At 45.8% G+C, this 72,089-nt stretch overlaps 1 protein-coding gene and 1 pseudogene across 1 annotated transcript; one reads left to right on the top strand and one right to left on the bottom strand.

The window, feature by feature from the left end:
- Nucleotides 1-12,204: 12,204 nt before the first annotated feature.
- On the bottom strand, nt 12,205-58,369 carry LOC134958858 (extracellular calcium-sensing receptor-like). The gene is made up of 5 exons (XM_063941564.1): nt 58,081-58,369; nt 41,680-42,513; nt 36,317-36,544; nt 15,013-15,136; nt 12,205-13,130 (listed from the first exon to the last, which is right to left on the bottom strand). The coding sequence occupies exons 1-5, from the start codon at nt 58,339-58,341 to the stop codon at nt 12,205-12,207; spliced, it is 2,373 nt and encodes a 790-aa protein (XP_063797634.1). The 5' UTR covers nt 58,342-58,369.
- On the top strand, nt 51,257-51,376 carry LOC134963396 (5S ribosomal RNA; annotated as a pseudogene).
- Nucleotides 58,370-72,089: the final 13,720 nt, after the last annotated feature.

The following is a 72,089-nucleotide window of genomic DNA, read 5'->3' as shown; positions in this document are numbered from 1 at the left end:
TAGTTGGGGGAAATTGGATTAATTGTACTGGAATGGCTTGCAGCGACCAATTTCTCTCCTCGCAGGCTGCCTGGAATCCTAAAGGGAAGTGATTTAATTAGGAACATCATTTGCTGCCAATCTTAGCTAATTTGAGAATTATCTTGGACCTCTGTGATATAATTTTGATTTCACCTGATGATTTATGGAATAATGCCCAATAGACATAATTACGTCAGGATACTGGTTACTGGAAATGCTGTTACCTACTTTGGGAAAACGGTAAAATGAAATATACTTTGGTTGCAAGTTTAAAGCTGAGGTGTAGCAAGAATTGGTGTGACTGTGTATCGTGAATCAGGCTGGTCTAACAAGACTACAGACCAGTCACTGTCAGCTCTTTGATAAATTAATAAAGTAGATATGTTACATAATAATAATAATAATAATAATAATAATAATAATAATATTAATTACACTTGATAATGGTAAGAAGGAACACAATGGAAATAGTTTGCATGACTGCATACACATCATAAAATATAGAAAGCATAAGACAGCTGTGGTTAGTGTGTGATAAAGATACGTAACAATAGATAATGGAGGTATTGCAAGCAAGAGGTCTCCATAAAATATATATTTATACAGTATATAGTATAATTTACGAAAAGCTTGGTCTCCATTTCTCCATTTCTAGAGGCCCTGTCTCCCCACGTTTTTCTTTTATTCTTGCAGTGTCAAAATGTGATCAAATCTGCAATAGCTAAAGAGAGTAAAACACGTGCGAAAAAATTGTTTCTCAGCAAATTATGTCAAATGTTGAATAAAACAAGTGGAAAATTGAGTATAATCGCCAGAACTGTTAACTTTTTAGAACTGGTTAAATTTAAGGAGAGAAGCCAAAAATTCTCCTTTATATGTGAGGCAAGATCACCGGATATCATAGGCAAACGCGGGGAAGGAGGGGGGGGGGGGGGGGGCTGGAAACCCCACCTCCTCTTGGTAAGTGGCTCAAATTATGAAACCAATTGCAATGGTATATAAAACAATTACTAGAGCTGCCGTCACATCATGATGTGTAAGCTGCTGCACATGCCCAGGGGTAGAAGTTCTTCTGTTTCTGAGTCCTCAATCAGTGCACTGGACCAGAGAGCAGCTACCAGGAAGAAGAGACAGGAGCCTTACCATGAGGTGGGGGAATGTGTGCCTAGAAAGTGCAGTACTGGTTCTATTATGTTTGTGCATTTATTATGGTATGTTTGTTAATATTGTATTCCATGTTCTGCAGAGTGGGAGACTGTGGATTGCATTTGGAAACCCCCCTCTAGAAATCCTGTGTTTGCCAATGGATATGTGTCATCATTTTTCACGCATCCCTCGGTCATCTGCTCAAAGGCACAAACTGGAGGGACCAGAGTTTAATGAGCAATAATGTATTTATTATAGGAATGTTAGAATTTTTTTTATGGCAAACATGTTATTCTGGGCTCCCAGTCCATGGCCTGGTGTACTGGCGGTAGAATCAATACATTTGGAAAGGAGGATTAGCCAGGTAATTGCAGATTGGAGTGGAGAGAGGAGGGAGACAGGGAGGCCAGATAAAAGGAGATTACAGTAGTCCAGTCTAGAGTTGACCAGTGAGTGGATGAGGGTTTTGTTGCCCCCGGGGTGAGAAGAGATCTGTTCCTGGAGATGTTTCTAAGGTGGAAGCGACAAGACTGTGAGGATAACTCAAGACAACAAACTTGTGGGATTAAGGAGATGAGATTGTAGATGGATAGTGAAAATGTAGGAGGCGAGGGGCCTCAGAAGGGTGGGAAGATGTAATATAAATGGTGGTTGCTCAAATCAATTTAATGGCCCTTCACAAGTGCATGAAAGGAAGGCGTTAATCTAGACAAATATTACCCCAGCACACTGCAAAGGACCAGCAATGAGATTTGAATACTAAATGATAATAGAAATACAGAGATGGGGGAATATTTTTCTTTCTTGTTCCAGGGTAGGAAGATGATCGGCTCAGTCATAGTGGGGAGACATTCCAAGTCTCGGGGGGAGATTTATCAAATCTTGAGAGAGATAAAGTGAATTTTTGGGGGTTGAAGACCCTTTTGAATATGAGCATGGTGTGACACTGGAGAGTCCAGCCTAGAACACCTTTAGGACAACACCTTCATTCACTTCAACTGTTTCAACAAAAGCTTTGGTGCATGTAAGTGAAATGTGGAGAAAGCTAACTTATACTACTCTTATGTTTTAAACTGTCCCTCCCATTTATTGCAATATGATGAGTGGTACATTTGGCATCAGAGACAGGATGTTCTGAGGTGGCATTGTGCACAGACATATGATGGTCGTCAGTATAAAAATATTTTATTACACCTTCGCGGTTTACCCTATATATAGTTGTATGTAACTGGCAAATTGCTAGCAGTGAATGGGTCCAAGTGAAGTTTGCTTTCCAGGTCTGTCGGATAGCTCTTGGCTCTTCCAATGGATGATGATGATTAACCAAATGTCTCAGGCAGATGTGGATAAGTCCAAGATGGCTGATCCTGCCCTTGCATTGGGGTCTGGCAGAGACAGCTCAGGCAGCAGTGAACTGAATGGGGGAAAGAATCATTGCTGAGCCTTCTGCTAATTTCTCTATGTATAGAATCGCAAGAAGCTACTTGTGGCAATCAGGTACAAAAAGTTCCCATCTGCATCATTCACTGTACACCCTATGTCTTCTTCCCAGGGTACTGTAGGTACTTATCAGTGGCGGAACTAGCGAGCGGTGGGCCCAGGTGCGACAAAATGCTTTGCGCCCCCCCCTCATCCCATCCAAGTCCACCCCCTCACCCCTGGAGAGGATCTGGTGTGGGGGACCTGCTCAGGGCCAGAGAAATGGATACCTAGCAACAGTGCCGTAACTAGACATTTTAGCACTGTGTGCAAGAAACGGCATCGGAGCCCCACCCCTGCATGCAAAACAGGGGCAGTGCGCGCCGTAGGCGCATGCAAAAATACATAGGGGTGTGGCTTTGTGGGAAAGGGGTGTGGCCACAAAATAATACCAATTCATAAAACGGTGCACAGTAGTCTCCATTATTCAAATTCCGCCGCACAGTAGCACCACTACACCAGGTAGAGACCCCTTTACACCTTACGGCGGACAAATTTCCCTTTTTACACATTACGGCAGACAGTGTCCCCTTTTTACACATTACGGCAGACAGCGTCCCCTTTTTACACGTAACGGCAGACAGCATCCCCTTTTTTACACATAACGGCAGACAGCGTCTCCCTTTTTACACATAATGGCAGACAGCGTCCCCCTTTTTACACATAATGGCAGACCGCGTCCCCTTTTTACACATTACGGCAGACAGCGTGCTCTTGTTACACATTACGCAGACAGCGTGCCCTTTTTACACATAACGGCAGATAGCGTTCCCTTTTTGCACATAGCGGCAGACAGCGTGCACTTTTTACACATAACGGCAGACAGCGTGCCCTTGTTACACATAGCGGCAGACAGCGTGCACTTTTTACACATAACGGCAGACAGCGTCCTTTTTTTACACATAACGGCAGACAGCGTTCCTTTTTACACATAACGGCAGACAGCGTGCCCTTGTTACACATAGCGGCAGACAGCGTGCACTTTTTACACATAACGGCAGACAGCGTCCTTTTTTTACACATAACGGCAGACAGCGTCCCCTTTTTACACATTACGGCAGACAGCGTCCCCCTTTTTACACATAACGGCAGACAGCATCCCCTTTTTACACATTAAGGCAGACAGCGTCCCCCTTTTTACACATAATGGCAGACAGTGTCCCCCTTTTTACACATAACGGCAGACAGCATGCCCTTTTTACACATAACGGCAGACAGCGTCCCCTTGTTACACATTACGGCAGACAGCGTGCCCTTGTTACACATTACGACAGACAGCGTCCCCTTTTTACACATTACGGCAGACAGCGTGCTCTTGTTACACATTACGGCAGACAGCGTGCCCTTTTTACACATTACAGCAGACAGCGTGCCCTTGTTACACATTTCGGTAGACAGCGTGCCCTTGTTACACATTACGGCAGGCAGATTCCCCCATTTTACACATAGACAGTCCCCCTTCTTGCACATAAAGAAAGAAAGAAAGAAAGAAAGAAAGAAAGAAAGAAAGAAAGAAAGAAAGAAAGAAAGAAAGAAAGAAAGAAAGAAAGAAAGAAAGAATTATACTTACTGTCTCCGCTGGCAGTCAGGCTCCTCGATGCAGCTTCTGGCAGAGATCACGATTCCCAGGCAGGAGAGAAGGAGGAGGAGGGAGGTGGAGGAGGGAGCCGCAGCAGCGCTGTGTTATTGGTGGAGGCGCTGCTGCTGCTGACCCTGTCCTTCACCATAGGCTGTTCTCCGCCGCTGTGAATGCTGGGATGCGCTTCACAGCGGCGAAAGACAGCCTATAGTAAAGCAGAGGGACAGCAGCAGCAGCGCCTCAACCAATAAAACAGCGCTGCTGCGGCTCCTTCCTCCCCCTCCCTCCTCCTCCTTCCCCCCGTGTCCGCTGCGCTCCTCTCCACTCCGGGCGGCTGTGTGCTGTGGGCGGCGGGAGTCTGCTAGGGCCCAATACAGGTGCATCTAGCCTGCTGGGAGTATATTTGCCAACACCTAGGTTGTAGGGTAACAGGATGTAGTAGCAGTGTATAGTATATAAGCAGCTACAGCAGATCCCTATCCTTTTCTGGTATGATAGGAGGACGTCTCATATCACTGTCTGTTCCTGAATCATTGCTGTGTCTGTAAAGAATGTGTATTTTGGGGGAGCAGGATCAAAATGAGGTGCTGTACACTCAGGCAACACATATGTATCACTCACACTGAACATCTCCATGCATTGTATAACATGAGGCTTCATCATGATGTGTTCAGTCATGTGTGACTTAAGGTTCCTATGCTGATGATCCACCACCTTCAACGCCACAAGGTACACATTAGACAAGGGATCTTCTGTATTTTCATGGGGTTCTTTGGCCAATTTTCCTTCCCTGATTGTCTGGGTTGAACTTTTAAATGAATTTCAGCACCAACAGACAATACTGGAAATTGACCCTATGTCACAAAACAAATTAGTTGTTCCCTTTCTAGAAAGTTGTCTGTAAATAGACGCAGACCTGGCACTACCATTAGGTAGCTTTAGGTAGAAAACTTGAGGGCATTGCTGAGGGCATCTCTCCCACACCTACCCCGAGTGGGAAGATTGCACACACCAGTATTGTTAAGACAGTAAAAATTCGATCAAACAGAAACAGCGCTAAGTATAGAAAAATATCTACTCCCCTGTTCACATGAGCGTCTTGTGATCTTCCCAGGTGAGGATTCAATTAAAATAAAAGGAAAAAGACAAAATGCAGAAGATAGTGTAGTACTGTTAACAATATTGCACAATATTTCAACACTGATTGGTGAATCCCTGGAATTTTTTCACCATCCCTCTTCATACACATATATTATCGGGGTTACCCCCTAGGTGAAGCATTCACCGCTTTTCCAGACAGGTACACCATAGAAAGGAGAAGTCCCACCGACGCATTTCGATCCTATGGAGGATCTTTTTCTATGGAGGATACCTTGAAAAAGATCCTCCATAGGATCGAAACACGTCGGTGGGACTTCTCCTTTCTATGGTGTACCTGTCTGGAAAAGCGGTGAGACTTTTTTCCCCACTTTTTGGGATCCATATAACATCTAGGGAATTAAGTCTCCCCTAAACTGGACAAAATAGGTCACCTTTTTATGTTAATTTTTAAGTGTTTTTATTGAATATTTTGTGTACTTTGGAGAATATTTCCAAATCTTGTGGAATAAAACTCGTTGTTTTTATACTACCGGGTGGTGACTGCTCTCCATAAATGACGAGGTGGATGTGAAATTTATGAGGAAGACGCTTGAAACACACTATATGCAAACAAACCAAGAGAACCACAGTGAGTTGGATGTAGAGGGGGGAACCCCGACACACTTGTCCTGTATGGTGGATTCGTTTAAAGAGAGAAATACTATGAAAGGCTTGTAATATAACCCCTTCTTGTGAGTGTTCTGCAATAGGGGGTAACCCCAAGAACAGTTCTACACAGGTGGTGGGATAACTTCAGAAAGGTGTTAAAGAAACTCCAGAATATTGTGGAATATCAGCATAGGACTTTAACATCTGCAGTTCATACCATCAACACTTTAGTGTGAATGCTTCACCTAGGGGGTAACCCCGATAATATATGTGTATGAAGAGTGGTGGTGAAAAAATTCCAGGGATTCACCAATCAGTGTTGAAATATTGTGCAATATTGTTAACAGTACTACACTATCTTCTGCATTTTGTCTTTTTCCTTTTATGTTAATTGAATCCTCACCTGGGAAGATCACAAGACGCTCATGTGAACAGGGGAGTAGATATTTTTCTATACTTAGCGCTGTTTCTGTTTGATCGAATTTTTACTGTCTGCATTGTGTGAAGTGAGTGGTGTATCACTTAGATCTACGGATTGGCTGCTTTGTATTGTGCCCAGTAAGAATCTCCAAATCTTTGTTTAAGTCAGTATTGTTAAGAGAATGTCTTCATTGATAATTGATCAGGCTGTTGACTACAGAGTTATTTGACTTGACAAATGGAGAACTAATTGAGGCTGAGGCTGACAGTGACATAAGGATAATCATTGACCATCAATGATCAGCAATCATTAATGGTTTCCTCTAGATGGTTGATGATTTTACCATCAATGTTGAAAGAACGTTGAATGTTAACAGAACATCCTTTTCTGTATTGCACATACTGTACACGGCCACTGTCTTCTTTTGATGGCACATGTGCAGACCTGAACCAGAGGGCTTTAACCATCAACGACCCCTTCCTCCATGGTTGAAACACCCCGACCATTGATGTTTAACCCGTCAAGCTGTATTTCCTGTTCCTTTCTGCTGCTCTGTCATGTCTTGGTTGCAAAGTCATGTCACTGCTTTAGTCACATGGCAGGGGTTCCCGTGAAGCCATGGTGACATAGACTCAGGTAGGTAGAATAGCCAATGTGTGGCACACTGGTGGTCAGAAGGACATGTCAGGGAAAAGCTGGTAAGCAGGGGGCATATAAGGGAAACTCTGGCATACAGACGGGCATGTGAGGAAAAGCCTGGCGGGCAGAATGGCATCTGAGGGAAAAGCAGGAGGAAGAAGGGTACTGTATGTGTAATAAATTAGGTCCATACAAATCATTGTAAAAATGTCTGTTGCTGGATTGTTGTGACAAGGTCTTTTTAGTGTTTTGTTCTGCAATCTAATGCGTTTTGCCCTGGGCAGCAGTGGAGACTGGACAATGTTCTGCATAAAACATCACCTGCGTCTGAAACTGTTGCCTGGTCAATCAGCCAGGAGGAGATTAGGGGAGATGTATCACAGCTTGAAGAGAGAAAAAGTGGAGAGAGATAAAATATTACCCAGTCAGCTTATAGCTGCCATTTTACAGGCTGTGTTTGAAATATGACAGGAGCTGACTGGTTGGTAATTGTATTTATCTCTCTCTGCTTTATCTCTCTCCATGCTTTGATAAATCTCCCCCAAAGGTATTATTTTTATGTTACAAAAGTTAAGTGGTCGAGGGGCTTGGAAGGGTGTATTGGGGCGATGAGGGCTGGTAGACTGAAGTTCAAGAGGGCTTTCAAAAACCTCGTACTGACCTTAAAGGCCATTAACCATTTAACTGATGATTTCCCCCCCCAAAAAACGCTCAGAAATTGTCGGGTTTTTTTTAATGAGTGAATTAGGTGAAGAACATGAATTTAACCCTATCCAAAATTATTTTAGTAAAAAACAGCAACATTTTTTTGTCAAACATCGATCGGGAACACTGCGACCATTGGAACATCGGTAACATCGTGACCATCGCAACTTTAGGTTTTAGAGCCCAGACAGCTGCCAGGTACACGGGGGTCTGGGGTGTGGCTTGGGGGCGATGATTTACACTTACCAACGGTTGCCATTGTCTGCAGCCGCTGGAGGGGGAGGTCCTGCCGTGCTGACCGATCAGCAATGATTGGCAGCAGGGCAACACTGGGGGCTGGGTGCTGGAAGGCAGAGGGACCTTCCGGTCCCTCTGACAGGTGGCAGCGGAGGGAAGTTTCCCTTCCCCGCCGCTGCTAACACTCTCTATCTGACTGGTCACATCCTGTGCCACCAGGTCAGATAAAGCATTGGCAGGCATGGTCACATCTGATGCCACCATGCCAGGCAAGTGGCTAAAGATCAAGCTGTACTGTAGTAATAATACCTGCCAATAAAGTACTAATACTTCTAATAGAATATCCCCCTGCTGGCATATTTATAATGGGTGCATTATCCTTTCTTAAGATGCCCCTGCTTCCATAGTGTTCATAGGAAACCCCCTTTCTTTTTTGTAACTGTGTGTGTTTTATTTTATTCTTATCATATGCTGCGTGCTTTACTTTTGGTTTGACCAGGGCCAGTGCTAGGGTGTTCATCGCCCCCCTGCAAACTATACATTTGCGCCCTCCCATACAGTACTTTACAAAAGGACAGCGCACATAGGGGGTCATTCCGAGTTGATAGCTAGCTAAAAATGTTTGCAGCGCAGCGAATAGGTTAAAAAATGGCACTTCTGCGCATGCGTATGCGGCGCAATGCGCACGCGCGAAGTACTTTCACAACGGCCGATGTAGTTTCACACAAGGTCTAGCGAAGCTTTTCAGTCACAATGGCTGCAGCAGAGTGATTGACAGGAAAGGGGCGTTTCTGGGTGTCAACTCACCATTTTCAGGGAGTGATCGAGAAAACGCAGGCGTACCAGGAAAAACGCAGGCATGCCAGGAAAAACGCAGGCGTGGCTGGGCAAACGCAGGGCGTGTTTGTGACGTCAAATCCGGAACTGAATGGTCTGAAGTGATCGCAAGCGCTGAGTAGGTTTGCAGCTACTCAGAAACTGCACAATCTTTGTATGCAGCCGCTCTGCGATCCTTTCGTTCGTACTTCTGCTAAGCTAAGATACAGTACACTCCCAGAGGGCGGCGGCATAGCGTTTGCACAGCTGCTAAAAACTGCTAGCGAGCGACCAATTCGGAATGACCCCCATAATGCTTGTACACATAATGCTGCCTGAAGTAGTGGGACTTACACACGTAACGCCCCCTGCAGTAGTGATGCTTATACAAGACGCAGTGACGCTTACACACGTAACGTCCACTGCAGCAGTGACGCTTACACAGGCAACGCCCCCTGTACCAGTGACGCTTACACACATAAAGCCCCCTGTACCAGTGACGCTTACACACGTAATGCCCCCTGTACCAGTGACGCTTACACACATAACGCCCCCTGTACCAGTGACGCTTACACACGTAATGCCCCCTGTACCAGTGACGCTTACACACATAAAGCCCCCTGTACCAGTGACGCTTACACACGTAATGCCCCCTGTACCAGTGACGCTTACACACATAAAGCCCCCTGTATCACAGACGCTTACACACGTAACGCCCCCTGTACCAGTGACGCTTACACACGTAACACCCCCTGTATCACAGACGCTTACACACGTAACGCCCCCTGTACCAGTGACGCTTACACACGTAATGCCCCCTGTACCAGTGACGCTTACACACGTAACACCCCCTGTATCACAGACGCTTACACACGTAACGCCCCCTGTACCAGTGACGCTTACACACGTAACGCCCCCTGTACCAGTGACGCTTACACACGTAACGCCCCCTGTACCAGTGACGCTTACACACGTAACACCCCCTGTATCACAGACGCTTACACACGTAACGCCCCCTGTACCAGTGACGCTTACACACGTAATGCCCCCTGTACCAGTGACGCTTACACACGTAACACCCCCTGTATCACAGACGCTTACACACGTAACGCCCCCTGTACCAGTGACGCTTACACACGTAACGCCCCCTGTAGCAGTGATGCTTACACACGTAACGCCCCCTGTAGCAGTGACGCTTACACACGTAACACCCCCTGTACCAGTGACGCTTACACACGTAACGCCCCCTGTACCAGTGACGATTGCACAAGTAACGCCCCCTGTACCAGTGACACTTATACAAGACGCAACGCTCCCTGAAGTGGTGATGCTTACACAAATTATGCTGCACTGTCACACATACACCACATACACATATACATATACATACAACACGTACATACTGTACATACATTACACACATACAGTCACACATACACACACATACATATACACACACACACACACACACACACACACACACACACACACACATACTGTATACATATACACTCACACACACTTTCACTCACTCTTTCCAGCCACTTACTGTACATAAAGAAGCCTGGCAACTCGTCCTCCTGTGTTGCAACTGCAGCCTGGTCCTGTGTAGCTCCGCCCCCTTATCCCCATGTAGCTCCACCCCCTTATCACTGTGTAGCTCCACCCTCTTTTCGATCCGGCCAGCACACTGCGTGACTGCGGTGAGTGTGTGACAGCGGAGGGGGATAGGCGCCGCTGCCTGTCATAGGGCTGTAACACACTAGCCGGTTTTCCCCGTATGGCAAAAAGCCGGACAAACTTTGTCCGGCTTTTTGCCATCTGGGAGAAACCGGCAGAGTCTTTCACACAGGACGGCTTTGAGCCGTGTGTGATGCTGTGCGCATGCGCAGCATTAGACACGGCTTGAGAAAAAACCGTTGTGTGTGAAAGCTCCCCTTCACACACACGGTTTACTGGCTGCAAAGACGGCCCGGCGCCGGCCCGGCAGCTGGACCTTCCAGTGGATAGTTCCGGCTGCAACTCGGCAGCCGGGCCGGGGCCGTGCAGTGTGAAAGGACCTGTAGCCTCACACTGTTCATTACAATGACGGCACGGGAAAAAGCCATCCAGGTTTTTCCTGGCCGGCAAATGCCGGCTCGTGTGTTTTAGCCCATAGAGTGTGACAGGCGCAGCTGCCGGCATCAGCAGGGGAACTCAGCACAGGGATGCAGAGCGGGTGGAGCGCCTCTCCCCCGTGGCGCCTACCTGCACTGCATCCCTTTGCTGAGCGGTAAGGGCCGGGCCTGGGTATGACAACAAATGGTAAGCGCAGTAAGATTATATCCACCAAAAGACATTATACATTAATGTTTTTGTTTAACATCAACTCAGTTGTCAGTTGTCACATGTTGTATACTTGATAACCTAGTGCAGTGGTTCCCAAATTTTCTTGAATCACAGCGCCCAAGCGTATCAGTATTTTTCCATGGCAACCATCTAGGCCACAAGTTTCTTATTGAGAAACCCAACAAAAATGAATAAATTAAGTCAATTTGTCTTCTTGTCATCCCTATGGTCATTTATGATATAGGGGGCAGGTTGTGCTTCTGTGATTGGCAGCCTCCAGCATGAATTTTGCCTAATTCATTGACCAAAAATAAATTATTTTAAAAAGGACCACCAACCTGCTGTACCCCTGCAAGTGCCCTGTGGCACCCCAGTTTGGAAACTACTGACCTATTGAATAAAAGTGGCTTATACACTATGTTGGAATCTACTGTATCTCTATCTATCTATCTATCTATCTATCTATCTATCTATCTATCTATCTATCTATCTATCTATCTCATATCTATCATCTCATATCTATCTATCTATCTATCTATCTATCTATCTATCTATCTATCTATCTATCTATCTATCTATCTATCTATCTATCATCTCACATCTATCATCTCATATCTATCTATCTATCTATCTATCTATCTATCTATCTATCTATCTATCTATCTATCTATCTATCTATCTAATCTAATCTATCCTTCCACAACATACTAAAAGGAATGTTACTCCAGGACTTATAGAATATAAGTGACGTTTTTCATGCTATAAACGGCTGAAAGCACACATATTTATTATTTATCCAACGTTTCATTGTGGTGAACATACTTTTTCAGGGATATATAGAAAAACAGAACTATATTGAAAAAGAAAATATTTTGGACAATACTTCTTTGCAGGCAGTAAATTTATGTTTTGGGTTTTTAATAGATTATAACTAAGGTAAGAATTCTGCAAACAAATAAACCAGTGAATGAATACATAAGTGCGTTGCCACCAAAAATCCAACAATAACCGTTAACATAACAAAGGAAAATTGCTGTGACTTTATTTATTAAATTAATTTAGTAATTATTTTTTCCAAAGTAGTTTAATGAATTTCATTTCTTTTTAAAGATTGGTTCTTTGAAATTAAATAGTCCCTCGTGTTCATGTGCGGCCTGAGAATGATGATATGACATTTCGGGGCGAAGATGCAGCAAATCAGGCCGAGGCTTGATGAGAGAATGGCAAAGATTTCCACGGCTACCATATACTTTCCCTTGGTGCTGACATAGGCTGGGATAAAAGAAATCCAGACACTGGTGAAGACCAACATGCTGAACGTGATGAACTTGGTCTCGTTGAAGCCGTCGGGAAGGTTTCTGGCCAGAAATGCTATTATAAGTGTCAAAATGGCTAAAGACCCCAAGAACCCCAACATAATGTAGAAGAATATGATCGATCCTTCCTTGCATTCAACTGTGATTACTCCTTTGGAGTCCTTCATGTTGACTTCCGGAAATGATGGGTACATTATCACCCATGAGATGCAGATTACACTTTGTATGCCTGAGCCAGTGAGTATCATGGAATTTGGAATGGAGGAACCCACCCATTTCCTGAGGGAGCTATTGGGCTTCGTGGCATTAAACGCGATGACGACTGTAATAGTTTTGGCAAAGATACATGACACACAGAGTGAAAATATGGTCCCAAATATCGCTTGCCGGACAAGGCAGGTTATGGTGGAAGGCCGGCCAATGAATAGGAATGAGCAGAGGAAGCAGAAGAGGAGAGCCACCAGCAGCAGATAGCTCAGGTGTCGGTTGTTGGCTTTGACCAGCGGCGTGTCCCTGAACCTTATGAAGATGCAGAGAACTGAGAGAGTCACTAGAGAGCAAACCCCACTGATGCTGGACAGAGCAATGCCCAGCGGCTCCTCGTACGAGAGGAACTCAATCACTTTTGGGATGCATCTGACACGGTTCTCATTGGACCATTGTTCCTCGGGGCACCTCATGCAGTCGGTGGTATCTGAGAAAGCAAAGGAATATTAAAGTACACAGATTCCACTTAGTGTTTTCCTACAATGTTGGTGTATTATCATTTATATGGACTTCATGAAATTTTTGTGACTTTTTCATGCAGTGGTGTACAATTACCTTCCAGCGTGGCCCCTTCCATCCATTCCCAATTATCTTTCCTTTGCAGTGAACAGCGGTGAATTAGTTGGTGTTCCAAACAAAAAAAACCCCACCCTTCTCAATTAATGAATTTACCAGTCTACTGACGTAGGTGCAGACATCGGAATCAGATCGATGTTACAGGTGATATTGGTCATCTTGGAGGGTCAGTAATTAATGAAAGAGGCACAGACATTACATAAAAGTATTAACTATGAGGATCTTGCAAACCATGAGTGGCTCATAGAGGCAATAAATGACATCACCGAGTGGGATATGACATCACTGAGCGGGATATCATGACTGAGGGTATAAGTGTGCAGCACATTGAATGGCTGAGCCTAACCTGCTCTGCACACCTGGTAAATTGTTACCACATTTGGTATATTGTGTTATCTTTTGCTGCCTTCTATCTCTTTACAGACCATGTTATTTTATTATTATTTTTGAAATCAAATCTGTATTATTGCATTGTTTAATCTTCAATAATCATGTAATGCACATTATAGAACACTCCTTTATAATAAACAATACAACTGTCACCATGGGATACGTTCAGGATGCCGGCAGTTGAAAACTCGGTCCTGGAATCCCGAGACGTGGCCAGAAGACCAGCATCAGATGTAATACCCATGCTGAAATCCCGACAGTTGGCCGGGTCTCTTAGGGTTAGGCCACGGGGGTTTTAGCCACCACCGGGGAGGGTAAGTGTTTGGCTGTGGGGAAGGGAGAGTTAGAGTTAGGCTGTGAGAATTGAGGGTTAGGGTAAGGAGGTTAGGGTAACTATACTTACCCAACCCCTGGCGGGACTCTCTCCATCGGGATGCCGCTATTGGTCTTCTGACCTCTGACACCCCGAACGCCAGGCCCACGTATCACACCGGTCATCATTGTCACAATACAGATGCGCAAAACCCATTCCGCATTTGACCACAAAACGTTACCAGTGCAATTTGGCTTTGAGTGTCTACAGTTACAACCCAGACAACCCAGACACAATGAAGAGTGAATTGCCAGTTGTCATTCCGTAACATACTGATTCACAAATACAGAGGAGAACAGAATTTCTGCAGAATGCTGAATAAAAGCAGAGGTTGTCCAGTGTTGGACTGGGGCTTGAAGAGCCCACCGGGGACTACAGTGGTAGGAGTCCAAGCTTAAGAGGTGTGGCCAGCCACCAAAGGGGGACTTAGCCAATCATTGGAGAGGCCCCTTTATAAAGGAGGGGACAGGGTTGTGTCAGGACCACCCACTTTGCTTGACAGGAGAGGTCGTCTTACTGTATTTTCCATAGAAACAGACCAAGCACCCAAAGTCATCCATGATCCTGCTCCACAAAATTATTAACCCTTAGAAAGAGGGAGTGGGGCCCACATCCCGTGGGGCTCACTGGGGATTTCCCTTGTGCCAATGTGGATCACTCCAATGAGTATGAGTCGCATGTAGCACCCATTGCAGACCCATTCGGAATGATGTGTACGCATCACACTGCGACACCATTTCACTTTTGCAATTGCTGATGTGTCAGACTCAGAATTACCCATAGATAAACAAATATGTCTCTAAGCGGCCACATAGGGAGCTGTGGGTCCTACATCGCTGGGGCTTTGCACCTTTGCAGAATGACCTGTTTCGGAGCAGAGCTCTGTTTGGATGATTGCTAGTAATTGTTACCAGACAGGCACAGCGATATTCTGCATATGACTCTATGGAAGGAGATGTGAAGCACATACCAGTCTGGTTGGAGATCTCTCCGTCCGAGCATGGGATACAATCGTAGCAGCAGAAGGGCTCACCTTCTCGGGGGGCTTTCCTGAATCCAGGGGGGCAACTCTCGCAGCACACAGAAGTGGGGACCTGGAAAAGAAATCAGTTGCTTCAATGACATCTTTGTTTCAGTTACAAATTGTAAGCCCCTGACACAAACGTCAATGCCAACTGTATCACTGAGAACAATGGGGGTCATTCCGAGTTGATCGCTCGCTGCCCTTTTCTCTAACGTCCTAGTGGATGCTGGGAACTCCGTAAGGACCATGGGGAATAGCGGGCTCCGAAGGAGGCTGGGCACTCTAGAAAGATCTTAGACTACCTGGTGTGCACTGGCTCCTCCCACTATGACCCTCCTCCAAGCCTCAGTTAGATTTCGTGCCCGGCCGAGGTTGGATGCACACTAGGGGCTCTCCTGAGCTCTTAGAAAGTTATAGTCTTAGAATTTGTTATTTTCAGTGAGACCTGCTGGCAACAGGCTCACTGCAGCGAGGGACTAAGGGGAGAAGAAGCGAACTCGCCTGCTTGCAGCCGGATTGGGCTTCTTAGGCTACTGGACACCATTAGCTCCAGAGGGATCGACCGCAGGCCCAGCCTTGATGTTCGGTCCCGGAGCCGCGCCGCCGTCCCCCTTACAGAGCCAGAAGCAAGAAGATGGTCCGGAAAATCGGCGGCATGAAGACTCTGTCTTCACCAAGGTAGCGCACAGCACTGCAGCTGTGCGCCATTGCTCCTCTCACACACTTCACACTCCGGTCACTGAGGGTGCAGGGCGCTGGGGGGGGCGCCCTGAGGCAGCAATAAAAACACCTTGGCTGGCAAAAATACCTCAATATATGGCCCCAGGGGCTATATATGAGGTAAATACCCCTGCCAGAATTCCATAAAAAACGGGAGAATAGGCCGCGAAAAAGGGGCGGAGCCTATCTCCTCAGCACACTGGCGCCATTTTTTCCCTCACAGCTCGGCTGGAGGGAAGCTCCCTGGCTCTTCCCTGCAATTCTACAGTACAGTAAGAGGGAAAAGAGAGGGGGGGCATTAAAATTGGCACTGTATACAGTATATTATATAAAAGCTATTAGGGACATAACTCAGTTAGTCCCTGTATATATATAGCGCTCTGGTGTGTGCTGGCATACTCTTACTCTGTCCCCCCAAAGGGCTTTTGTGGGTCCTGTCCTCGTTTAGAGCATTCCCTGTGTGTCTGCGGTGTGTCGGTACGGCTGTGTCGACATGTTAAATGAGGAGGCTTATATGGTGACAGAACAGAGGCCGATATATGTGATGTCGCCCCCTCTGGGGCCGACACCAGAGTGGATGGATAGGTGAAAGGTATTAACCGACAGTGTCAACTCCTTACATAAAAGGGTGGATGACGTAACAGCTGTGGGACAGCCGGCTTCGCAGCCCGCGCCTGCCCAGGCGTCTCAAAGGCCATCAGGGGCTCAAAAACGCCCGCTCTCTCAGATGGCAGACACAGATGTCGACACGGAGTCTGACTCCAGTGTCGACAAGGTGGAGACATATACACAATCCACTAGGAACATCCGTGACGTGATCCCGGCAATAAAAAATGTGTTATACATTTCTGACTTTAACCCAAGCACCTCTAAAAATGGGTTTTAGGTTTGGGGAGAAAAAACAGGCAGTGTTTTGTTCCCCCATCAGATGAATAAATGAAGTGTGTGAAAGCGTGGGTTCCCCCGTTAAGAAACTGGTAATTTATAAAAAGTTACTGATGGCGTACCCTTTCCCGCCAGGTGGATAAGTTACGCTGGGAGATATCCCCTAGGGTGGATAAGGCGCTCACACGTTTGTCAAAAAAGGTGGCACTGCCGTCTTAGGATACGGCCACTTTAATAGGTACCTGTTGATAAAAAACAGGAGGCTATCCTGAAGTCTGTATTTACACACTCAGGTACTAGACTGAGACCTGCAGATAGTGCTGCTGCAGCGTGGTCGGTGACCCTGTCAAACAGGGATACTAGTTGGCAAACATAAAAACATATTAAAGACGTCGTCTTATATATGGGGGATGCACAGAGGGATATTTTGCCGACTGGCATCCAAAATAAATGTAATGTCCATTCTATCAGGAGGGTATTAGAGACCTGTCACTGGACAGGTGATGCTGACTTAAAAAGCGCATAGAGAGCCTTATAAGGGTGAGGAATTATTTGGGGATGGTCTCTGGGACCTCGTATCCACAGCAACTGCTGGGAAGAAATAATTTTACCTCAGGTTTCCTCACAGACAAAGGTACAGTCCTTTCGGCTTCAGAAAAGCAAGCGGGTCAAATGGCGCTTCCTTTCTGTACAGAGACAAGGGTAGAGGGAAAAAAGCTGCACCAGTCAGCCTGTTCCCAGAATCAAGATTCTTCCCCCGCCTCCTGTGAGGCCACACCATGACGCGGGTGCTCCACAGGTGTAGCCAGGTACGGTGGGGGGCCGTCTCAAAAATTTCAGCAATTAGTGGGCTCGCTCACAGGTGGATCCCTGTTTCTTTCAAGTAGCATTTCAGGGGTACAAGCTGGAATTCGAGATGTCTCCCCCCAGCCGTTTCCTAAAATATGCCTTGCTGACAACTCCCTCAGGCAGGGAGGCTGTGCTAGAGGCAATTAATAAGCGGTATTCCCAGCAGGTAATACTCAAGGTGCCCCTACTTCAACAAGGACGGGGTTACTATTCCACACGGGTTGGGGTACCGAAACCGCATGGTTCGGTGTGACCCATTTTATATTTAAAATCCTTGAACACAAAAATTCAAGTTCAAGATGGAATCGCTCAGGGCGGTTATTCCAAGCCTGGACGAGGGGGATTACATGGTATCCTGGGACATCAAGGATGCTTACCTGCATGTCCCCATTTACCATCCTCGCCAGGAGTACCTCAGATTTGTGGTACAGGATTACCATTACCAAGTCCAGACACTGCCGTTTGGACTGTACATGGCACCGAGGGTGTTTTATCAAGGTAATGGCCGAAATGTTGATACTCCTTCAAAAAAAGGGAGTTGTAATTATCCCGTACTTGGACAATCTCGTTATAAGGGCGAGGTCCAAGGAGCAGTTGGTAGTCGGGGTAGCACTATTTTGGAAAGTGCTACAACAGCATGGTTGGATTCTAAACAGTCCAAAGTCACAGCTGGTTCCTATGACACGTCTAGTGTTCCAGGGGATGGTTCTGGACATAAACCAGAAATAGTGTTTCTCCCGGAGGAGAAAGCCAAGGAGTTGTCATCTCTAGTCAGAGACCTCCTGAAGCCAAAATAGGTAGCGGTGCATAATTGCACGCGAGTCCTGGGAAAAATGGTAGCTTCCTACGAAGCAATCCCATTAGGCAGGTTCCATACAAGAACTTTTCAGAGGGACCTGTTGGACAAGTGGTCCGGATCGCATCTTCCGATGCATAGGCTGATAACCCTGTCTCCAAGGACCAGGGTATCTCTACTGTGGTGGCTGCAGAGTGCCCATCTTCAAGAGGGCCGCAGGTTCGGCATACAGGACTAGGTCCTAGTGACCATGGATTCCAGCCTTTGAGGCTGGGAGGCAGTCACACAGGGAAGAAATTTCCAGGGACTTTGGTCAAGTCAGGTTATTTCCCTACACATAAATATTCTGGACCTGAGGGCCATTTACAATGCCCTGAGGCCGGCAAGGCCTCTGCTTCAAAACCAGCCGGTACTGATCCAATCAGACAACATCACGGCAGTCGCCCATGTAAACCAACAGGGCGGCACAAGAAGCAGGATGGCGATGGCAGAAGCCACAAGGATTCTCCGATAGGCGGAAAATCATGTGTTAGCACTGTCAGCAGTGTTCATTCCCGGAGTGGACAACTGGGAAGCAGATCTTCTCAACAGACACGACCTCCACCCGGGAGAATGGGGACTTCCTCCAGAAGTCTTCCAATAGGATTGTACACCATTGGGAAAGGCCACAGGTGGACATGATGGCGTCCCGCCTCAACAAAAAGCTATAAAAGATATTGCACCGGGTCAAGGGACCCTCAGGCGATAGCTATGGATGCTCTGGTAACACCGTGGGTGTACCAGTCGGTTTATGTGTTCTCCCCTCTGCCTCTCATACCAAAGGTACTGAGAATAATAAGAAGGCGAGGAGTAAGAACGATACTCGTGGATGGCCAAGAAGAGCTTGGTACCCAGAACTTCAAGAATTTATATCAGAGGACCCATGGCCTCTGCCACTCAGACAGGACCTGCGGCAGCAGGGGCCCTGTCTGTTCCAAGACTTACCGCGGCTGCGTTTGTCGGCATGGCGGTTGAACGCCGGATCCTGAAGGAAAAGGGCATTCCGGAGGAAGTCATTCCTACGCTTACTAAAGCCAGGAAAGAGGTTACAGCAACTCATTATCACCGCATATGGCGAAAATATGTTGCATGGTGTGAGGCCGAAAGGGCCCCAACAGAGGAATTTCAACTAGGTCGATTTCTGCATTTCCTGCAAGCAGGAGTGACTATGGGCCTTAAATTGGGTTCCATTAAGGTACAGATCTCGTCTCTGTCGATTTTCTTTCAAAAAGAACTAGCTTCAGTACCTGAAGTTCAGACATTTATAAAAGGAGTGCTGCAGAGTCAGCCCCCGTTTGTGCCTCCTGTGGCACCTTGGGATCTCAACGTGGTGTTGAGTTTCTTAAAATCACATTGGTTTGAACCACTAAAAACCGTGGATCTGAAATATCTCACGTGGAAGGTGGTTATGTTATTGGCCTTGGCTTCTGCCAGGCGAGTATCAAAGTTGGCGGCTTTGTCTTGTAAAAGCCCTTATTTGATTTTCCATATGGATAGGGCAGAATTGAGGACTCGTCCCCAGTTTCTCCCAAAGGTGGTGTCAGCGTTTCACCTGAACCAGCCTATTGTGGTGCCTAGGCTACTAGGGACTTGGAGGACTCCAAGTTGCTAGACGTTGTCAGGGCACTGAAAATATATGTTTCCAGAACGGCTAGAGTCAGAAAATCTGACTCGCTGTTTATCCTATATGCACCTAACAAGCTGGGTGCTCCTGCTTCTAAGCAGACTATTGCTCGTTGGATTTGTAGTACAATTCAGCTTGCACATACTGTGGCAGGCCTGCCACAGCCAAAATCTGTCAATGCCCATTCCACAAGGAAGGTGGGCTCATCTTGGGCGGCTGCCCGAGAGGTCTCGGCTTTACAACTTTGCCGAGCAGCTACTTGGTCAGGGGCAAACACGTTTGCAAAATTCTACAAATTTGATACCCTGGCTGAGGAGGACCTGGAGTTCTCTCATTCAGTGCTGCAGAGTCATCCGCACTCTCCCGCCCGTTTGGGAGCTTTGGTATAATCCCCATGGTCCTTACGGAGTTCTTAGCATCCACTAGGACGTTAGAGAAAATAAGAATTTACTCACCGGTAATTCTATTTCTCGTAGTCCGTAGTGGATGCTGGGCGCCCATCCCAAGTGCGGTTTATCTGCAATACTTGTACATAGTTATTGTTAACTAAATCGGGTTATTGTTGAGCCATCTGTTGAGAGGCTCTATTGTTTCATACTGTTAACTGTGTTTCATATCACGAGTTGTACGGTGTGATTGGTGTGGCTGGTATGAGTCTTACCCGGGATTCAAAATCCTTCCTTATTGTGTACGCTCGTCCGGGCACAGTACCTAACTGAGGCTTGGAGGAGGGTCATAGTGGGAGGAGCCAGTGCACACCAGGTAGTCTAAGATCTTTCTAGAGTGCCCAGCCTCCTTCGGAGCCCGCTATTCCCCATGGTCCTTACGGAGTTCCCAGCATCCACTACGGACTACGAGAAATAGAATTACCGGTGAGTAAATTCTTATTTTTCGCAGCGCAGTGATCAGGTAACTACTGCGCATGCGTATGCACCGCAATGCGCAGGCGCGTCGTATGGGTACAAAGCGGATCGTAGCTGAGCGATGGATTTAACGAAGAATCCATTCGCACAGCCGATCGCAAGGAGAGTGACAGGAAGAGAGCGTTTGTGGGTGGCAACTGACCGTTTTCTGGGAGTGGTAGGGAAAACGCAGGCGTGTCCAAGTGTTTGCAGGGCGGGTGTCTGACGTCAATTCCGGGACCAAAAAGACTGAAGTGATCGCAGCGGCTGAGTAAGTCCAGAGCTACTCAGAAACTGCACAAACTGTTTTTGCAGAGCTCGGCTGCACATCCGTTCGCACACTTGCAAAGCGAAAATACACTCCCCCGTGGGCGGCGCCGGTGACTATGCATTTGCACGGCTGCTAAAAGTAGCTAACGAGCGATCAACTCGGAATGAGGGCCCATATGTTATGACAGCGTCCCTTCTGAGACACCCAGATTATGGAAGCAAATCCTACAGGAAATAGCGACATTGGGGGTAATTCTGAGTTGATCGCAGCAGGATTTTTTTTAGCAGTTGGGCAAAACCATGTGCACTGCAGGGGAGGCAGATGTAACATGTGCAGAAAGAGTTAGATTTGGGTGGGTTATTTTGTTTCTGTGCAGGGTAAATACTGGCTGATTTATTTTTACACTGCAAATTAGATTGCAGATTGAACTCACCACACCCAAATCTAACTCTCTCTGCACATGTTATATCTGCCTCCCCTGCAGTGCACATGGTTTTGCCCAACTGCTAAAAAAATTCCTGCTGCGATCAACTTGAAATTACCCCCATTGTGGCTAACACAAGGGGATGTGTAGTAGGCTAAACCCGTTTCTGTGTTAGCCTCTGAACTGGACGTGACCAAGCAAAGGGGCCGTGTCTGTCACTTCTTTCCCCACGCTGTTATATTCTCTGTCCTTGCTGTGTGTGGCCACGACATCAATGATGTCAAACTACTACCCAACCCTTGTTACTGGGGTAACAAGCGTTTATTGTATTGTAAAATGATTTTCACTCCTCAGACTGATTAAATGAAGTTATGTTGGGAAAGAGAAATCAAACAATGGACTGCACTAATGATGAGTGGTGCAAGCAGCCTCTATTATTTACATTGTATGAATAGTACAAAAATAATATAACAGTAATAGTGTCAGCGTCCCTTTAAACCTATTATTATTATTATTTATTTTTATTTATTTTCAGTCACTGATAAATGCCTTAATGTTGACGGCATTTATCCGACCCTGCCCTGGCTCATCTCCCTGTCTGTCAGTCAAGGGCAGGATGCCTAAGCTGGCAGACAGGGGGCGCAGCTAGTCAGGCAAGGTCCATAGCTATGTCGTGATTGTCTTGTTCTTACACTCATACCCCTCAGCTCCTCCACTTATATCTCAACTGTTCTCTCTTCTAGTTCTCCCTGTGTTCCTCACCTCCATAACATCCATATTGGCCAGCTCCTCATCCATTCCCCAACATACTGGGAAGTCTGGCAGACAGGGGGCGCAGCTAGTCAGGCAAGGTCCACAGCTATGTCGTGATTGTCTTGTACCTACACTCATACCCCTCTGCTCCTCCTCTTATTTCTCACCTGTTCTCTCCTCTAGTTCTCACTGTGTTCCTCACCTCCATAACATCCATATGGGCCAGCTCCTCGTTCATGCCCCAACACCCCAGGAAGTCTGACAGACAGGGGGCCAGCTAGTCAGGCAAGGGGTACAGCTTCACCCTGATTGTTTGGCTTCCATCCTGTTCCTACAGTCATTCCCCCTCTGCTCTTCCTCTTATTTCTTGCGTCTTCTCTCTTCTAGTTCTACCTCTGTTCCCTCACCTCCCTAACCACCATATGGGCCAGCTCCTCCTCCATGCTCCAACACACCAGGAATTCTATCCCCCCCACAAAAATTGTCTACAGACCAGCCTAGCTGGTGAAAGCGATGGTTTTGTATTAATGCAATACGAGAGATGTAGGGATTATTAATTTAATATTGGGGCTTTTAATGCACATTTTAATGTGAGGGCTGGTTGTGCTATTATTGTAATGTGGAAGTTAGACATGAAATATAGCACCAGTAGAGGACTATTAATATGATGTAGCCTTGTTTGGTGGCTAATAATATTTTGCAGGTTCTATTAATGCAATACAGGAGGTGTGTGTGTGTATGGGGGGGGGGGGGGGGTTTGGGAGGCGAGTGCTTATTAAGTGTGGGTGTTAATGATTTAATGGCTGGGCTGGTTGGGGGAAGGATATCTAGAATGTTCACTCATTGCTATACCCTCCAGGATATTGATAAAGCTAAATATTTATCGTATATAATACCCTTTATGAGGTCCAAGAACACTGTACGCTATTTATGTATGAAGTACCGTAAGGGTACGCTAGTTGCGTAACAATCGCTTTGCCGTGATCGAGACGCTCAAGCGTCACGTTCACTCACGGCCAAGAGATCACAGGCAGGCACGTTATTGGCTGTTAACAAACGTAATGATTCGCTATAGCGTAGCGAACGCTCGGGACCACGAGGAGATCACCAGCGGCGCTGACGCTCACTATATTAAACCTTTGTATCTAAACCATAAACAGTGTATTGTGCAGTAAAACCTTAGTGTAATGTTAGAGAGTAAATGCAACACAGTATAACCTTATTACCTTAAAAGCTGTTCGAGCGTCACCGACGCTCTGAGAATACTTAATACTATAAGAAACACACAGATACCGTGCTCAGGGTCCAACGCCTAAAATATATATTATGAATGCTATACTTGCAAAAGAGTTAAACACAATACAAGTCATACACTACAATATAACATAGACTACCTGACCATATAACTACACAGGAAATACAATACAATTCAATTTAAAGGAAAATGAGAGAGAAAGGGAAGGAGAGAGAGAGAGAGAATGAGAGAGATTGGCCCACAATAACAAGAAGATCAATATAGTTGCGGAGAAACACTTACGCACAAGGGGAAACGATCGCATGCGCCTCGATATCCAGCTCCCGATTATCAGCAATGAGAACCGTTGAAGAGAGTGAACTGGATATGGTCGGCCTGCCTATTTATGCCCCACACACAATGCAATTCAATGGTCCCTACAATCTTATTGTTCATTGGACACAGGAATTCGGCTTCGCACTATAACAAAAGGTCATAGGTTGATTCATACAGGTAAGTTGTGACTGTTTCCAACTGTTCAGGTGGGTGGGATACTGAGTTTCCCGCCGCATGACTAAATAAGAACAAATAATAGTAAATGGACATAAACTTCTTATGTCCATAACTATTCGCACGAGCGATTAATCTGCTCCAAACCAACACCGGAATATTGCTATTTAAATACTCTTCCGATGGGTACCAAACACCACTGTATGACCCCTGTTAGACCCTTCGTACAATACAAAGAGGGATCCCTCTGTTCAGGAACATGCTATGTTAACTAAACTTTCAGAATCTATCAAAGGGACCATGATCTACAAAATACATTATTACTGAAAATATGTAACGATTGAGTCGGACGCTACGATCACATAAACTCTACCGTAAATACGCATACCGTGCGCCTGCGGGTGCCCGCGACTGTGAGTATGCGTACGCACGGGAGAGCGTACGCATGCGCAGCACGGACCTGTGTGAGGTGCAAATATGGTAGTGTGCATAGAGATATTTTTCTGACTTTGACAGTCCACCCTTTGGCAGTCAACAATAACTGCCACTTCCTGAAAACATTTCAAAAAGAGAAAAATATATGTTAGGGGTTAATACATTTACATGGTTGGGTAAGGGAGGAGAGGAGATGGTAGGAAAAGGGTATGACCTAGTGAGATAGCAGAAGCATGTGTGTATGAATCCGTGCTTGGGGGTCATGTATCATCGTGCCGTACGTGTTTTAAATCAAGCTTCGAGGTATTGCGAAGTATACATGTGAATTCCTTCTTATCCCGTGGTACGGGTCTGTGGATGGGCTGTCAAACTTTACCGAGCTCTTTTCGGCTTTGGTTGTAACAAAATGGGGGAGCACATTTTAGTTGATGATACATGAATGGGGGAGATATGTGATTGCTGATATCTGTGCCTGTATTCCCTATCGACTATGTGTGTCATTACCTGAGGGTTGTAGAAATGAAGAAAATACATAATTACGGTAAATGCGGTGGTATTCTATGTCAGGTAAATGTACAGTCGTCGATTGAGGTCTTGTTTGGTGTCTGTTGAATGCAGTCTTCTTTGTGCTTTTGCCCATAAGGTGCGAGCAAAAGCTGTCAATGTCCATAGATTTACAAAAGTGTTGGGCTAGCGTAATTTTAAAATTTCTAGGGAAACTGGGGATCCATGGCATAGTTCATCAAAAATCTGTGTATCAGGTTGTCAAACTTCTTCTTTAATCCCTCTGTTGTCTGTATATCGGCTCATCAAATTCCTCGTCCAAGTGGGTCTTGTTACCTTGGAGGAAACGGAAAAACAGGTGAAAGAAACGGACCGTAGAAATCGCATTTTCATCACATCATTGTTTCTACATTTGGGTCATAAATCAAGTCCAGGTTAATTACAGTTTCCTCACTCCTTAAACTCATTACCCTAGTACGATGATTGCACTTCATTAAAGCCTGACCGCATCTAAATATCAATCCAATCGATATGACAACACCTAAGATACATAGGAGAAACTTCCCAACATCCATTATGACTCCTTGAGCCCAGTCTCCTAAACCAGAAAACCAATTTCGCGGGTTCAACCATGACACCCAACCAGTCAGCTCATTACCTACAGCGGCAAGAGTGATATTGTGTCTCCTGCGAAATTCCCACTTCAATTGGAGAATATCGTCCATCTTTTGGTCTATGACCTCGACCGGATCCTCGGTGCTATTTGTAATATATGTGCAACATTTCACGCCGTATTGTGTTGCCAGTGTGACACAATATCCGCCTGTCACTGCTGTGAGGTAATTGAGAACCATTCTATGCTGTACCAGTTCTGTTTTGTAAGCCTGAAGTTCTCTTCCAGTATACCTAAACGTGTCATCATACATTTCAGTGATATTATCTAACAAATTTGCGAGCGCCGATATGTATTTATAATTTAGCACTCCTCTAGCGGTGCGGGTGAAATCTAATGCGATTAAGAATTGAATCCCGGTGGATTCACTTATCAGATCAGAGGCCGGATGCTCTGTCTTCTCTATCAGGTGCCTTTTAACAACGTGCTCGTAATGGGTGTGAGTATAAGGAGCTTGGGCACCACGGTGTATGTCTTTCATTTTGTCATGTGATACAGTCATTACTTCAGGCAGTACTTTTCCAATATAACACAATCCTTCAGAGTTTGGGGCAAGCCACTTGTACGCCTTTCTCCCGCATTTGAAATATGCATCATCGGGGAGAACATATGGGACGGAGTAGGACATAACCATATTACACACCTTCCATGTGAACTCTCCTAACCCTAATTCTTCCATCTGCTTAGTACACGTATCAGGTTGTACGATATGTGCACAGTATCCTGGTGATACCTCTCCAACTTTAGTAATCCTATTTCCTAAGGTATACCTATACCGGAAAGATTTTCCTCTACTGGCTATGTGGCGTACAAGCTCTGTATCTGTAGGCATTCTATCTGCTCTATGCGAAAAGGTCATGGTTTGGTTACTCCATGACACTTCCCAATTTCCCGGCTTTCGAGGATTGGAGATGTTAAAACATAATAGGGACCTATCCACATGGTATTGGTGGAGCTTCAAACTAGGAGGACTGGAGATATTAAACCTCCGGTCCACCGGTCTCCCACCATTTAACTCAAGTACCTCCTCTATCGTTAAAGGAAATGGTACTAGCCCTGATTTGCTATGACCCTGAGGTACTTGAGAGCATACCCAACAATCTGTTTTGTTTAACACATTACCCACTAAGGAGTGATAGTCACTCAATGGATGCCGGTCCATATGGATATTAAAACTGGATTGGCATTTCTTAATGCACCCATCCTCAATGACATTGTTACAGAGCCTACAGATACAGTTTTCTTCAGCTAACAATCCTTCACAATTCCTTCTATGGTCAATGCTATCGGATCATTTTCTGATACTCGCCTTTGCTTGTTGATTATGTTGTTCTCGGAAAACTACGCCTCCATCTTTATCATCAGAACCCATTCCAGAACCTCTCTCGACCTCCATGGTACTCTCGCCGGAACAGACTGCTCTGGTCAACATCATGGTCAACAGGAAAATCCGGATCACAGTCTCTTGAGGCAAGTCCATCTTAGGAGGAGACGAAGAAGAATGAGAAGGGGGGAAAAATAATTTGAGGGAGAGGGGATGGGAAGTGGAGAAAAACAATAAAAGGGAACAGGGGATCGACAACTGCTTTTGATCTTGTGGTTCTCGATGCTCAGGTGCCGCCTTAGTCCTCCTGGAACAGACACTCTAGTGATACAACCTCTACCGTCTGTTCCTTATCACAGGACTTCTCTGGATCAACGACCTTCTTACAGTGGGACGAATGAACCCAAGTCTCTCTCTCAGCAACCTTCAATGCTGTAGTGCTAGTCAATAAGACCTGGTATGGTCCTTCCCATCTGTCAATAAGGCAACCTAAGCGTAGAAAATTCCGTATCATTACATAATCCCCAGGTTCAATGTCATGACAATTACTATCTGGTAAATCAGGAATCACTAACTTCAGATTATCATTTTGATTCCTCAACTGTTTACTCATGTTAATCAAGTATTTTACAGTCACTTCATTGTTACACTTCAAATCATCCTGAGGGTTAATCATAACATGCGGTTGTCGACCAAACAAGATTTCAAAGGGAGACAGATTAAGAGGGGACCTGGGAGTGGTTCTGATGCTGTACAGTACAATGGGTAAAGCTTCTGGCCATGTCAATCCTGTCTCTGCCATCACTTTACTCAGTTTATTTTTAATAGTGCTGTTCACTCTTTCCACTTTCGCACTCGCCTGTGGACGGTATGGAGTATGCAGCTTGCTATCAATTCCCATCAATTTACACATTCCTTGAAAGACATCACCTGTAAAATGGGTACCCCTATCACTTTCGATAATTCTAGGGATACCATATCTACATACAAATTCCTGCACAATTTTCTTAGCAGTAAACATAGCGGTATTTGTGGCCGCCGGAAATGCTTCGACCCAATTTGAGAAAACATCTATACAAACAAGTACATATTTCAAATTACGACAAGGGGGTAATTGAATGAAGTCAATCTGTATTACCTGGAAAGGGCCGCCGGCAGGTGGGATATGGGATGGTTCTGTAGGTATTGCCTTTCCAATATTCTTTCTCAAACAGGTAAGGCATGACATGGCTCTTTTACTCGCATGAGAGGAGAATCCTGGGGCGCACCAATATGCTCTTACCAACTTGCACATCCCTTCCTTGCCTAGATGAGTCAGCCCGTGAGCTGCTTCAGCCAAACATGGAAGATATGCTCTGGGGGCCACTGGTTTACCATGTCCATCCGTCCAGAGTCCTGAGGACTCCTGGCCATATCCCTTTGCCTTCCAGACTGCCTTTTCCTGTGTGGAACACAAATTTTGCATCTCACACAACTTCTGTGTGTTGATGGTATTAAATACCATCAGTTGTGTGGTGTCTGTCTGTCTGGGGGTACCAGCTGCTAACTTAGCTGCTTCGTCTGCTCGGCTGTTACCAAGCGATACTGGGTCTTGGCTATATGTATGTGCTTTACATTTGATAACAGCCACTCTGTCGGGTTCCTGTATCGCTGTTAGAAGCCTTTTTATGTGAGCTGCATGCGCTACCGGTGTACCAGCTGCCGTCATGAAATTTCTGAGGCGCCATAGGGCTCCGAAATCATGGACTACCCCGAATGCGTATCTAGAATCGGTGTAGATATTGGCTGATTTGCCCTTAGCCAATTCACATGCTCTGGTTAGGGCGACCAGTTCAGCAACCTGGGCTGAGTGAGGTGGGCCTAGCGGTTCCGCTTCTATGGTGCCTTGGTCATCTACGACTGCGTATCCAGTACACAAGTCTCCCGAGTCTGACTGTCTATGACAACTACCGTCCATGTAGAACGTAAGTTCTACATCTTCCAGTGGGTTGTCACTGATGTCAGGCCTTGCGGTAAAATTTTGGGTCAAATATTCCATACAATCATGAGTATCTTCCTTTGTATTAAATCCTCCTTCCCCAGTACTCTCATCCTCCACCCTTTGGGTCTGTCCAGACACACTTGGGAGATATGTTGCAGGATTTAATGCACTGCATCTCCTTATGGTGATGTTTACGGGGGCCATTAGTGCCAATTCCCATCTTGTAAACCGCGCTGATGAGACGTGCCTGGTTTGGGCAGAATTTAACAAGGCTGACACTGCATGGGGTGTATGAATTGTGAGGTTGTGACCTAGCACGACGTCTTCGCTTTTCGTTACTAGCAATGCTATCGCAGCAACGCTTCGCAAGCATGTGGGGAGGGATCGCGCTACCGTGTCTAGCTGAGCGCTGTAATATGCTACTGGCCTGCTGGCATCACCGTGCTTTTGGGTTAGTACGCCTGCCGCGCAACCAGCACTTTCTGTTCCGTATAGTTCAAAGGGTTTCCCATAGTCCGGCATACCTAATGCTGGTGCCTGCGTTAGGCACTGTTTAAGTCTCTCAAATGCTGCCTCAGACTCGTCTGTATGCGAAATCCGATCAGGTTTGTTTGAGGAGACCATTTCCTGCAAGGGTAACGCTAGGATGGAAAACCCTGGGATCCAATTACGGCAATACCCACACATTCCTAAAAATGTTCTGATCTGTTGCTGGGTTTGTGGCAGAGTCATGTCTCTAATTGCTTGAATTCTATCAGCGGTCAGGTGTCTCAGTCCTTGTGTTAAACAGTGTCCCAAATATTTTACCTTAGTTTGGCATAATTGCAACTTGTCTTTGGAAACCTTGTGTCCTGTGTCTGAAAGATGAAACAGGAGCTGTTTCGTATCCTTCAGGGATGCCTCCAATGAATCAGAACACAGTAGTAGATCATCCACGTACTGTATTAATACTGATCCACTCACTGGTTGGAAAGACTGTAAACAATCATGCAAAGCCTGAGAAAATATACTTGGGCTATCTATGAATCCTTGTGGTAATCGAGTCCATGTGTATTGGACTCCTCTGTATGTAAATGCGAACAAATATTGACTGTCAGGGTGCAGAGGTACCGAAAAGAAAGCGGAGCAGAGGTCAATAACAGTGAAAAATTTCGCAGTGGGAGGGATTTGCATTAGGATGACAGCTGGATTTGGCACTACGGGGAACTGACTCTCAACTATTTTGTTAATCCCCCTTAGATCCTGCACTAGCCGGTAACCCCTCCCCCCACTCTTTTTCACAGGGAAGATGGGACTATTAGCAGTGCTGGACGTTCTTACCAGAATGCCCTGTTGTAGCAAGCGCTCTATTACTGGGTAAACTCCTAACTCCACCTCTGGCTTCAGAGGGTACTGTGGGATTTTTGGAGCTATCCTACCATCTTTTACTTGTACAACTACCGGAGCTACGTTTGCCATTAATCCAGTGTCCTGTCCATCTTTAGTCCAAAGTGACTCTGGTATCTGAGATGTCATTTCTTCTACTTGGGAGGGAGTCCTATTTGTCATAGTGGTATGTGACATTAATTTTGATGGGGAGTCTAACATGTCTCGTACTTCCTGAGCGTGATTCTCAGGTATGTCCAAGAATACACCTTCAGGAGTACAATAAATGACGCACCCCATTTTACACAGTAAGTCTCTTCCCAGGAGATTGGTCGGTGCCGATGCAGCCAGCAAAAAGGAATGCTTGGTATGTAAAGGCCCTATTGTAATCTCTGCTGGTTTGCTAACAGGGTAATGCTGGACTACTCCTGTTACTCCCACGGCTGGAATTGTCTTACCAGTGGTCCTCATGCCAACTGTCGAATTTATCACTGATTTGGCCGCCCCTGTGTCTACAAGAAAGTTTAATGATTTACCAGCTACATTGATTGCAATTTCTGGTTCACTTCCAAGACTTGCAATCAATTTTACTGGCTGCAGATTACAGGTATGGCCACACCCCTATTGGGTATGGTGACCTCCCTGAATCCCGCTGGCAGCAACTACTTGTGAGGGAATTAGCTGGGAACTACCAGAGGTTTGCCAATCTCTGTTTGGGGGGTATCTTTTTGTTTCCCCTGCATGTGGCTCATAACTCCGTTTCTGCGGACCTTGCTCCCAATGTCGTGTGTCGTGTCGTTGTCTAGGGGGTTGGTATGAGTTTCGTACATTCTTTACTCTACAATCTCGTGCCATGTGTCCCTGTTTATGACAAGAATAACAAGTAACCACACTTGACTTACCCACAGGGTTTGGTGATACAAACAAAGGCTGCCTTGTGGTCAGGGCCTGTATACTTACGGCCATTAACTTATCACTTTGTTGTTCCCTGTGTCTGGTGATGTTCCTATCGTGATCAATAGCAGCCTCTCTCAAAGTAGCCACAGACAGACCTCGCCAACATGGTTGTGTGGTCTGTACCCTAGTCTTTAATGATTCTTTTAAACCATCCATCAGTACCGATACTGCTACTTCTCGATGGTTTATGTTTGTTTTAATGTCCTCTATGCCTGTGTATTTTGCCATTTCTGATAATGCTCTGTGAAAATACTCTGCAGCTGTCTCTGACTCCTTCTGTTTAATGGAGAATATCTTGTTCCATCTGACTACCGCTGGGAAATACTCTTTTAACTGTAAGTTTATTCTTTTTACATTGTCTTTGTTGTACACATCTGTAAGAGGTACATCCTGATCTAATCCGCAATCAGCTAAAAATTGAGTTGCGTCAACATTGGAGGGTAAACATGCTCTCAGCAATATCTGCCAGTCTTTATTGTTGGGCTCTACAGTGTTACCTAAGTCTCTGATGTATTTTTGACTGGCAACTAAGTCTTTTCTAGGGTCAGGGAATTCAGACACTATGGTCCTTAATTCCATTCTGGAAAATGGGCTATACATGGCAATGTTCCTCACAGGGGTGACCCCTGATGTGTCAGTTTTCCCATTTGGAACAGCTATTACCCTAACAGGAGTAACTCTAACAACATCACTCTGTGTGGGTTCTACAGCCTGTGGTGAAATGGCTTCAGCATAGTGTATGGTGCCGTACTTACCTGTAGATACGACCTCACCTATCCCTCCGCTAGGGGCCTTTGTTACTAATCTTGGGGGTGGAGCTGTGCCTACTGTGGTCTCTGCTATGGTGGCTGCTAGAGAGAGCGCTGAAATTGTTGCCGATTCGTCTTCTTGATCACACTCCTGAGGAAAGTTCAAAACAGGGTACAACTTGCACGGGTTAATACTTGCGTTGGTTAATTGGTTAACATTATCTTTAACATTTATACAGTTGCTAAGTGTTTGTGTGTTACACCTTAGTGCGTCATTCTCCGCAACCAATTTCTCTCCCGATATGTATGGTGGCGGTGGGGCCGTGGCTATCAGTTTTCTGATTGAGCCAGATCCCGCCGCCTGAGCCAATCCTCTCTGTATGTCACCTTCCTGTTGCCACAACTGCAAATAATCGTAATGTTTGATTCGTCTCTTTGTTGATTTAATGAGACATATCCTTCTTCTTAAATTCGTTAACACTTCTGTGCTGAAGCTACCTACTCTTGGGAATTTCTCCCCGTCATGTACTGTCATTCTCTCCCATTCATCACATAAAGCTTCTGTGTGACTTCCGTATTTCTCACACATTACATACCTTGCCGACCCAATTGGTCGGTTCACTGAATCAACCCGAACCGAGGTTGATCGCCCCCTACCTGAACAAGTGGCCCCCATAGTTCGAAGGTGTTGCTTTATTTAACCAACCCTTACGCAAACCAAATGTCCAAAATAGGCTGACGGTGGCGGTTTACCGAGTACCCCACTCACTCGCCCACGCCGACCAATACGACCTGATCACACCGATATGGTGCTGGCGTACTCGACCTAGGGCCCCTGCGACCTGAACCTCTATTTACTGGAACCTTTGAGGGTGCTCCGAAGAACACTTACTCTTTCCAGTAACTATTGGTTGCTGGATAGTTCCTGAGTGAGCAGCGAACTTCCCTTAAAATAAAAAAAAAGTTACACAAATCACGTTAGAATGTACAAATAGCGTTTATGACCTTCGTACACAAATAGTACCGGTCAGGTTTACTAATGCACACAATTACGTGCGGTACAATCGTTTAGTACACAAGCAACTAATCTTATGTACTGAGCGACCAGTGGAATCGAAAATTTCGGCTGCGAATTCCTTCAGCCAGAGCTTATATGGCCTATATGGGTGTTGCACCAACCCTTTCTTGGTGTTGTGCCTGTGGACTGTATAGCGGACTTCCTTGTCTGCTGTACCTGAACCTGCTGGTCTGTTATGACCTCCTGGTCTGTTACAGTATGACCTCCTGGTCTGCTACACTCTAATGCTCAAATTGTATGTTTTAACCAGGGATGCCTCCCTAGCCACCATGTACGTCACTTACACGCATGTACCTCACGAGAACTCGACTTTTCTTGTGGTTCAACCTGTAAAATTGTATACAACACACTCACTCACCACATGTACACTTTTGTTTCTATTTCTATTTCTGCGCAGAAATTTCTCTTTAGACCAGATGTGTTACAAATTAGGAGAAGGGTCTATTAATTTAAATTTGGAATTAAAAAAAAATTTTTGCGCGATTTATCGCCTGGCGTTATTTACCGCGTGGCGCTACTTATCGCGTTGAGAGGAGAGAAAAAAAACTTGTGATTTGAGTTACGTGGGCGTACCCGTACGCTCCGTTGCGTAATATACGCTGCGTGCGTCGGCCCTTGGATTGCGTACGCAAGTCTCAGTCTTTTGTTAGAGACACGTGTACGCAAAGCAAAGATCCACCGTAACACAATTTATACGTTTATCAACTATAGAACTGGCAAACAGGAGAGTGACATACGAAAATACACCAATGAAAAGGAAATGCTGATATATATGTGTGCGTGCGTGTGTACGCAAGACAGAAAAAAATAAACAGTTTTAAAAAGACACTATTGTTTTGTTCTTACCTCCGGTTCCCGGATTCCTTCAGCACCCTTTACTAAGAGAAGCAGACGCTTATCCAAACAGCACTACGAGGAATATGATCTCCCGCCCTTTGCTGCTGGATAATGTCTGCTGAAATTACCTAGTGTAGATATGTGAAGGACGGGCGAGCCGCCAATTGATAAAGCTAAATATTTATCGTATATAATACCCTTTATGAGGTCCAAGAACACTGTACGCTATTTATGTATGAAGTACCGTAAGGGTACGCTAGTTGCGTAACAATCGCTTTGCCGTGATCGAGACGCTCAAGCGTCACGTTCACTCACGGCCAAGAGATCACAGGCAGGCACGTTATTGGCTGTTAACAAACGTAATGATTCGCTATAGCGTAGCGAACGCTCGGGACCACAAGGAGATCACCAGCGGCGCTGACGCTCACTATATTAAACCTTTGTATCTAAACCATAAACAGTGTATTGTGCAGTAAAACCTTAGTGTAATGTTAGAGAGTAAATGCAACACAGTATAACCTTATTACCTTAAAAGCTGTTCGAGCGTCACCGACGCTCTGAGAATACTTAATACTATAAGAAACACACAGATACCGTGCTCAGGGTCCAACGCCTAAAATATATATTATGAATGCTATACTTGCAAAAGAGTTAAACACAATACAAGTCATACACTACAATATAACATAGACTACCTAACCATATAACTACACAGGAAATACAATACAATTCAATTTAAAGGAAAATGAGAGAGAAAGGGAAGGAGAGAGAGAGAGAGAGAGAGAATGAGAGAGATTGGCCCACAATAACAAGAAGATCAATATAGTTGCGGAGAAACACTTACGCACAAGGGGAAACGATCGCATGCGCCTCGATATCCAGCTCCCGATTATCAGCAATGAGAACCGTTGAAGAGAGTGAACTGGATATGGGCCCTCATTCCGAGTTGATCGGTCGCAAGGCGATTTTAGCAGAGTTACACACGCTAAGCCGCCGCCTACTGGGAGTGAATCTTAGCTTCTTAAAATTGCGACCGATGTATTCGCAATATTGCGATTACTAACTACTTAGCAGTTTCAGAGTAGCTCCAGACTTACTCTGCCTGTGCGATCATTTCAGTGCTTGTCGTTCCTGGTTGACGTCACAAACACACCCAGCGTTCGCCCAGGCACTCCCACCGTTTCCCCGGCCACTCCTGCGTTTTTTCCGGAAACGGTAGCGTTTTCAGCCACACGCCCCTGAAACGCCGTGTTTCCGCCCAGTAACACCCATTTCCTGTCAATCACATTACGATCGCCGGAGCGAAGAAAAAGCCGTGAGTAAAAATACTTTCATCATAGTAAAGTTACTTGGCGCAGTCGCAGTGCGAACATTGCGCATGCGTACTAAGCGGATTTTCACTGCGATGCGATGAAAAATACCGAGCGAACAACTCGGAATGAGGGCGATGGTCGGCCTGCCTATTTATGCCCCACACACAATGCAATTCAATGGTCCCTACAATCTTATTGTTCATTGGACACAGGAATTCGGCTTCGCACTATAACAAAAGGTCATAGGTTGATTCATACAGGTGGGTTGTGACTGTTTCCAACTGTTCAGGTGGGTGGGATACTGAGTTTCCCGCCGCATGACTAAATAAGAACAAATAATAGTAAATGGACATAAACTTCTTATGTCCATAACTATTCGCACGAGCGATTAATCTGCTCCAAACCAACACCGGAATATTGCTATTTAAATACTCTTCCGATGGGTACCAAACACCACTGTATGACCCCTGTTAGACCCTTCGTACAATACAAAGAGGGATCCCTCTGTTCAGGAACATGCTATGTTAACTAAACTTTCAGAATCTATCAAAGGGACCATGATCTACAAAATACATTATTACTGAAAATATGTAACGATTGAGTCGCACGCTACGATCACATAAACTCTACCGTAAATACGCATAACTTGCGCCTGCGGGTGCCCGCGACTGTGAGTATGCATACGCACGGGAGAGCGTACGCATGCGCAGCACGGACCTGTGTGAGGTGCAAATATGGTAGTGTGCATAGAGATATTTTTCTGACTTTGACAATATAAATACCACCTGTACCTTCTCTAAACAGGGTTCCATCATTCCCAGATATGGCCTGACAGCAGCAGAATGTAAGACACTAGCAGTGATGCAGGTAGACATAGGTGCAAGTGCAGGTTTTTCAGGCCAGCACAACTATCCTGATTCTGCTGGAACAGTCATGATCATAGAAACTGCCCTACACAGGCAGGCTGCCAAGCAATACAGTAAATCTGTAATATAATGCACTCACACCTATATAAGCATCAACATACCTGTGTATACTTTGCTCCCCATGATATTACTTTATCACTTAAGACCAGCTTTTCTCCGTTCGGGCCCCAGTCATCAAAGGTCCCAACTTTCACAAGCTCTCCTCTCAGATCCTCAGAAACTTGCCAGTTTAAAACATCATAGAGTCCTTTCAGCTCTCCCTTCTCATCAAACGCCACAATCTCGCCTCCGGAATTCAGGAACTTCACTCTTTTTACATAACGGAAAAGCTTGAAGAAAAATGAGGTAAATGTGGTGATGCTACAGTGTGGCAGATAAATGGCCGATAAGTAGCTATATTTTTTAAGTTATAAGGATATATTACCGGTCACTGAGGTGTTCTGTGAGTGCTCTTTATGGGCCCCAGAGTTCCAAGGTGAATTCTAATGTACATTGGTGGTCATTCCCAGTTGATCGCTAGCTGCATTTGTTCGCAGCGCAGCGATCAGGCTAAAAAACGGCAGCTCTGCGCATGCGGCACAATGCGCACGCGCGATGTACGGGCACAACGAACGATGCAGTTTTGTACAGGCTATAGCGATGCATTTCAGTTGCACTGGTTGCCGCAGAGTGATTGACATGAAGTGGGCGATCCGTTTTCAGGAAGTGTTCGGAAAAAAATGCAGGCGTGCCAGGGAAAACGCAGGCGCGGCTGGGCGAATGCTGGGCGGGTGTGTGACGTCAAATCCGGAACCGAATAGTCTGAAGTGATCGCAAGCGCTGAGTAGGTTTTGAGCTACTCTGAAACTACACAAAAATTTTTTTGTATACGCTCTGCGATACAACCGTTCGCACTTCTGCTAAGCTAAAATACACTCCCAGTGGGCGGCGGCATAGCGTTTGCATGGCTGCTAAAAACTGCTAGCGAGCGATCAACTCGGAATGACCCCAATTATTCCTTGTACTACACAAGTTTTCCTGACGTACACAGGGGAGATGTATCAAAGCTTGGAGTAAGATAAAGTGGAGAGCGATAAAGTATCAGTCAATAAGCTCTTGTCATTTTTTAGACTCTAGCATGGGAGTTAGGAGCTGATAAGCTGGTATTTTATCTCTCTCCAATCTTTGATCGAGCTCACAAAGTGGTAATGGGGGTAATTCCAAGTTGATCGCAGCAGGAATTTTGTTAGCAGTTGGGCAAAACCATGGCCCTCATTCCGAGTTGTTCGCTCGCAAGCTGCTTTTAGCAGCTTTGCACACGCTAAGCCGCCGCCTACTGGGAGTGAATCTTAGCTTATCAAAATTGCGGACAAAAGATTCGCAATATTGCGAAAAGACTTCTCTGTGCAGTTTCTGAGTAGCTCGAGACTTACTCTTCCAGTGCGATCAGTTCAGTGCTTGTCGTTCCTGGTTTGACGTCACAAACACACCCAGCGTTCGCCCAGACACTCCCCCGTTTCTCCAGCCACTCCCGCGTTTTTCCCAGAAACGGTAGCGTTTTTTCACACACACCCATAAAACGGCCAGTTTCCGCCCAGAAACACCCACTTCCTGTCAATCACATTACGACCACCAGAACGAAGAAAAAACCTCGTAATGCCGTGAGGAAAATACCTAACTGCATAGCAAATTTACTTGGCGCAGTCGCACTGCGGACATTGCGCATGCGCATTAGCGACTAATCGCTCCGTTGCGGAAAAACATAACGAGCGAACAACTCGGAATGACCCCCCATGTGCACTGCAGGTGGGGCAGATGTAACATGTGCAGAGAGAATTAGATTTGGGTGGGTAATTTTGTTTCTGTGCAGGGTAAATACTGTCTGCTTTATTTTTACACTGCAAATTAGATTGCAGATTGAACACACCACACCCAAATCTAACTCTCTCTGCACATGTTATATCTGCCTCCCCTGCAGTGCTCATGGTTTTGCCCAATTGCAAACAAAATTCCTGCTGCGATCAACTTGGAATTACCCCCAATATTAGAACTTACTGATTATGAGCAGAGACATGAGAAATGAACATTAGTAATATTATTAATATAGTAAGTCCACCTTACTTGTAACATGCTGCCACTATCAGTATGGAAAGAGGTGCTATCATAAACCTCTAGACACATCTTAAGGTTGATCTCTCTGAGCTATGGAATGGAACACGGTAACTTCCCCTAATCTATTTCACTCCCTCGCCTGCGGTGGCCATAGTCACTATGCACAACAGATTGGCCAGGCTCGCACCCTCTCTAAGACACGGAGCAACTTCTCCAGCTGGAGTACACACATTGGCCAAACGCAGAGACCTATGATTAAGAACTAGTCTCTAAGCTATCTCCTCTACTTCATACATCATAAGCTGCTCGCAGTTTCCGAGAGTAGATTCAAGACAATGGGGTCTATGCACTAAGCCAACCAATCATCTCCTGACTGTCATTTTTCCAACCCATCCTGTAACATGTCAGTTAGGAGCTGGTTGGTTGGTACTTTATCTCCATCCACTTTACCTCCATCCAAGACATAGTAAATAGACCCCTATGTTCCTTATATATCCCCCTACCCAAGGCCTGGAGTGGAGCATAACCAGGAATATGAAGCATATTGGAGATCTTTCCAGAGTGGTGGGAGAACCATAACTACTACCTAAACTGAGGGAACTCAAGGAGCATAGGGCACAGCTACTTCCAACCATCACTTGTGTGACAGAATCTACTGACTAAGGTCTATTCAGCTATTGTTCTTAAACAGGGCCAGGTGTGATGTTTTATGCTGGACCAGTCACTAGACACTAATAACAGGAAACTGGGAGCAGTTGGAGCCCTCTGAGGTCACAAATGACTAAAATAGGGAGTGACTGGCTATCTTCCCCCATCACCAAGGGATTAATTGCATCAAGATCCCATTGTTCTCCCCTAGGACTGAGTCAGACACTGGGGCATGAGAACAGCAGGGGGGGTCTCTGCATGACTCATCTCTTTTACAGACCCTCATTGAGCTCTACCAATCAGGGAGGACCTTTCCTTAAAACCACCCTTGGCAGGAGGGACTTTGGTGGTGGAAATTGGAATGTTGTTTAAAAAGGGAAGGCAAGAGATCTCCAGGGTGTGAGTTTGGCTTCTAAAAGCTACTAGTCCCGGAGTCTCAGCTCCTGCTAGTGTGCTGAGGATTTGGCCTGGGAGCATTGTGGCCACTGGATTACCAACTGTTCTCCGGATTTGCAGACTTGTTGGCTCTGCTGTATGAACACTGCTTCAAACTCCTGTGATCCTCCACAATTATACTACATCCGGACAAGAGCATGTGGAAAAGTGCTGGGAAGTCTGACGGTAAACTGCTGTTTATTGGGCCCTGTTGTTCTGGGGTTAATTTCAAATGTGTTTATCTTATAGTTGATTTAGAGAGCTTGTACTAAGTAAATCTCTAATAAATATATGGTTATATCTTCATGTCTCCTGTCTGAGTGACCTGACCCAGATGTCCTGGAGTACACTCTGAGTTTATGCTCTAATACTCCTGATCTTTACAACTTGTAATATGGAATCATAAATGGAAACATTGCTACAAATACAAAGCCTTAATGATGTAATGGGCCACACATTCTGTGCTATATCACTAATATTTTACAATTAAGGACATCATTCTGAGTCAGACACAGTCATGGCGTCCTTGCATCAATATTCCGATGCTGCTACATAGTCCTTCCCTGGTATACAGCCATGTGACTGAATATGCAAGGACTGTGATGCCCACTGTCAGTGTCTATAGATGCTGCATTACCATCTGGCAGGTACAGTTTCACTGCCCGAGTATGGCCTCCTATGTGAGCAGTTTAGCGTTCAACCGCTTTCTACGTCACGCCTTTTACTGGCTGCTCCCCTGTTACCTCCCAGCCACCGTCCAGGACCGCCCCTCACAATTCTGCTACCATGCGTCCAAATCTGTACGTACAAAAATCAGGATTCATGCGTGGTGAGATCATGACCCATGCGCCCCTACCCTCCTACTCAGAGAATCTGGCCCAAAGTGTCCTCATGACCAATAAAGTAAAATAGACCTAAAGTTACTGTTGTTTAGTACTGAAGTTATAAATATGAGGAAACATAAAAAAACATATTTTATTCAGCTAAATAAAATGACCTAAAGGGACGTTACTGCTGTATAAAATTTATGTAGGTAAAATTTAAAAGAAAGCAATTTAAAACCTGCCCATAAGTGAAACGTGTATATGACTGAGCGATAGGGGAAGAGGCCATGGAAAGGCCATAGTATATTGCTGTGTGAAGAAGTGGTATTTCATCTTTGTAATACCGCATTCAGATCGCAAATGCCGGATCCCACTCGGTAAGAGAAACGTGTCTTTATCGTGTGGGATCCGGCATTTGCTCCGCTATGGTGGCTTTCCGACCCGGCAATATACCGGGTCGGTTGCCATAGCAGCGGGGGGGGGGGGGTGCAGCAGCATCAGGGGCGGGGGAGGAGGCAGCGCTGGGAGATAAGCTCATCTCCTGCGCCGCCTCTCCCTATGCTGTGAATGGGAGCCGTGTCGCATCGACGCGGCTCCCATTCACACTGCGCCTGACCCAGTATTCAACCCGGGTATAACCCTTCATTTATACCCGGTTAAATTACCGGGTCAGGCGACCCGCTAATTCGGCGAAAGTGCTTTCACATCGCTCACTGACCTGTTTCGTCACGGCAATATGCCGTGTCGATACCGGGTTATTTGTGCGATGTGAAAGGGGTATAAGGGTGCCCACACACAGCACAATATAGCTGCCGATCCGACGAATTGGAACAATATAGCAGCTATATCGTTCCGTATGTGGGCATGATGTCGTCCACTGCGCGCACCCGTGGCGTCATCCGCCTGCATTTGGTGGACAGTACCATGCAGCGCTATGCATAGGAAGGCCGGCATAGCGGCCGGTCGGGTACCGGATCACCCCGTGTGTTAGGACCGCCTGATATATCGGCCCTCGAAGGCTCCGTCGCTTCGTGTGTGGGCACCCTAAAGGGCCCTACACACTTGCCGATGCATTCGATGAGTGATCTGAATGATGATCGATCATCTTTCAAATTGACTTGCATTGCAGAGAGACGGAGAACCAACAATGAACGACCGCGGGGCTGTGCATCCTTCATCGTTGGTGCATACACACTGAGCGACATGAACGATTTCTTGTTCATTACTGAACGAGATCGTTCATATCGCCCGCACACATCAGCAAGTGTGTAGGGCCCTTAAGTTTACACCTACTTTCAGTCGGTTCATCTTCATGCAAAGAATCATTGACACACACATAAAGACAGGCAAGTATTGTGGCTAAAGTTGTCTTAGGCACCTTCAGAACTGCATATTTCTGCCCTTCAGCCATTTATATTACATGTTGCTAAATAATATATTTGTATCTGGGTATTTCTATGTTGTACCTGCCATGGCTGATAATTCTCAATGTCTGTACACGATCCATTAAAAAATGGTCCTTTCCCAGGTTGACAAGACATCATGTTGTGTATGGCGTGTGCTACTGCGTACACGGAGTTATACACGGACACGGCTAGCCGAAAGTTGCTTGTGTCATACACAGAGCTGCCCAATCTGATTAATTCTTCTTTGCCTGTGCAAAACGTAGCATTGATTCCATAGAGCGACGCGTTGCCAACAACACTTTTCGGCCACTTGCATGGAAAGACATGCTCCCAAAATTCCTTCATAAATATATCATTGGGATACTTGGAGGGATATATACTGTACAGGAAATCTCGGAAACCAGGGATATTTGAACTGTATTTGGCAAGACCGATGGTCCCATTCAATGTGCTCCATAGTGTTTTTTGGGTAAAAACAGCGGAAGGCAGCCAACTTCCCACCGCAATCCAAATTTTCCCAACTATCTGGTTATCGGTAACCTCCTGCAGGAGAGCTATAAGCTCGGTTGCATAGGCATACAGCACAATTACGTTGGTCTTGGTTTTGTGCATAGCGTTGATAATGCCATCCAGGCTGTCTTTGCTGGGCGGCACCGAGAGGGTTTTGGCAAAGGCAACACATAGGCCGTTCTTAGCCATCTCAAGCTTTAGCTTCTGGCTGCCTTGGTCCCCGTAGTCGTTATTGGAAGACACTATGCCAACCCACGACCAGTTGAAGTGCTTGATCATCTGGACCACAGCGATGGGTTGAGAGTCTACGGTGCCCACTGTCCGTACAAAAGAAGGGAACTGGGTCTTGTCAGCCAGAGTGGGGAGAGCGGAGGCATAACTGATCTGCAAAGAGAAAATAGGATTTTAATACCTACCGGTAAATCCTTTTCTCTTAGTCCGTAGAGGATGCTGGGGACTCCGTAAGGACCATGGGGTATAGACGGGATCCGCAGGAGACATGGGCTCACTATAAGACTTTTACTGGGTGTGAACTGGCTCCTCCCTCTATGCCCCTCCTCCAGACCTCAGTTAGAAACTGTGCCCAGGGAGACGGACATTTTGAGGAAAACATTTGTTTAAACACGGTGAGTGTCATACCAGCTCATACCACGAACATACCACAGAACGTGGCATTCAAAAGAATACCATCCAACGGCATGAAAAATACACAGCCACATGCTGAGAGAATATGCAACACAACCAGTGTATCAACACAACCAATAAAAAGACACCGCCTGCCATGGCATGCACAACATCAGCAACCGCCTGACAGAAGAGAAACACAGAGAGAGAGGTTTGTGGGAACCGCAGCGGTCTATTAATGGTTTTTGTATGAATAGAAATCTGGATAATGTCCTCTGAGAAACTGAAATTTCTATTCTAGAATTACTTCGGATTAAGGTAACTGTACATATGAAAAAACAGATACTGTGTCTTTTTCAGGTGCACTCAATTTTGTTACCATTCAGTGGTGCTCCCATGAGTCAAAAAAGTATCGGAAAGAGATACCAAATAAAGAGACATGGAAAGAAAGTAGACTCTTGTTTGGGAGCACTCAACCTCAGATGGACTAAAGTATATCAATGTCTTATACTGATAAAATCGTGTATTTAATAATTTCTTAATAAAATATGTAGAATTATCGGAGTTAAATTGGTATGTGATTCAAGGCTATTAAGCAAAAATATTTATATAGATTAGAGTAGATATTTAGCAAAAAATAAGATTTTAAACCTACCGGTAAATCTTTTTCTCCTAGTCCGTAGAGGATGCTGGGGACTCCGTAAGGACCATGGGGATAGACGGCTCCGCAGGAGACATGGGCACTAAGAAAGAACTTTAGGTATGGGTGTGCACTGGCTCCTCCCTCTATGCCCCTCCTCCAGACCTCAGTTAGAGAAACTGTGCCCAGAGGAGACGGACAGTACGAGGAAAGGATTTTTATTAATCCAAGGGCAAGATTCATAGCAGCCACACCAATCACACCGTATAACTTGGGATATACGAACCAGTTAACAGTATGAAACAACACAGCATCAGTCCAAAACTGATGAAAACTGTAACATAACCCTTATGTAAGCAAAACTATATACAAGTCTTGCAGAAGTAGTCCGCACTTGGGACCGGCGCCCAGCATCCTCTACGGACTAGGAGAAAAAGATTTGCCGGTAGGTTTAAAATCTTATTTTCTCTTACGTACTAGAGGATGCTGGGGACTCCGTAAGGACCATGGGGATTATACCAAAGCTCCCAAACGGGCGGGAGAGTGCGAATGACTCTGCAGCACCGACTGAGCAAATAGGAGGTCCTCACCAGCCAGGGTATCAAACTTGTAGAACTTTGCAAAGGTGTTTGAGCCCAAGTAGCAACTCGGCACAATTGCAATGCCGAGACCCCTCGGGCAGCCGCCCAAGAAGAGCCCACCTACCTAGTGGAATGGGCCTTAACTGATTTTGGTAACGGCAATCCAGCCATTGAATGAGCCTGCTGAATCGTGTTACAGATCCAGCGAGCAATAGTCTGCTTTGAAGTAGGAGCGCCTACCTTGTTGGCTGCATACAAGACAAACAGTGCTTCTGTTTTTCTAACTCTAGCCGTTCTGGCTACGTAAATCTTCAAAGCCCTGACCACATCAAGGGAGTCGGAATCCTCCAAGTCACGTGTAGCCACAGGCACCACAATAGGTTGGTTCATATGAAACGATGAAACCACCATTGGCAAGAATTGAGGACAGGTCCGCAATTCCGCTCTATCCATATGGAAAACCAGATAGGGGCTTTTATGAGATAAAGCCGCCAATTCCGACACTCGCCTAGCCAAAGCCAAGGGTAACAACATGACCACTTTCCAAGTGAAATATTTTAATTCCACTGTTTTAAGTGGTTCAAACCAGTGCGACTTAAGGAAGCTCAACACCACGTTAAGGTCAAAAGGCGCCACCGGAGGTATAAAAGGAGGCTGAATGTGCAGCACTCCCTTCACAAAAGTCTGTACTTCTGGGAGAGAAGCTAATTCCTTCTGAAAAAAATGTATAGGGCCGAAATCTGAACCTAATTCACTCCAGTTTGTAGGAAGTGAAGGAAACGGCCCAGATGGAATTCTTCCGTAGGAGCATTCCTGGCCTCACACCAAGAAACATACTTCCGCCATATACGGTGATAATGTTTAGCTGTCACGTCCTTCCTAGCCTTTATCAGAGTAGGAATGACCTCATCCGGAATGCCCTTTTCCGCTAGGATCCGGCGTTCAACCGCCATGCCGTCAAACGCAGCCGCGGTAAGTCTTCGAACAGACAGGGCCCCTGTTGTAACAGGTCCTGTCTTAGAGGAAGGGGCCACGGCTCTTCTGTGAGCATTTCCTGCAGATCCGAATACCAGGCCCTTCGTGGCCAATCAGGAACAATGAGAATTGTCTGTACTCCTCTTTTCCTTATTATTCTCAACACCTTGGGGATGAGAAGAAGAGGAGGAAACACATAGACCGACTGGAACACCCACGGTGTCACTACGGTGTCCACCGCCACCGCCTGAGGGTCTCTTGACCTGGCGCAATACCTCTGTAGTTTTTTGTTTAGGCGGGACGCCATCATGTCTATCTGGGGCAGGCCCCACTGACTTGCAATCTGTGCGAAGACTTCCTGATGAAGTCCCCACTCTCCTGGATGTAGATCGTTTCTGCTGAGGTAGTCTGCTTCCCAGTTGTCCACTCCCGGAATGAACACTGCTGACAGTGCGCCCACATGATGTTCCGCCCAGCGAAGAATCCTGGTGGCTTCTGCCATTGCCATTCTGCTCCTTGTGCCACCTTGGCGGTTTACATGAGCTATTGCGGTGATGTTGTCTGACTGGATCAGAACCGGTAGGTCGCGAAGCAAAGTCTCCGCTTGACGAAGGGCGTTGTATATGGCCCTTAGTTCCAGGACGTTGATGTGAAGACAAGTTTCTTGACTTGACCAAAGACCTTGGAAGCTTCTTCCCTGTGTGACTGCTCCCCAACCTCGGAGGCTCGCGTCCGTGGTCACGAGAACCCAGTCCTGAATGCCGAATCTGCGACCCTCCAGAAGGTGAGCACTCTGCAGCCACCACAGGAAAGCTACCCTGGCCCTGGGGGACAGGGTGATCAACCGATGAATCTGTAGATGTGACCCGGATCACTTGTCCAGTAGGTCGCATTGGAAAGTCCTCGCATGGAATCTGCCGAAAGGGATGGCCTCGTAAGATGCCACCATCTTTCCCAGGACTCGAGTGCAGTGATGCACCGACACCTGTTTTGGCTTCAATAGGTCCCTGACCAGAGTCATGAGTTCCTGGGCCTTTTCTATTGGAAGATAAACCCTTTTCTGGTCCGTATCCAGAATCATGCCTAAGAAGGTCAAACGAGTCGTAGGAACTTACTGTGACTTCGGAATATTGAGAATCCAGCCGTGTTGCTGTAACACCTTCAGTGAAAGTGACACGCTGCTCAACAACTGCTCTCGTGATCTCGCTTTTATCAGGAGATCGTCCAAGTATGGGATAATTGTGACACCCTGCTTGCGCAGGAGCACCATCATTTCCGCCATTACCTTGGTGAAAATCCTCTGGACCGTGGAAAGCCCAAACGGCAACATCTGAAATTGGTAATGACAATCCTGTACCTCAAATCTCAGGTACGCCTGATGAGGTGGATATATGGGAACATGAAGGTATGCATCCTTTATGTCCAGGGATACCATAAAATTCCCCCCTTCTAGGCTGGCGATGACCGCTCTGAGCGATTCCATCTTGAACTTGAACCTTTTTAAGTATAGGTTCAAGGATTTTAAATTTAAAATGGGTCTGACCGAACCGTCCGGTTTCGGGACTACAAATAGGGATGAGTAATACCCCCTCCCTTGTTGAAGCAGGGGAACTTTGACCACCACCTGTTGAAGACACAATTTTTGAATTGCATTTAAAACTATCTCCCTCTCTTGGGGAGAAGCTGGTAGGGCCGATTTGAAAAATCGGTGAGGGGGCACCTCTTTGAATTCCAGCTTGTAACCCTGGGAGACAATTTCTATTGCCCAGAGATCCACCTGTGAGTGAACCCAGATGTGGCTGAAAAGTCGAAGACGTACCCCCACTGGGGCGGACTCCCTCAGCGGAGCCCCAGCGTCATGCGGTGGATTTTGTAGAGGCCGGGAGGACTTCTGCTCCTGGGAACTAGCTGTGGTTGACAGCTTTTTCCCTCTGCCCTTACCTCTGGCAAGAAAGGACGATCCTCGTGCTCTCTTGTTTTTATTTGACCGAAAGGACTGCATTTGATAATGTGGCGCTTTCTTAGGCTGTGAGGGAATATAAGGCAAAAAATTTGATTTACCTGCCGTAGCTGTGGAGACCAGGTCCGAGAGACCGTCCCCAAACAATTCCTCACCCCTATAAGGTAAAACCTCCATATGCCTTTTTGAGTCGGCATCACCTGTCCATTGCCGGGTCCATAGGACTCGTCTAGCAGAAATGGACATAGCGTTGACTCTAGAACCCAGTAGGCCAATGTCTCTTTGAGCATCCCTCATATATAAGACAGCATATTTAATATGACCCAGGGTTAACAAAATGGAATCCCTATCCAGGGTATCCAATTCTGCCGTTAAGGTATCAGTCCATGCTGCTACAGCGCTACAAACCCAAGCCGACGCTATCGCCGGTCTGAGTAAGGTACCAGAGTGCGTGTAAATGGACTTTAATGTAGCCTCCTGCTTGCGATCAGTAGGATCCCTGAGGGTAGCCGTATCTTGGGATGGCAGTGCTACCTTTTTGGATAAGCGTGTCAACGCTTTGTCTACCCTTGGGGAGGATTCCCACCGTATCCTGTCCTTGATCGGAAAAGGATACGCCATAAGAATCCTTTTGGGAATCTGCAGTTTCTTGTCTGGAGATTCCCAAGCCTTTTCAAATAACTTGTTCAGCTCATGAGAAGGAGTAAATGTTACCTCAGGTTTCTTTTCCTTATACATGTGTACCCTCGTGTCAGGGACCGGGGGTTCCTCTGTGATATGCAAAACATCCTTTATTGCAATAATCATATATTGAATACTTTTAGCCAATTTTGGCTGTAATTTTGCATCATCGTAGTCGACACTAGAGTCAGAATCCGTGTCGGTATTAGTGTCTACTATTTGGGATAGTGGGCGCTTTTGAGACCCCGAGGGTCCCTGCGACATAGGGGCAGGCAGGGCCTGACTTTGTGCATAATTCCTGGACTCAGCTTTGTCCAACCTTTTGTGCAATAAATTTACATTAGCACTTAACTCATTCCACATATCCACCCAGTCAGGTGTCGGTGTTGCCGACGGAGACACCACATTTATTTGCTCCACCTCCTCACTAGGAAAGCCTTCTACCTCAGACATGCCGACACATGCGTACCGACACACCACACACTCAGGGAATCCTCTTATCTGAAGACAGTTCCCCCACAAGGCCCTTTGGAGAAACAGAGAGTATGCCAGCACACACCCAGCGCCAATGACCCAGGAAAAAACACAGAATGTTTACCCAGATAGCGCTGTATTCATCTATTTGCACCAAATTATGTGCCCACCCTTCTTTAAAACCCTCTTTCACAGTGGTAAGCAGGGGAGAGTCCGGGGAGCTTCCTCTCAGCGGTGTGCCATGGAGAAAATGGCGCTTGTGAGTGCTGAGGAACAAGCTCCGCCCCCTCAGCGGCGGGCTTCGGTCCCGCTGAAATATTCAAAACTGGCGGGGGATCTCTTTTATATACAGTGCCCAGCCTGTATATATACTTATTGCCAGTTTTGGAGGTCCTTATTGCTGCCCAGGGCGCCCCCCCCCCCCCCCCCTGCACCCTTACAGTGACTGCCGTGTGTGTGCTGTGTGGGAGTAATGGTGCAAAGCACTACTGCTGTGCGTTACCTCAGTGAAGATCTGAAGTCTTCTGCCGCCTTTGAAGTCTTCTTTCTTCTCATACTCACGCGGCTTCTATCTTCCGGCTCTGCGAGGAGGACGGCGGCGCGGCTCTGGGACGAATGGCGAGGGTGAGACCTGCGTTCCGTTCCCTCTGGAGCTAATGGTGTCCAGTAGCCTAAGAAACAGAGTTTAACATTAAAGTAGGTCTGTTTCTCTCCCCTCAGTCCCTCGTTGCAGGGAGTCTGTTGCCAGTAGGGTGGCCAATCCCGGGATCGGGATCGGCGGGATCCCGGGATTTGGGGCCAAAAATGCCGGGATTTGAATCCCAGGATTGGAGCCTTCAATCCCGGGATTCACGTGCGCATGCGCACTACTGATTCTTGACCGGGCAGCGCCGTTGAGCACTAGCGCTCGGCTCAGCCTCAGACACTGCCTGGCCCCGGCTGCCCTGCTGTGTGCGGCGTGACGTCTGCGAGGTCACGCTGCACAGCCCCTTCAGCCATGGCCGCCCTCCAATGCGCCTGCCAGCCAGCCAGCCCTCCTGCCCGCCACAATTTGAAAGTAAAGAGGACTCTAAAGCAGGTGCACTGTGAGTGATACTCACGCTGCGCTGCCCTGCTGCATGCCTCTGGACCTCAGTGACCCCTCTACTCCATAGTGAGTATTATATATATCTATATATATATATATATATAGAATTAATTAATGCTGCAGCACTCTGAGTCTTTTAAACATCAAAGGTGTATTGGAAAAATCACATCATGATTTTTTCAGTACACCTGTGATGTTTAAACGACTCAGAGTGCTGCAGCATTAATTTATCCCATTGCTTCCATCACTTTATTCCCTGAAGCAGAGTGCCAGGCTGTATGTACCATAATATACACTGCTCAAAAAAATAAAGGGAACACTAAAATAACACATCCTAGATCTGAATGAATGAAATATTCATATTAAATACTTTGTTCTTTACATAGTTGAATGTGCTGACAACAAAATCACACAAAAATTATCAATGGAAATCAAATTTATTAACCCATGGAGGTCTGGATTTGGAGTCACACTCAAAATTAAAGTGGAAAAACACACTACAGGCTGATCCAACTTTGATGTAATGTCCTTAAAACAAGTCAAAATGAGGCACAGTAGTGTGTGTGGCCTCCACGTGCCTGTGTGACCTCCCTACAATGCCTGGGCATGCTCCTGATGAGGTGGCGGATGGTCTCCTGAGGGATCTCCTCCCAGACCTGGACTAAAGCATCCGCCAACTCCTGGACAGTCTGTGGTGCAACGTGGCGTTGGTGGATGGAGCGAGACATGATGTCCCAGATGTGCTCAATTGGATTCAGGTCTGGGGAACAGGCAGGCCAGTCCATAGCATCAATGCCTTTGTCTTGCAGGAACTGCTGACACACTCCAGCCACATGAGGTCTAGCATTGTCTTGCATTAGGAGGAACCCAGGGCCAACCGCACCAGCATATGGTATCACAAGGGGTCTGAGGATCTCATCTCGGTACCTAATGGCAGTCAGGCTACCTCTGGCGAGCACATGGAGGGCTGTGCGGCCCCCCAAAGAAATGCCACCCCACACCATTACTGACCCACTGCCAAACCGGTCATGCTGGAGGATGTTGCAGGCAGCAGAACGTTCTCCTTGGCGTCTCCAGACTCTGTCACGTCTGTCACATGTGCTCAGTGAGAACCTGCTTTCATCTGTGAAGAGCACAGGGTGCCAGTGGTGAATTTGCCAATCTTGGTGTTCTCTGGCAAATGCCAAACGTCCTGCATGGTGTTGGGCTGTAACCACAACCCCCACCTGTGGACGTCGGGCCCTCATACCACCCTCATGGAGTCTGTTTCTGATCGTTTGAGTAGACACATGCACAGTTGTGGCTTGCTGGAGGTCATTTTGCAGGGCTCTGGCAGTGCTCCTCCTGTTCCTCCTTGCACAAAGGCGGAGGTAGCGGTCCTGTGCTGGGTTGTTGCCCTCCTACGGCCTCCTCCACGTCTCCTGATGTACTGACCTGTCTCCTGATAGCGTCTCCATGCTCTGGACACTACGCTGACAGACACAGCAAACCTTCTTGCCACAGCTCGCATTGATGTGCCATCCTGGATGAGCTGCACTACCTGAGCCACTTGTGCGGGTTGTAGGGAGGTCATACAGGCACGTGGAGGCCACACACTACTGAGCCTCATTTTGACTTGTTTTAAGGACATTACATCAAAGTTGGATCAGCCTGTAGTGTGTTTTTCCACTTTAATTTTGAGTGTGACTCCAAATCCAGACCTCCATGGGTTAACTAAGGACCAGTCTGACATGTGGTTCGGTGACCACTTATAAATGTTTGAGTAAATCTCTCAATTTTTCAGTTGGTGTACAGTATTGCACAAATAATTGGTATGGCCACTATATACGTTTAGCCATTACCCCCCTGTGCACCCACACAATTGTACTCATTATTGCATAATGACTATACTGGTGATTTAGACTACTCATTTAGTTGTTTTGGTCAATAAGGAAGGATTTACCCTGTTGGATATTTGTGGCCTTTACATTGTTTTGCCATATAAGTGTTATATCCAATTTGTATATATGAGCCTGATTGTCACATGTGTGTCCGTTTCCTACTTTTGTGGAAAGTACGATCAATCTCATTCCCGGTTAAGGTGACAAAAAAAGGGCCAGCATGAAAATTGCGGACATTCCCCACTGGAGATGCCCAATCTCTTCTGATCTTGGAAGCCAAGCAGTGGAGGGCCGGACTAGTACTTGGATGGGAGACCACCTTGGAACATCCTGGTACTGCAATAAATATTGCTGCCAAAATATATGTCAAAGATAGGTACTCGGATCCATATGACCTATGATTTAATTTTCTGCAACTAAATTTCCCTAATGGATTTCTGCAGTATGAGAGATAATCATATACTCTTTATGACGGACATTACTGAGACTAAAAGGTGACATCCTCTTGGCCATAAAAAGATTTTCCGGCTTATATTATATTATAGCATTTTTTGCTAAATATCTACTCTAATCTATATAAATATTTTTGCTTAATAGCCTTGAATCACATACCAGTTGAACTCCGATAATTCTACATATTTTATTAAGAAATTATTAAATACATGATTTTATCAGTATAAGACATTGATATACTTTAGTCCATCTGAGGTTGAGTGCTCCCAAACAAGAGTCTACTTTCTTTCCATTTCTCTTTATTTGGTATCTCTTTCAGAAAAGAAACACCACCAGAGTGTAACCAGAACCAATAACAGCAGACACAGTACGCACTGGGACGGGCGCCCAGCATCCTCTATGGACTAAGAGAAAAGGATTTACTGGTAGGTATTAAAATCCTATTTTCTCCTACGTCCTAGAGGATGCTGGGGACTCCGTAAGGACCATGGGGTTTATACCAAAGCTCCAGACCGGGTGGGAGAGTGCGGACGACTCTGCAGCACCGATTGAGCAACATGAGGTCCCCATCAGCCAGGGTATCAAACTTGTAGAGCTTAGCAAAAGTGTTTGAACCCGACCAAGTAGCCGCTCGGCAAAGTTGAACCGCCGAGACACCTCGGGCATCCGCCCAAGAAGAGCCCATCTTCCTAGTAAAATGGGTCTCCACCGACTTCGGTAACGACAATCCAGCCATAAAACTAGCACGCCGAATCGTATCACAGATCCAGCGGGTAACAGACTGCATAGTCGCAGGCGCCCCAATCATACTGGGAGCATACCGGACAAACAGAGGCTCTGTTTCCCCAATCTGAGCCAAATTGGTGACATAAATATTCAAAGCCCTGACTACATCGAGAGACTTTGAATCAGCCAATGCTTAAGTAACCACAGGCATCAAAATAGGCTGGTTTCTGCAAAACACAGAAACCACTTTTGGCAGAACTATTATCCAAGTTCTCAATTCCACTCTATCCACATGGAAGATCAAACCGGGGCTCTTGTGAGACAAAGCCGATACTTCCGACACCCGCCTTGCAGACGCCAAGGCCAATAGCATGACCACTTTCCAAGAGAGAAATTTTAAGACAACCTTTCCTAAAGGCTCCAATCAGTGTGACACAAGAAAATGCGACACCACATCAAGGTCGCATGGTACCAATGGAGGCACAAAAGGAGGTTGGATGTGCAGTACTCCTTTCACGAAAGTCCGAACTTCCGGAAAGGTGGCCAATTCCTCTTTTTTTTTTTTTTAGAAAGAAAATTTAGAAGGCCAAAACTGCACTGAAATGGAGCCTAACTTTAGGCCCGCATCCACACCTGCTTGCAAAGAATGGCGAAGAACGACCCAGCTGAAAATCTTCTTGGATTCACACCAAGACACATATTTATGCCAAAACCGGTGGCAATGCTTTGTCGTTACTTCTTTTCTAGCCTGAAGAAGTGTGGAAATGACTTCACTGGGAATACCCTTTCGGGCTAGAATATGGTGCTCGACCATCACGCCGCCAAACGCAGCCGCGGTAAGGCTTGATCCACGCCCAGATCTTGCTATAACAGTTCCTCACGTAGTGGAAGAGGCCAGGGATCTTTGACGAGTAAATCTTGAAGATCTGGATACCAAGCCCTCCTTGGCTAAACCGGAACAATGAGGATCGCCCGAACCTTTGTTCTTTTTACGTTTATCACCTTCAGAAAGAGTGAAAGCGGAGGGGACACATAGACCGACTGAAAACACCCAAGGTGTCACGAGGTCGTCCACTACTATAGCTTGAGTGTCCCTTGCCCTGGAACAATATCCCTGAAGTCTCTCGTTGAGTCGAGACACCAACATGTCCAATCGAGGCACACCTCAAAGACTTGTCACTTCTGTGAAAACTTCTCGATGACGACTATATTTCTCCCGGATGGAGATCACGTCTGCAGATGAAATCTATTTCTCCGTCGTTCACATCCGGAACAAAGACTGCAATTATAGCGTTTACCAGTCTTTCCACCCAGGGGAAAACTTCTTGCGGCTTCTGCCATTGCGGCTTTGCACCTTGCTCTGCCCTAGCGGTTCACTTACACCACTGCTGTCAAGTCGTCCGACAGAAGCAAGACGGCAGATCACGAAGAATATGTTCGCCGAAAAAAGCTCTTAATTCAAGAAAGCTTATTGCAGACAAGATTCCCAGCTTGACCTTTTCCTCTGGAAATACTTCCCTTGGAAGGACTGCTCCCAGCCTCGGAGATCTGCATGCATGGACACCAGGATCTAATCCTGGATCCCGAACCTTCGTCCCTCTAGGAGGTGAGAACTGAGCAGACACCTCAGGAGCGATATCCTGGCCATTAGGATTATATTCCGGCGCATGTGCAGGTGAGACTCGGACCACATTTTCAACTGGTCCCGTGAAAACCACTCTGGCATTTGACCTGCACACCTAAAAAGACTCTTAGGGTGCACCCATCTTCTTCATGAACGGAACACATTGATGGATTGTCACTGCAACTCTGATCCGACTCTGGATCCTCAGACCTCTTTCCACAGGAAAACACAGAACCTCAACCGTTCAGTATCTAATCTGATACCCACCTCCGACATCTGCGTCATTTGTAACAACAGCCAATCCCTGTGTTGGAGAACAGTCAAAGGGAAACAATTATTTGCACCACTTGTTTCCTGACCTCGCCGTAATCAGGAGGGTGTCTCAGTACAGAATAACAATGGCTCTTACTATTGAAAGAATACCATCCTACTGCCATCACTCCGGTGAAATGGCAAAGACAATCCTGGATATCAACCCAGGTAAGCTGAATGTGGAGAAAAAAGCAATTAATCCCTTTTCTACCTTTTTTTTTTAACAGAGACAGCAGGACAATGTCCTGAACCTGACGCCACTCTGGTATGGCGTTGCATACTAACTCCCCTTCCAGAGGGGAATCGGTAAGATCTATTTGACAATCAGTGAGGGGAATCATCTGTAAACTTCAGTATGTCCCCCTATGGATTCTATTATTAACTCACAGACCCAAGTCCATTTCCAGACTGACTGAAGAGTATTAGACGAGTTCCCACCGGTGTGGGCTCCAGCCAGATAGACCCAGCGACATGCGGTGGATGTGGTAGACAGAAAAAACGACATCCACTTCTGCGAACCTAACAAGTCTGCAGAACTCTTACCTCTTCACCTTCCACTATCTTCACAGAAAGGGAAAAAAGAACGGTAGCGAACCGGTTAAAATGACTGCATCCCACAACAGAATGCGTCACCAACCGTTGCGAGGGAATCTAACTCACGAAGGTAGACTTACCAGTGGTATCCGCCGAGATTGACTTAACTGAGGCATCCCCAAACAGCGGTACACCGTCCCAGGGAAAAAAGACTCCAGTTTCTCTCGGAGTTAGCATCAGCATTCCCCCGGCCACACCTCCTGCAGTCGCACGGGAGCCTGCCGCAATGTTATAGAGAAGGATCAACATAAGAAACATCCCCTCTCTCTGTAGGGAAATTCTATCGGATGCTCCTCCGAAGTAATGCAAATAAGTCCAAAGCATAGAAATAAAATATCACTTAGCTTCCTGTGTACGATCCTTTGTGACAGGGCCCCGGGTCGACCAGGAGTTGATTTCCACAGTATTCTATTCACGGCGGGAAAGGAATAAACATTCTGAGTCCTTGAGAGGATCTGAGACCAACTCGTCACAGCCGCCCTAGAGCTTTATCAACAGAGCGACCAGCACATGAGAAGGAATACTATTACTTCAGCATTCATTATAATCATAATATGAATATACATAATGTAATACACAAGTACACACATATCCTAAATATATATATATATATATATAACATACATATAAGCGGATTGTCCGGAACCGTCGGTTCCCCCGTGACATTAATGTGTTCTGAATGTGTATGACCATGTACTGAATGCCCCAGTTGTGGATCTACCAGGAAACCTTATGGTCGACAGAAAACCTAGTATTCGTCGACAGCAGGAAGTAGTAACCAGGCAAAATAACATTCTTGCGACTCCGAGGGGTCCGAGGGAAGTGTACATATATATAATTTTTTATATCACTCCCCCAGAAATACTACCATGTCTGTGCTCGAGCTACAGGCCCATGAAACCGTACCATAAATATACATATAAATATATATATATATACAGGTATAAGTTAGTTACAGCATGTCAATTTACACCCGGTAATAACAGTTGGTGCCGACAGGGTCACCCACATACTACTGTGTCTCCCATACAGTGTTTACTTTTGACAAGCATACCACTACCGACCTGTTGACTCAGCATCTACTGTATCAAGTACCAACAGGCGTCGGCGATGCCAACAGTGAACCCCATAGGTGTTTGTGACAGAACACTCACGCATGTCGACACAAGCGAACTATAGTGGGTATATCTGACAGGGAGCACACAGAGAAAATGCACCACAATGATTACATGCCCATTTCTAAAAGAAAATAGTGTTATATATCCCTCAACATAACACTAAAAGACTGTGCCCCCCCCCCCACCCCCTTGTTTGCGCTGTACACATTTTTTGGTGGGGACAGTGAGAAAATGGTGCTGAAAACTGTGTGAATGCTAAGCCCCGCCCCTCATCGGTGCGCTTCAGCCCCTTATACTATCATTCTATATGCAGGCAGGGTACCGTATATAGTGTATACACACTGTATACCTCCTTAAACAGTATACATATTGCTGTCCAGGGCACCCCCCCCCCCCCCTGCGCCCTGCACCTAAGTCAAACCGTTGGTGAGTGGGAGCAATGGCGCGCAGCGCGACCGCTGCTAAGTACTGGTGGGGGTATCGTATGCGGTGCCCGGGGCCCGACTAAGCTCTTTTGCCAGTCTAAACGAGACCTCAGTAACTGCTGCCCAGGGCGCTCCCCCCCAGCGCCCTGCACCCTGTGAGTGCCGTTGGTGTGTGGGAGCATGGAGCGCAGCGCTACCACTGCGCTTACCTCCGTTACTGAAGTCTTCTGCCGTCTGACGCCTTCTGTTCTTCACATACTCACCCGGCTTCTTTCTTCTGGCTTCTGTGAGGGGGGTGACGGCGCGGCTCCGGGAACAAGCAGCTAGGCGAACCAAGTGATCGAACCCTCTGGAGTTAATGGTGTCCAGTAGCCTAAGAAGCAGAGCCCTTAACTAAGAAGAAGTAGGTCTGACTTTTCTCCCCTCAGTCCCACGATGCAGGGAGCCTGTAGCCAGCAGGTCTCCCTGAAAATAAAAAACCTAACATAAAGTCTTTAGAGAAACTCAGTAGAGCTCCCCTAGTGTGTGTCCAGTCACTCCTGGGCACAGAGTCTAACTGGAGCCAGTTCACACCCAGTAAAAGTCTTTTAGTGTGCCCATGTCTCCTGCGGATCCCGTCTATACCCCATGGTCCTTACGGAGTCCCCAGCATCCTCTAGGACGTAGGAGAAACTTCCATGAAAGTCTTGTAAAGTAGTAATGTTAGCTATCGGGTTCCACATATTCCAGACACCCCAAATCATGGCCCACCACTGGTGACATTTAGATCCCATGATATGCTGTAGCTCACCGGGAAAATAAATAGTCATTTTGTGCCTGCTGAATCAATGGTGCAGGTTATTTGGCATCTATATTATTATACATGGGCCCCAGAAACACAATATATTTATACATTACACTCCTTCTTCTTATACTGGGACACTTGGCTGGTGCATCTCATTTACTCAACTCTCAGGTGTGTCCTCATACACTATCCTTTTTGCGCCATACGGTGCGAGATGCAAGGTGTGATTTAGACAGTCTGCCATTGGTGATTCCTGGACTTTCATACATTTTCCTACATTTACAGTCTTATTTGCATCATTGCTGCATACAAAATCTCTTATTGTGTAATAGGGATTTAGGATTAGCGCAAAGAGATGCGTGGCGTGAAGTGTGGGGCGGCTCGCTCATATCAGACCCATTTTTCCTTTTTACCCAGATTCGTGTCTAAGTCGCAGTATCCAGGCATTGTATATTTGGCAGAATCAGGATAGGAGTATGCGGACACATCTGTAGACTGCAGAGAGAGTTTGATTTGGGTGGGGGGTGTTCAAACTGAAATCTAAATTGCAGTGTAAAAATAAAACAGCCAGTATTTACCCTGCACAGAAACAATATAACCCACCCAAATCTAACTCTCTCTGCACATGTTACATCTGTTCCACCTCCAGTTCACATGGTTTTGCCCATCAGCTAACAAATTTGTTGCTGCGATCAGATCTGAAATACCCCCCATGTTGCCATGCAAGGGGAGTAAATACATTTAGTTTTTTTTCTATGCAGGGTAAATACTGGCTGCTTTTGCATGTAGCCAACAAATGTTAGACAGGTTTGATTTGACACTGCAATTTAGATTTCAGTTTGAACACACCCCACCCAAATCTAACTCTCTCTGCACATGTTACATCTGCCCCGCCTGCAGTGCAGCAAGGTTTTGCCCAGTTGCCTGTTTTTTTGTTTTTTTTTGCTTTGCTTACACAATCAGGCCCTATGTGCAGATTGAGCGTGTTTTAGGCCTCATCCAGTGCACATTACCTGAGGGAACAGAGTGAGTCCAAGTATCCGAGCCACAGCAACTGATCCAGATGACGGAGAGTCACCGACCACAACGGACAGCTTCGGATGTGTTGATCGGCAGCCGTAATTGGGCACCCTGGACTGTTTCCCGGACAGGTAGGATATGACACTGTCTACAGCCGCAGCGTCCGAATAACAGGAGTCGTAGACCTCATATCCTAATGTAACATTCGGCATCAGGAGTGGGTTTGAGTTTATCTCTTCAATGGCAAATAACATTGCAAGGACGTACTGATACTTTTCTGTGTAAAACCTAAAGAAAATTGGTGGGAGAAAGATGGACACATCAGAGCCATAGATTTCATAGAAACGCAACTATCAGGGTTTCATCACTGCAGATACTATAATTGCACCAGATAGCCGCGGTTTTGTAGTATAAATGTTGTACTGGATGTCTTACTGAGTTTTTGCTCCTGTGATGTTTTATAGGACACGCTCAGAGGCGTAACTGTGGGAGACAATGGAGTCGGTTGCCGCCGGGCTCCTGCTCTGTAGTAACATAGTAACATAATAACATAGTAACTAAGGTTGAAAAAAGACAATTGTCCATCGAGTTCAACCTATTTGTGGTCTCCTATGCAGTCTTATTATGGGACTAGTTATTTTTATGTTAGGACTAGTTATATTAACTATAATGCATGCCTACGCACCATAACCCTGAATATCTTTATCCAATAGGAATTTATCTAACCCATTCTAAAAGGTGTTGACTGAGTCCGCAGTTACTACTCTCTCAGGCAGGAAATTCCAAACACGTATTGTCCTTACTGTGAAAAAACCTTTTTGCCTCAATGTGCGGAAACTCCTCTCCTCTAACCTAAGCGAGTGACCACGTGTCCTCTGTGCTGATCTTATAGAAAACAGGTCCCTCCCAAGCTCTGTGTATTGACCCCTTATATATTTGTAGATGTTGATCATGTCCCCTCTTAGTCTCCTCTTTTCCAATGTAAGCATGCCTAGCCTTGCAAGCCTTTACTCGTATTCCAGCATCTCCATACCCTTGATTAGTTTGGTCACCTGCCTCTGAACCTTTTCTAGCTCCAAAAGGGTATCCTTTTTGTAATATGGTGCCCAAAACTGTACACAGTATTCAAGATGTGGCCTCACTAGCAATTTATATAATGGGAGTATAATACTCTCGTCCCTTGCATCAATTCCCTGTTTTATGCATGCTAATATCTTATTAGCCTTCTTTGCTGCACTCCTACTTTGGGTACTGCTGCTTAATTTGTTATCTATGTGAACCCCTAAGTCTTTTTCCAGTACATAATCCCCTAGCATTACCCCATTTAGTATGTAGGTGTAATTTTTGGTCTTGCCCCTACAGTGCATTACCTTACACTTGTCTGTGTTGAATCTCATTCTTCATTTTGCTGCCCATGCTTCCAGTTTAGTTAAGTCATTCTGAAGAGACTCAGCATACCCCTACGTATCTATAACCTTACACAATTTGGTATTTTCTGCGAAAATTGGCACCATGCTCTCTAGACCTACTGTTAGGTCGTTGATGAAAATGTTGAACAAAAGTGGTCCAAGTACAGACCCTTGTGGCACACCACTTAGTACTTTAGTCCAATTTGAAAATGATCCATTGACCACAACGCGCTGCTCCCTATTATCTAACCAATTACTGACCCAAGTGCATATTGTGCTCCCTAGCCCTATTTCTTGTAGCTTATAGATAAGACGCAAGTGTGGTACAGTGTCGAAAGCTTTGGCAAAGTCTAAAGAGATTACATCCACCTCCTTACCCTGATCAAGGTTCGCACTTACTGTTTCATAAAAGCCAAGTAAGTTGGTTTGACATGATCTGTCCTTCACAAATCCATGTTGGTTCCTTTTAATGACCTTATTTGCTTCAAGGAACTTTTGAATACTGTCCCTTAGAATACCTTCCAATACTTTCCCCACTATAGATGTAAGACTAACTGGTCTATATGTAATACGCTAGTTTTAGTGGAGGATATGGGTAGGGTCTAATCACCGTGATAGTCAGGTAAGTTATACTAGAGGTGTAGGCTTAATTTCCACTTTTCTGTTTCTACAGGTCTTCTTAACTCCGGCTAGAGATTAGCCAGACGACAGGGAAGAGAGTAACCATTTCACTACGTTTATGACAGGAATATATCCTCTGAGTACTGATCTGGTGTATATATAAATTAATGTCTGACAACCATGGAGCCGAACTTATTTATTATACTGGAAAATCACGTTCAGTGAATCTTGTCTGAGATCAATCGTCGGCTCTGTTAAAAGGTTAGTATAACATATATATTGCAAGACTATATTAAACAATACACTTCACAACTTATCATTAAACAATTACCAATAATATTTTCCCCTAGTATGCCGTACGGATACTCCCCAATCCTACTGTCAGTACCCCTAAAGTTCAGCTGACTATTCGTACGTTGGTGCACAATGAAGAATAGGAAACCCGGTAGGTGTTTATCTGACGGCTTCTACGGAGTATAATTGTAGTATAATCTGAATCAATAACATCCCTTGGTGCTTTATTTCCAGGATTATTAACGATGCCACTTGTATCCACTGGGTAATCTACCTGAGTTTGCTTACTCGGAGTTCTATGGAGGATCTTATTAGTTAATGGGGCTCTTACAGTACCTCTGTATAAGTCCAGCGGCTGGAAGACTCCTGTTCTCTCTGCTTACGCTTTCTTAATAGCCGGTTAGTACAAGTCTCTACTGAGTTTGTCAAAGCTAGTGCTATCTCCCTTCCAGGCTAGGTCTAGATAGAACTGGCTTCACTGTCCATTGACCATACTCAATTACCACACAGGTATCAGCTATTATTACTTCCGACTTTCACTCTCTCTTTTATTCGCTGCTCCCTGTTGTTAAGTACCCTCCTGAATGGGTCACTTTCTTCCTTCTACTGTTCCGTCACTGCTATCTACTTCACTAGGCAGCTATCGGTAAGAAGAGTAGGGAGCCTGTCTTTTATACTTGCTCTGACGAGAATCGGGTATCTGTCTACGCAGTAGCCTGGGATGGTGGTGGAGAGTTTAACTACGCCGTGTCTGAGGAGGGGTTAAACAATCAATCTACGCAGTATCCTGTGAGCGGAGTCTAGAGTCTAATTACATCGTGTATTGTAAGCAGAGTAGAAAGTTTGTCTCTACAGTGTCCTTTGAGAAGATTAGTGCGTTAGGTGTGGCACTAGATTTAATCTCTGGGCTTATTTGGGCACTATTAACACTCTCAGCTGGTGGCCTCCGTCTCGGCTCAATGACTCTTACCGCACCAGGTGCCGTCGCTCTCTGCTGTAGCGTTCCAGTCACTCCCGTGCTCACGGTCCGTCTCCTCTGCTCGTTCTCTTCCTTCAATTTTGGTTCATCCTTGCCTCTGCTGCCACCTTGTGGTTTTCTCTCAGTAAGTCACGACTTACTATCATCCCGGCGGACTCCGCTCTCACCTTCTCGTCACGGACGCCTGCTGCGTAGTCACTCCTCTCCTCTCAGCTCTCTCTGACGCCGCCAACTGCCGCTACTGCTCGAGCCCTCTGTCTTTTTATCTCCTTCTTAGGAGTACCCGTATGTCTCCCGCCTAGCGCTCGTGAGTCTTCAGTTAGTCTGTCCGCCGTTCTCCCTGTAATGGGTTAAAGTTCACAAGTTCTGTCTGAGCACTCCCCGTTCCCATAGTAACCTACACAATCCCGTCTCCCCATCCGAACCGTCATCTTTTGCTTTCCCTCACCGCTGTTACTCTAATTCTGGTTCCTATCTCTAAGTGATACCCTAATATCTATAGTCAGTGTAATCTTCCTTTCTGGGTATCACATACTTCCCCGGTAATCGGATGTGTATCCTTACACATTCATTTAATACCAATTAAAGTTGCAACAACATTTCCCTTTACTATGTTTACTATTATAACAATTCTTACATTCAATACAAGTTATTTACTTCTATCATTTTTCTATTCAACCATTATATCTAATAACAGTTTGTTCCATATCCTATTTTAACTTTCTACGGTATTATTTCTAATGCTGATACCGATTAGGCAATTTCCCTCTGGTGCTTCTCTCTGAACGCCTCAATATCATACTCTCAGGCTGTTCGGATTCGAGAACAGTTGGACTTAAACTGTCATTTCTCCCTATATCCGGGAGGGTTCCGAACGTAGTCAAGATCGGCCAACAAAGATTCATCATCTCGTCTGGATATGTCTTTACTTCTGATGTCATTTCTGGAGATGAGACGGTTCCCTCTTTTGGTTCCGGCCAGTTAGGACATAACTTTAACTGGTCTCGATGTACTAGATTTTGTCGTGTTCCATTCTCTAACCTAATGAGATACACTTCGATGTTTGGATTCGGTTTTTCTATGACTTTATATGGCGACGGTTCCCACCGAGGATCCAATTTACTTTGGCGTCGATTGTTTTTTCTTAATACTTTGCATCCTATTGGCAATGGTTCTGCGTGAGCGTTCAAATTGTAATATAATTCTTGCCGTTCCTGTACAGTCTCCCTACGTTGTTTAACTAATTCTTGTGCTACTCTCATGCGCCGGTGATGTTCGTCTACCCAATCGGTTTCCAGGCACGGTTCCGGTGTGATTTTTCTATTGAAGCTCATATCTACTGGTAGCCTCCCTTGTCGGCCAAATAGCAAATAGTAGGGAGTATAGCCGGTCGAACTGTGCGTGGTATTATTGTAGATAAACATGAATTCTGTCAACAATAATGGCCATTCCTGTCGTCGCTGTTCTGGAAGGGTCCGCAGCATTTGTATTAGTGTTTGGTTCGTTCTTTCACAGAGCCCATTTCCTTGGGGATGATATGGGGTGGTTTTAATCTTGTTACATCCGTATAGAGAACATAGTTCTTGGAATAAATTAGACGTAAATGCTGGCCCTTGATCTGTTAAAATTCTATCTGGGAATCCATATGGTCTCACAAAGGCCCTCCAGAAGATTTCTGCGGTGGTTTTTGCTGTCATATCCTTGACTGGCAGAGCTACCGCAAATTTGGTATAATGATCCACGATCATGATCGCGTATTCATACCCTAATTTACTCTTCTCCAATTTGAGATGATCGATTGTAACTAGTTCTAGTGGCTGGCGGCTGATTATTGGATGTAGCGGTGCTCTTTCTGTTTGAAGGGGTGTCCTCCGGAGAGTACATTCAGAACAATTCTGACACCATTCTTCTACACTTTGGCGGATTCCCACCCAATAAAATCGTTGTCTGATGTTAGTTTCAGTTTTCTGAATGCCGAAGTGTCCCAATCGATTATGGTAGCCATTCAATAGTATGGATACTTTGTTCCGAGGAACCAGTACTTGGAAGACGGTCAGATGGGTTTTGGGATGAATACTTTTCCGGACTATAACATTCTGCTGTATTTCCAAACGATCTCGCTGTCTCCATAACTTGACGACTTCTACTGCTGCTACTTGTCTTTCTGTCTTGGTAAAGACTTCTTGTTTTAGTAGTAACCTTTTCAATTGACAAAACGGTGGGTATTCTTCCTGCCATTGCCGCCATTCGCTCAAATCAACTACCTCTGCAGTAGTTTCCAACTTATTTCTCTTAGAACTAGTTTTGTGTTGTACCACTCGTTTTTGGTCTCTTTGGAAAGGCGGTAATTCTATCACTTCAGCTGGATCTTCCATTTCTGATTCCTCTTGCTCGGGAAGGCGGGATAATGCATCAGCATTCTTGTTATTTTGTCCGGGCCGATATTGGATGTTGAATTGATAGTTAGATAATCTGGCATACCATCGTTGTTCCAGCGCTCCCAGTTTAGCGGTAGCCAAGTGGGCTAATGGATTACAATCAGTGTAAACTACAAACGGAGTAGCCGTTAAATAATCTCGGAATTTCTCTGTGATGGCCCACACTAATGCCAGGAACTCTAATTTAAACGCGCTATAATTAGCGTCATTACGTTCCGTTTTCCGCAGGCCTCGACTGGCATAGGCTATGACTTTTTCTTTACCGTCTTGTAATTGGGCCAGTACCGCACCGAGCCCTTTTTGACTAGCGTCAGTTTGCAGGATGAAAGGTTTACTGTAATCGGGGTACGCTAGTAGGGGTGCTTGGGTCAACAGTTCCTTGAGTTGGTCAAACGCGACTTGTTGTCGTGAAGTCCATGCAATCGGTAGACGTTTGCTCTGGCTGATTTGCGGTACGTCCCTAAGCAACTCATGTAAGGGTGCAGCTATTTTGGCAAAATTTTTCACAAAACGCCTATAATACCCTACGAATCCCAGGAACCTTCTTACATCTTTGACTGTCTGGGGTATTGGCCATTCTTGGACGACTCTAATTTTTTCTGAATCTGGGGCTACCCCTTCGGAACTTACTAAATGTCCCAAGTAATGCACTTGTGGCTTTAATAAGTGACACTTAACTGGATTTACTTTCAGTCCGTAATGGGCCAGTTGTTGCAGAACTTCTTGCAGATGGTGTAAATGCTCTGAATACGACTTAGAAAAGATAATGATATCGTCTAAATATAATAGGATCATTTCAAAGTTCTTATGGCCCAAACAATGTTCCATCATCCTTTGGAAAGTGGCCGGAGCATTACACAATCCAAAGGGCATTCGCTTGAATTCATAGAGTCCCATGGGGGTGGTAAAAGCCGTTTTTTCTTGGTCTTCAGTTGCCACCATAATCTGCCAGTATCCACTGGTGAGATCTAGCGTGGAGAAATATTTAGCTGATTTCAAAGCTGCTAACGACTCTTCTATTCTGGGCAGTGGATATGCGTCCCGGTGGGTTATCTGATTTAGTTTCCTATAATCAACGCAGAACCGTAACTGACCGTTTTTCTTTTTGACTAGTACCATCGGGGCAGCCCAAGGGCTGTGGCTTTCCTGGATGACACCAGTGACCTTCATATCCTCTAACATTTGTCTAACTGGCTGGTATAGAGCTGGGGCTACCGGGCGATGTCTTTCTCTGATAGGTATTGCATTCCCTGTTACAATATGATGTTTGACGGTCGTAACTGTGCCAAAATCCAATGGATTTTTGCTGAAAGTCTGTGGATTCTCTTTTACCACTTTTAATACTCCTTCTTTTTGTTCCAACGGGGTGGTTTCGCCTCCAATTTGGATACCCTCCCACCATTCATTGGTGATATTCTTTTTGGCGCTGGTACCATCATCACTTGGTCGATGAACCCGGTTTTGGGCCTGCATAACATCCTGAAAAGTGACCCACGTGAGTTTGGCAATCGGTCTTTGACGATACAATTTAATCTGGTGGTTGTGAGGGTTCATGATTCGAATTGGCACTCGTCCATTCGTAATATGCACCAAACAATGGGCCACCACAATTCCGTCCTCTTCATTACCTTCACAAGGTTCAACCAGGGCCTCATAACTTTTTCCCCTCGGTCCGCAACGAGCCTTTCCCCAAACTATTACTTCGGAATTGGGAGGCAACTTTATAGGCTTACCATCAGTAATCCGTACTTTCCCCACGGAACCTCCACACTGTATAAAGGCCCGTTGACTTTGCAGGGTCTTAATGGTCTTTTGTATAACATTCCGATCAGGGGACAAATGTTCAGCAAGGGACCGCTTAAGAATCGCAATTAACTCATCCGGGCAACTTTGCAGGATATTCATCCCTAAAATGATTGGAATTGCGTTCGGGTCACTAGTATGGGTAATCAGACATCCTTGTCGAGGTAAGTCCGTATCTCCGATTTTTACATTAGCCTCCCAATAACCCACACACGAGATGCTTGATCCGTTACTGGCTATCAATTGTAACCAGGTTGGTGGCGGGGACACCATTTGCTGCTCTCCCCAGTATTGTAGGAAGGTGGAATGTTGAATGGTGGTTATTTGTGAACCAGTATCCACCATAGCCGTAATCTCTACTCCATTGATAGAAATCTGTATATGCGGACACTGTCCCACGTACTGGGCCCACCATTCTTCAGCCTCTGGACCTATTCGGGTGTCTCTCCCCGAGGCTCGGCCCCCAACCTCGGGACATTGGAGTTTAAATCTTCCGCTGATTCACAGTTTCGTTCGATATGTCCCGGTCGATGACATCGCCGACAAATTGGACGTCCTTGAGGATCAAACTGATCGGTACTTCTTCTGCCACTAGTGGGTGGTGGAGTCCACCAATCGCTCCGGGTTCTCCGCCGTTCCCGGGACCACCGATTTTCATTGGGAAAGGAGGCTTGCTTCCTAGTGACATTCTGAATTTCTTTGCTCATCTCGGTCATGCCCATAACGAGCTCTTTTATTTGGCTCTGTAGCGTTCGGATGGGATCCGGATGACTCTGGAAATTCTGACTGCCAATGTCAGTAATCCTCTTGCTCCTTACTGTATGAAGAGAGCCATCTTCACCGGGCGTCTGACCTTCCAGATAACCCGGCATCTCCGGAAAACTGACCTCTGGAGTTATCTCGGTTCCCACTACTTTGATCGCCGCTTCTTTAAAATCTAAGAATGACTGATCAGGTTTCTGCATCCTAAGTAATCTAAGCTGAGCTCTTACGCCTTCTCTATTTGCCCCTTCGATCAATTGGGATACTAGCGTCTCATCACTATTTTCCATTTCACTCTCATCTACCGTTCGGATCGCTTTTAAGGCTTCCTGTAAGCTTAACGCAAAATCTCGAAGTGTTTCATTTTGGCGCTGTTTCCTAGCGTAAAATCTCATCTTTAGTTCTGAAATGGTATGTAACTCAAAGGTAGTAGCTAATCTCTGGAGTATCTGTTCAATGGTCTTTCTCTCCCCAGCAGGCCATGAAATCACTTCCCGCTGTGCCGATCCTTTCAACTGTCCGATTAGAATCTCCACTTTTTGCTGTTCGTTTAAGGGATACAGACGAAACATAGACTTCATCTTATTTTTGAAATCAGTCAATGTATTCCCTTCGGAATGGATTCTATCGCCATAATAGGTGGGAAGCCACGGGGCCCCAAAATAGTAGGGTAACGTAATGGGATTTACTTGAGCCATACTGGGGATTCCTGAAGGAGACTGGCCGGTTTCTCCACTAGCCGAGGGATGGGACTGCTCTGGTTCCTTAGACATGTCTTTGGTGTAGAATCTGCCCCGTGTTGGTGTAGGAATCCTGTTCGTGACGCCAGTAAATTTTTATGTAATACGCTAGTTTTAGTGGAGGATATGGGTAGGGTCTAATCACCGTGATAGTCAGGTAAGTTATACTAGAGGTGTAGGCTTAATTTCCACTTTTCTGTTTCTACAGGTCTTCTTAACTCCGGCTAGAGATTAGCCAGACGACAGGGAAGAGAGTAACCATTTCACTACGTTTATGACAGGAATATATCCTCTGAGTACTGATCTGGTGTATATATAAATTAATGTCTGACAACCATGGAGCCGAACTTATTTATTATACTGGAAAATCACGTTCAGTGAATCTTGTCTGAGATCAATCGTCGGCTCTGTTAAAAGGTTAGTATAACATATATATTGCAAGACTATATTAAACAATACACTTCACAACTTATCATTAAACAATTACCAATAATATTTTCCCCTAGTATGCCGTACGGATACTCCCCAATCCTACTGTCAGTACCCCTAAAGTTCAGCTGACTATTCGTACGTTGGTGCACAATGAAGAATAGGAAACCCGGTAGGTGTTTATCTGACGGCTTCTACGGAGTATAATTGTAGTATAATCTGAATCAATAACATCCCTTGGTGCTTTATTTCCAGGATTATTAACGATGCCACTTGTATCCACTGGGTAATCTACCTGAGTTTGCTTACTCGGAGTTCTATGGAGGATCTTATTAGTTAATGGGGCTCTTACAGTACCTCTGTATAAGTCCAGCGGCTGGAAGACTCCTGTTCTCTCTGCTTACGCTTTCTTAATAGCCGGTTAGTACAAGTCTCTACTGAGTTTGTCAAAGCTAGTGCTATCTCCCTTCCAGGCTAGGTCTAGATAGAACTGGCTTCACTGTCCATTGACCATACTCAATTACCACACAGGTATCAGCTATTATTACTTCCGACTTTCACTCTCTCTTTTATTCGCTGCTCCCTGTTGTTAAGTACCCTCCTGAATGGGTCACTTTCTTCCTTCTACTGTTCCGTCACTGCTATCTACTTCACTAGGCAGCTATCGGTAAGAAGAGTAGGGAGCCTGTCTTTTATACTTGCTCTGACGAGAATCGGGTATCTGTCTACGCAGTAGCCTGGGATGGTGGTGGAGAGTTTAACTACGCCGTGTCTGAGGAGGGGTTAAACAATCAATCTACGCAGTATCCTGTGAGCGGAGTCTAGAGTCTAATTACATCGTGTATTGTAAGCAGAGTAGAAAGTTTGTCTCTACAGTGTCCTTTGAGAAGATTAGTGCGTTAGGTGTGGCACTAGATTTAATCTCTGGGCTTATTTGGGCACTATTAACACTCTCAGCTGGTGGCCTCCGTCTCGGCTCAATGACTCTTACCGCACCAGGTGCCGTCGCTCTCTGCTGTAGCGTTCCAGTCACTCCCGTGCTCACGGTCCGTCTCCTCTGCTCGTTCTCTTCCTTCAATTTTGGTTCATCCTTGCCTCTGCTGCCACCTTGTGGTTTTCTCTCAGTAAGTCACGACTTACTATCATCCCGGCGGACTCCGCTCTCACCTTCTCGTCACGGACGCCTGCTGCGTAGTCACTCCTCTCCTCTCAGCTCTCTCTGACGCCGCCAACTGCCGCTACTGCTCGAGCCCTCTGTCTTTTTATCTCCTTCTTAGGAGTACCCATATGTCTCCCGCCTAGCGCTCGTGAGTCTTCAGTTAGTCTGTCCGCCGTTCTCCCTGTAATGGGTTAAAGTTCACAAGTTCTGTCTGAGCACTCCCCGTTCCCATAGTAACCTACACAATCCCGTCTCCCCATCCGAACCGTCATCTTTTGCTTTCCCTCACCGCTGTTACTCTAATTCTGGTTCCTATCTCTAAGTGATACCCTAATATCTATAGTCAGTGTAATCTTCCTTTCTGGGTATCACATATAATTACCTGGTTCAGCTTTGCTCCCCTTTTTGAATATCTGCACTACCTCCTCTATACGCCAGTCTTTGGGAACCATACCCGATTTAACCGAATCCATGAAGATCAAAAATAGAGGTCTTGCTAGTTCAGCGTGCAACTCCATTAGAACTCTCGGGTGAATTCCATCTGGACCAGGTGACTTGTTAATCTTCAACTTTTTTAATCGGTCACAGACTACCTCCTCTCATAAATAAGCATTTAGCAGTGGGACATTATCTTGGTTGAGATTTTGTGTTAGACCCAGCATTTGGTCCTCTCTGGTAAATGCCGTTGAAAAAAACTTGTTTAGTTTGTTTGCTATGTCATTATTATTTTTGATTAAGACTCCCAACTTGTCCTTTAAAGGGCCTATACTCTCCTTCTTTAGTCTCTTGCTGTTGATGTACTTAAAAAAAAATTTGGGATTCGCTTTGCTTTCCTTTGCTACTAGTTTTTCAGTTTCTACTTTAGCCGCTCTTATTCCTTTTTTGCATATTTTATTACAGTCCTTATAGTGCCCCCCTATAGTCTGTAGGGGGGCACCTCTTCTCCTTCTGTGTGTTCAGCAACACCATTCAATCAAGTTAATTGATAGCACAGCTATAGATGGAGCCATCTTCATCTTGGCCTTTAATAGGATTAATTGAGCCAGGGCAGTCGGACTTAATCCCCTGCTGTAATGACTTAATCCCCGATGTATTGTTCTCTCTGTATTGTATTGCAGCTGAGAACAATAGATTAAGGATTTATGCTAATAAACCACGGTGCACCTAGGTGCAGCAGAGAAGCCTAGATGATCGTTGCTCCATCTGTATCTCTTCCTCCCTGCACCTTACAAGTCACACCATCGTTATTATAGATACACGTTTTACAAGTGTTATACCCAGTTTAGAACCCACAACCTATTACACTGGAAGCATACACCTTACTGATGGAGCTATTTGCTCCTGTATAGGAAACATGAGAATTCTAACTATATGAAGTTACTTCTCTAACATGGTTAGAATTCTCATGTTTCCTGTACAGGAGCAAATAGCTCCATCAGTATTGTGCCTGCTTCCAGTGTAATAGGGGTGTGGGTTCTAATCCTGGGTATGACACTTGTAAAATAATTGTCAAAGAAATAGTCAGCATTGTGTGTGACTCAGCAGATCTATGTATTGTGTGGCTGCACACTACATAGATCTGCCTAGTTGCAATGGTTTTGAACTGGCAATTCTAAGTAGCTGCATATAGGGGGTCATTCAGACCTGATCGCAAGCTAGGTTTTTTCGATGCGCTGCGATCAGTTCATAACTGCGCATGCGTATGCACCACAATGTGCAGGCGCGTCGTATGGGTACAAAGTGGATCGTTGCTGAGCGATGGATTTAACGAAGAATCCATTTGCACAGCCAATCGCAAGAAGATTGACAGGAAGAAGGCGTTTGTAGGTGGCAACTGACCATTTTCTGGGAGTGTTCGGAAAAACGCAGGCGTGACCAAACGTTTGCAGGGCGGGTGTCTGACGTCAATTCCGGGCCCGGACAGGCTGAAGTGATCGCAGCGGCTGAGTAAGTTCTGGGCAACTCAGAAACTGCACAAAACTTTTTTGCACTGCTCGGCTGCACATGCGATCTCACACTTGCAAAGCGAAAATACACTCCCCTATAGGCGGCGACTATCTGATCGCAGCGCTGCAAAAAATAGCTAGCGAGTGATCAGGTCTGAATTAGGCCCCTAGTTAGAATCTACAGCCTTGCTATGCAGCAGCAAATAGCTCTATCAGTAAGGTGTCTACCTCATACCTCCCAACTTTGTGAAGATGTGCGGCGGGACCTGCCGCGACGGAGGCGCGCTGCATCCTAAAAGGGTGTGGGGCTTCATAAGAAGGGGCGGGGCTTCATCAGAAGGGCGCGGCCTCATCGGACGATCACCGTTTTCCGTCATTTTGGGGGCGTGCCCAGCGCTCCTGAGCAGCTGGGCAGCTCCTGCCTCACTCCCTGTACTGTTTACATGCCGTGCGCATGTGCACGGCATCTAATTCAGTGATCACCGGCGGCTTTGCAGAGCAGAGCAGAGCAGCGGTGATCACAGGATCTCCCAACTGACCCCCCCGTCCGCGAGACACTGCGACGGGAGGGACAGCGGGACAGTGTCCGAATAGCAGGACTGTCCCACTGAAATCGGGACAGTTGGGAGGTATGCTACCTTCAGTGTATATGTGTGTATATATATATATATATATATATATATATATACTGTTCAAAAAAATAAAGGGAACACTAAGATAACACATCCTAGATCTGAATGAATGAAATATTCTTATTAAATACTTTGTTCTTTACATAGTTGAATGTGCTGACAACAAAATCACACAAAAATTATCAATGGAAATAAAATGTATTAACCCATGGAGGTCTGGATTTGGAGTCACACTCAAAATTAAAGTGGAAAACACACTACAGGCTGATTCAACTGTGATGTAATATCCTTAAAACAAGTCAAAATGAGGCTCAGTAGTGTGTGTGGCCTCCACGTGCCTGTATGACCTCCCTACAACGCCTGGGCATGGTCCTGATGAGGTGGCGGATGGTCTCCTGAGGGATCTCCTCCCAGACCTGGACTAAAGCATCCACCAACTCCTGGACAGTCTGTGGTGCAACGTGGCGTTGGTGGATGGAGCGAGACATGATGTCCCAGATGTGCTCAATTGGATTCAGGTCTGAGGAACGGGCGGGCCAGTCCATAGCATCAATGCCTTCATCTTGCAGGAACTGCTGACACACTCCAGCCACATGAGGTATAGCATTGTCTTGCATTAGGAGGAACCTAGGGCCAACCGCACAAGCATATGGTCTCACAAGGGGTCTGAGGATCTCATCTCGGTACCTAATGGCAGTCAGGCTACCTCTGGCGAGCATATGGAGGGCTGTGCGGCCCCCCAAAGAAATGCCACCCCACACCATTACTGACCCACTGCCAAACCGGTCAT

This window comes from Pseudophryne corroboree, chromosome 9 (genome assembly GCF_028390025.1).
Source record: "Pseudophryne corroboree isolate aPseCor3 chromosome 9, aPseCor3.hap2, whole genome shotgun sequence".
Taxonomy (NCBI): Eukaryota; Metazoa; Chordata; class Amphibia; order Anura; family Myobatrachidae; genus Pseudophryne; species Pseudophryne corroboree.
Note: the sequence above shows the minus strand (reverse complement) of the source record. Positions and strands in the feature narration are given on the sequence as shown.

Bases quoted from the DNA above. Each gene is read 5' to 3' on its own strand.
- LOC134958858 (XM_063941564.1), bottom strand. From the start codon at position 58,341: ATGTTATTTGCCATTGAAGAGATAAACTCAAACCCACTCCTGATGCCG. The intron at 42,514-58,080 runs GTAATGTGCACT...TTCTCTTTGCAG, and splicing joins GACTCACTCTGTTCCCTCAG to ATCAGTTATGCCTCCGCTCT. The intron at 15,137-36,316 runs GTATGTTGATGC...TTTCTTTTCCAG, and splicing joins GGGGAGCAAAGTATACACAG to GTCCCCACTTCTGTGTGCTG.